At 37.4% G+C, this 72,089-nt stretch overlaps 5 protein-coding genes across 9 annotated transcripts in view; 3 read left to right on the top strand and 2 right to left on the bottom strand.

Moving 5' to 3' along the window:
* Window positions 1-13,233: 13,233 nt before the first annotated feature.
* Window positions 13,234-15,534, bottom strand: LOC140804176 (WEB family protein At5g55860-like). Its single transcript, XM_073160016.1, has 3 exons — window positions 15,342-15,534; window positions 14,987-15,257; window positions 13,234-14,773 (listed from the first exon to the last, which is right to left on the bottom strand). Exons 2-3 carry the CDS (start codon window positions 15,230-15,232, stop codon window positions 13,292-13,294), a joined length of 1,728 nt encoding a protein of 575 aa, XP_073016117.1. The 5' UTR covers window positions 15,233-15,257; window positions 15,342-15,534; the 3' UTR covers window positions 13,234-13,291.
* A 5,619-nt stretch (window positions 15,535-21,153) lies between these two features.
* On the top strand, window positions 21,154-24,388 carry LOC140804442 (putative protein FAR1-RELATED SEQUENCE 10). Of its 2 annotated transcripts, none has more exons than XM_073160471.1 (4): window positions 21,154-21,257; window positions 21,572-22,652; window positions 22,732-23,175; window positions 23,298-24,388. In XM_073160471.1, the coding sequence occupies exons 2-4, from the start codon at window positions 21,633-21,635 to the stop codon at window positions 23,910-23,912; spliced, it is 2,079 nt and encodes a 692-aa protein (XP_073016572.1). In that variant the 5' UTR covers window positions 21,154-21,257; window positions 21,572-21,632; the 3' UTR covers window positions 23,913-24,388. The 2 variants fall into 2 exon arrangements, with proteins under 2 accessions (XP_073016572.1, XP_073016573.1); XM_073160472.1 differs by having other exon boundaries at window positions 21,160-22,652; window positions 23,298-23,609; window positions 23,703-24,388.
* Window positions 24,389-32,849: 8,461 nt separating this feature from the next.
* On the bottom strand, window positions 32,850-35,981 carry LOC140805109 (CASP-like protein 2B2). 2 transcript variants are annotated; one of them, XM_073161300.1, is made up of 4 exons: window positions 35,846-35,981; window positions 35,141-35,364; window positions 34,883-35,015; window positions 32,850-33,246 (listed from the first exon to the last, which is right to left on the bottom strand). In XM_073161300.1, the coding sequence occupies exons 2-4, from the start codon at window positions 35,362-35,364 to the stop codon at window positions 32,995-32,997; spliced, it is 609 nt and encodes a 202-aa protein (XP_073017401.1). In that variant the 5' UTR covers window positions 35,846-35,981; the 3' UTR covers window positions 32,850-32,994. The 2 variants fall into 2 exon arrangements, with proteins under 2 accessions (XP_073017401.1, XP_073017400.1); XM_073161299.1 differs by lacking the exon at window positions 35,846-35,981 and having other exon boundaries at window positions 35,141-35,839.
* Window positions 35,982-39,277: 3,296 nt separating this feature from the next.
* On the top strand, window positions 39,278-41,968 carry LOC140804899 (uncharacterized). 2 transcript variants are annotated; one of them, XM_073161053.1, is made up of 4 exons: window positions 39,278-39,812; window positions 39,936-40,161; window positions 40,277-41,301; window positions 41,374-41,968. In XM_073161053.1, exons 3-4 carry the CDS (start codon window positions 40,951-40,953, stop codon window positions 41,938-41,940), a joined length of 918 nt encoding a protein of 305 aa, XP_073017154.1. In that variant the 5' UTR covers window positions 39,278-39,812; window positions 39,936-40,161; window positions 40,277-40,950; the 3' UTR covers window positions 41,941-41,968. The 2 variants fall into 2 exon arrangements, 1 of the variants encoding a protein (XP_073017154.1); XR_012112234.1 differs by having other exon boundaries at window positions 39,281-39,812.
* A 23,132-nt stretch (window positions 41,969-65,100) lies between these two features.
* Window positions 65,101-72,089, top strand: part of LOC140804167 (nuclear cap-binding protein subunit 1-like) — a 13,776-nt gene continuing 6,787 nt past the window's right edge. For both annotated transcript variants that reach the window (XM_073160004.1, XM_073160003.1), the window contains exons 1-6: window positions 65,101-65,292; window positions 65,446-65,505; window positions 65,805-65,861; window positions 66,891-66,962; window positions 67,431-67,493; window positions 68,259-68,435. In XM_073160004.1, the coding sequence (XP_073016105.1) occupies window positions 65,209-65,292; window positions 65,446-65,505; window positions 65,805-65,861; window positions 66,891-66,962; window positions 67,431-67,493; window positions 68,259-68,435 (513 nt within the window). In that variant the 5' untranslated portion in view covers window positions 65,101-65,208. The remainder of the gene's footprint in view (window positions 65,293-65,445; window positions 65,506-65,804; window positions 65,862-66,890; window positions 66,963-67,430; window positions 67,494-68,258; window positions 68,436-72,089) is intronic.

Below are 72,089 nucleotides of genomic sequence, written 5' to 3'. Positions count from 1 at the left end.
TTTGTCCATATTCAGTTGTGGCTGAGTATCATTGGAAGATATCTCACTTTGACTACTGAACCCTAGTCCAGTCTTGTCAGCAACTGATTTTTGCGAATTTTGAATATCAGTTAGAGCTGCAAAAGATTTATTCCAAGCCTGAATGAGCTCGTTGTGCTTTGCATTTTCAAGCATCAATTTTTGAATCAACAATTGATTCCTGCTCTTTTCAGCATTGAGCTCAGCAATTTCCCTTTTTAGACTCAACATATCAACTGACTGATCAGTTTTAGTATTGTTGTCCAAGTGATCATCTTGCTTTGCTCTGGCTTTATCAAATGATAAAGCAAGCTTTTGATACTCGCTGACCATGTCATGAAGAGTCGAAATAAGCTCTTCTCTAGTGAAATCAGTTGAGCTAAAGTCGAATACCTGCTGATTGTCTGATTGATCTTCTGTCTCATCAGCCATCAGACACTTGACTTCTTCCTCTTCTTCACTAGAACTGTATGAAGTTTCTGCTTCTGACTCATCACTGTCAGTCTCTGCCCATTTGGCTTTGCTATCCTCAGCTAGGAGTACTTCATGCTTCTTTTTATAGGTTTTCCTTTCATCCTTAGGTCTCCTTTTGTGCTCATATGATTTCTTTTTTCGTTCAGTTGAGACTTGACTGTCCTTCTTTGGTTTTGGGCAGTCAGCAATGAAATGTCCTGGCTTTCCACAGTTATAGCAAGCGTTTGAATCTTCTCTGGAGTTATTTCTTTGGTAGCTCTTCTGAAAATTTCCTTGATTCTTCCTCATGAATCTACCAAACTTTCTGATAAACAATGACATAGCATCATTGCTCAATTGATCTGCAGCTTTCTCAACTGAACCAGTTGGTTCTGTTCTTATAGCAGTTAGAGCAGTAGTTGCTGAAGGTGTTGATGGTTCTGCTTCTCCTCGAGTTTGTAACTCAAACTCATAAGCTTTCAGATCAGCAAACAAATCATGAATTTCAACTTTGTTCAAGTCTTTTGATTCCCTCATGGCCATTGTCTTGACATCCCATTCCCTGGGAAGTCCTCTGATAATCTTGAGAGCCACTTCTTTATTTGTATACACTTTTCCAAGTGCATTCAGTTCATTTATGATTCCACTGGTTCTTTCATCATATTCAAGCATTGATTCTCCAGCTTTCATTTTGATGTTGTCAAACTTCTGTACAGCAACAGAAAGTTTGTTTTCCTTTGTTTGCTCATTTCCCTCACATAACTGAATCAGCTTTTCCCATATCTCTTTTCCTGTCTTGCACATCTTGATCTTACTGAACGTTATCTTGTCCAGTGTTTTATACAGTATGTCCTTGGCTACATTGTCAAGGTTTGCTTTTCTTTTATCTTCAGCAGTCCACTCATCTCTGGGTTTTTCGATTCTATGAGGTGCCCCTTCGGTGATGGCAACTGCTGTGTTTGCTTTCAGAATTTTCATTGGCCCGTCAGTTATGACGTACCACATATCATCATCTTGTGCAGCTAAATGAGCCTGCATTCTGATTTTCCAGTCGTCAAAGTCTTCCCTGGAAAACATAGGAATTTTGTTGAAAGAAGACATAATGAATCAGTTGAGAGAATATGTTCTATGACAAGATAAACTTCGCTCTGATACCACTTGATAGGATCGGTTAACTCAAGGTGAAAGTGTTTAGAAGGGGGGGTTGAATAAACACTTGCTAAATTAAAACTTCTTCGAAAGGTTGGGTTCAGTTTTGTTACAAACTGACTCAAGTATCTCGTCGGTCGATAACAATCAGTTAAACTGAATAAAACAGTTGCGGAAAACTAACTGACTGAAAGATAGAATGGATAACTGAAAGTAAATAACACAGGAAATGTTTCTGGATGTTCGGAGACTTGAATAACTCCTACGTCACCCCTTCTATCACAAAGATAGGATATTCACTAAAAGACTTTGATCAAATACAATAACGTGTACTGACCCACTTCAGTTTGGACTTATCTATTGCCAAAACTGAAACTCTTAGTTAACAACTCTTTTACAGATCACAACTGATCTTAGCACAACTTGTACAATTTATCGAAGATTACAAAGTGCTTTTTCTAGCTCAAAACGTAGCCTGAATGCTACTGATAAAACTGATAAGCTTGAGCTTTGATTTGACGAAGTTGAGAGAATATTTTCGCAGAGTAACAGCAAGTAAAATGAGTAGTTCAGAATCGGTAGTTCTTCATCTGCTCTCTTCGACTATTTATAGGCTTCTGTCAACGGTAACATTTATTTGAATAACAGCCATTGTTTGCCACGTCGATATTCTCTGACAGATCGTACACTGCAACTTTCTGAAATGCGGCGTTCCACTACTACTGTTGCAGTTAGACTGTACTATATGTCGGTTGTCGCAATCAATTGATGACGTGTTCAGTTAGGAACACACTTTACTGATCGATGGTTGAGGCGCTTAAATAATAGCTGAACGATCAGTTACGTAACAAGTTAGTAACTTCAATGCGTAAATCAGTTGCTTGATTCAGTTACTTGGTTCAGTTGGTTAATTTGTCAAACTCCGGAATAAGATTTCCAACACAGTCTATAAGAAATTCTAAAATGAAACCAATACCTGGAATCACTTCAAGGCTAAAATCATTTTCCCTGATACAGGACAAACCTGAAATCTAATCTGCAAGACTATAGCAAACTTCCTGCTACTAGTAAATCCATCCCTGATAGGCTCATCTTCAGTAATCAACTGAATATATGAGGAATTACTCCATTCCTTTCGATAATCATCGAATCTTATATAATACGGATATCAAGGAATTCAAAATCAAGAATCCTTACCGTATATCATTCATTCTTTGGCCATTTCAGGTCCGAATCTTACCATCTCCTGGCAAGAATCTAAAATAGCTTTGTCCTTGTTCGATATATATATCAATATCAATAACGTAATCCGAATCAGGCAACACAAGTACAACATAGTTTAATTCGTTTTTATTCTCAACTTACTGTCGTATATAATATATCACAGATATCAAATTCTTTCCCCAAAAGGTAAAGAATCAATACTACAGTAAATACAGACCCACCAGGTAAAACATATATCAGTGCCACTCAATCATGGATAATCATAAGGAATGCATTAATATACATCAATACATATGCAACATAATCATAAAAGATCAGTTGTTGTCACTGTATCATCAAGTGTGTCCTGGGTCTGTTTCTCGATCCCTCCCACCAGAGGATTCTGCTCCCTGCAATCTTCGGGGACCCCTCTGTGAACAAGCTTTAGCGAAATGTCCTTGCTGTTTACAGATATTGCACCTACCAGTTACTCCTCGGCATTGCTCCGTGGAATGCCTTCCACCGCAATTCCTGCAATAAACTCCAGTATAACTCGGACTAGAACCACTGGAGCTAGATGAACCACTCAGTCCACTTCCTACTTTCTTGAATGGCTTCTTTCGAGCTTTCAGCAAATCCTGCTTTTCACTCGTACTACCACGATCAACCCGAAGAGAAGGTTGATGTGTCTGGGGTTGCACCGCACACAACCTTTTTAGTTGTCTAATCAGACTCGTCTCCGCTCTCTTCGCTCTACTCAGGATATCAGCAAAATGGTACGGCCGCTGCATATTCATCAATGCAACAATCTCCGAGTTCAATCCTCTGACGAACTGAGCCGTTACAGCTTCATCATTCCCAGCTAAATGAGGAGCAAAACGCAGTAGAGTAGAGAATTTACAACATATTCTTCAATATTCAGTTGACCTTGTCTCAAATTCTCAAACTCTGTTTTCTTGTCCTCTCGGTACGATCCTGAGAAGAATCTTCGATAAAATTCAGCTTTAAAGACTTCTCATGTGATCACAGTACCACGTAGTTCCAGTATTCCTTTGGTTATAATCCACCAACTCCTGGCGGCCTCTTGTAACTGATGGAATACCAGTTTAACTCTCTGTTCATCTGTACAATCCACTAAATCAAACAGGATTTCTATGTCATCAAACCAATTTTCACAATCTTCAGAGGTCTCGATACCACTCAGAATCGGCAGCTGCAATAACTGGAACTCTCTCTACTTTATTTCCATCTGAGTTTCTGATACATCTATCTGATCAGACGAAGTACTACCACTTTCTGGAATTCTTCTAGGAGGTATATCTGATAATCACAGATGTGAGTAGTACCAGGAGACAAATCCGTCTCAATCCCAATCCTGATCAGCTTACCTCTGATCAAGAATTGGTTCTGATCCAGTTTTAAATAATACATATTACCAGATCAACTCAGATATTCAGGTAACATGTAGCTTGATATACAGTAAAAACATACTGAAATCTTAGCATATACAATGTATCATGCTAACATACACAATGTAATTCCACATTGTAATCAATCACATGCTAGCAATCAAACGCAGGTAAGAAAACTCAATCTACCCCGCTCACTCTCCTCTATCTCAGTGCTAAGGAACTTACAGTTCAAGGACCTACAGCTCTGGAACCTAATGCTCTGATACCACCTGTTGTGGGGACCCGGACGCTAATCACGTTCTAAATCATAATTATGACTAATTAATCAATTAGTATAAACATGGTCTAAATTTTTTTTTTTAAATTACACAGCGGAAACATAATGTAATTAAATTCAAATTACATATTAAATATCACATACAACTATTGTATGATCTACAATAATCCGATTAGGTTCAACTACAAGTCCGTGCTGAATCCTACGTTGCTTCAAAGCCCGGATCTCCACGCTATCTAGTCCAGCCTCGTTCTCGTCCTGACCCCGCTTCTATCCCACCTGTTCCATGCACACATACAAACAAGACAACAGCCAGATAACTCCGGTGAGATATAAATATCCCAGTATAAATCATGTATACATGCCATCATATAAACAATATAAAAGCATATATCAAAAAATCATATCATATATCAAAATCATGATATCAATCCATAACAAGAATAAATCATATTCTATACATGTACCCTAATCCGGAACATAATTCCATATCCAGAATAAATTCTATTCTAAGCATGTACCAATATCAGGAACATACTCAATATCAAGAATAACTCATATTCTAAACATGTACCAATATCAGGAACAACGAGGAACATGAACCATATTCAGAAACATAATCAATATCAATAAATATAAATCAATATAATTGTCACTCAGACTCGTGACTCCACATTTTAGACTAGACTCAATCCTAGCCTAGGGATCCCGATGTCCAGATGTGGCATTCCTATATCGACAAACAATAATAGAAAAGACTCCAGTTCTATCCAAGTCGATATAACCAAACATCAAGTGTCCAGACGAATCCGTCATAGACTATGGTCTATCACCATAACATGTGACATCGTGCAATGTAATCGTAGTTACCTGCCACTATCATGTACTTCTGTCACAAGATTACTCGTCTAACACTTGTCATCTATAATTCAAGAGAACAAGTATATCAATCAACTCAATGCAAATATCAATGCAATAAGTAAAGTATGTGATTTAGGGAAACTCGAGTCAAACCTCACTCGAGTTGTGCAATCCCAACTCAACATTAATTTATACATTTATCTTCTCGCTCAGAAGAAGAAGAAGTAGAAGTCCCGACTCTATCTCGGTCCATTCCCAATCTGATAATAACAATACCGAACAGATATAATATCAATAACAACTCAATTCAGAACCTGTTCTGATCAATTCAAATCAAAACACATAATCTGATTAATGTCAATTGACATACGGTATCACAATCCAATCTAAATCAATACCGAATCTGATCAATATCAACCAACTGATGTTTCGACGGTATAACAATACAGTCTCGATAATCCCCGTCAGTCCGAACATTACAGATATAATACCAGAACTCATAATAGATATCGATATCAGTCATAATCTCAATAACAATACATATCTGATATGAATTCTCAGTCAAATCGAATCCAAAAATCATAACAATTACATAATCAGTCTGTTTCTCAATCTGACTTCGATTCTATGATGTCTAACATGACAAGAACATCATATATGAATTCTATTCAAATCTGACAATAGTCTAATTTCAAAACATGTCAAAACGTAGCAAAACTTACGTCCAGTTGTAGCCTACGTTGATAAGAACACAGTACTGAAGTCGGATTCAAAATCAGACGGTTGGATTTCTCACAAAAAGCGTAAGGATTTCTTCGAAAGTTTCTGAAACCTTTCTCTTGCCTCTTCCTCGTTTAATTCTGAAGAAAACGTAAAGGATATACATATATATCCAATTGTATGCATATGAGATGTGTCTCACTTTTCTTGAATTCCAGACCGCTGCATTTTCTGCCCAAGCATCTCCGTTTTGTACCTTGGCGCTCAGGCGGTTGAAATGTGCCGCTCGGGCGCGAACCACACTGCCCAGATATCATTTTATCCCACGCTGGCGCTCGGGCGGTAACTCTCTACCGCTCGGACGCCAGATGTTTTGTCCAACATCTTAGCTTATAATATACCGACGCCCGGCTTCATCTCTCATGTCTTATTTGATTCATGTGATATTTGCTAATCACAATTCTGGCAATTAATCAACGTCTGATTACAGTAATTATACTCAAATCATTTCAGATTACGGTAATCAAATTCTCGGACATTACAAGAAATGTGGCGCTTGAACTGCTATATAATTTAAAATATTTGAGTTTGCACTTTTAACAACAATTATAAATTTTGGTAGAACGTCAAACGTTCGTTTATACAATATATATATATATATATATATATTTATATTTATATTTATTTAGAATATTATCACAAATAGTAGAGAGGAATAAATTTAAGTTAAAAAGTAAACGAAATAAAAATAATTTTTTTGTTGGTTGATACTAAAACTAAAAAAGGAGAAAGAAATTCAGATAGATGATATTAACGATCGAAAGTAATCCACGTAGCTTCTACATGTGAAATTTTCGAAATAAGAAAACACACATGAACCATCGAACTTTGAATCAAACATAATTAATTAAAAAAAAAAGTTCGAGAGCTCAAAATCAATGAACAAATAATAATACTCTCAAACAAATATTTAATTATGAATGAAAATATTTATTCTATATTAATTTTTTTATCACTTAAATTCTAATTATTTCTAATTTTTTAATTGATATTTTTTTGTTTTTTCCTTTCAAATTTGATTTATTTGCAAAAATAAAAACATTATGAAGTCTAACTATTTTCTAACTTCATTTATTCGTAAATGTCAACTAATTCATCGTTTCGTAAATGACTAAACTATTTTTCTGGAAAACAGAATACGTTGTTTGTTTTTTTTTTTTTTTAATGAATTACTTCATTAAAAAACGGGTAAAAACAAGTACAAGAATGCAATCAACTAAACGTTGATTGCAGAAAAGGTAAACAATTACACACTAAGTTGAAACACGTTCTCTGAATTAGTTACACATCGTAAAACAAAAATCTTAATTCTCCGAACCAAGTCATCAATGCTCGGCTTATCATCTTCGAAGATGCTCCGATTGCGCGCATTCCATATGCAGTACACCGTCGCAGCCAGGGATGTCAGTCGCATTCTTGATAGCATAGATTTACCCCGATAAAAACTTCTGAAAGCACTTAGAATAGCTGTAGTGGAACCCATCTGCTTCGACATACCAAGCCAAATGCGAATCTGCCTCCAAACATTCCCCGAGAAATTGCAGGTGAAGAACAAATGCTTAGATGATTCATTATCCACATTGCACAGCATACAAGACTTGTCTGTGACGAACGGTAACCGATCTCTTGTCAAAAGTTTTTCATGGGCCAAGAGCCATAATATGAATCTGTGTTTTGGTAGAATAAACGATCGACTGATTAGTGGTTTCCAAGGCCATTTACCGACTGAATTTGCAAACCATGCATACGCAAGAGATAAACCATTCTTATTCCCAAACCACGAATTCAATTTATTAGATGCTGCTTCCTTCGATCCCATACGAGTCCTTAAGTCATCTCTAATTAAAATGATCTGTCTAACCAAAGGAGAATCATCCTTTAGGCATATCCAGTTCCAAACATCCCCAAATCTGCTATAGATGTGGTTAACCCACTTGATCCACAAGCTCTCCTTACGCATGTTAATCTTCCAGAGAGTTTTCGCTATCAGAGCAAAATTCCAAGCCCTCAAGTTCTTCAGACCCAAGCCCCCATCCACCATCGGTTTGCACAACATATTCCAAGCGATTGGAGGGCGTTTCGATGGCCAAACAAATTTCCGGCAAAGGGAGTAAATTGAGTCAATAACACAGTTAGGAACAGGCAGGATGGTAAGCCAGAAACATTGCATACCTTGAACCACAGAACGAATCAACTCTATTTTGCCGGCATAAGAGAGAGAGTGTCTTGGCCAAGAGTTTATCTTTCCCGCAATAGCATCAACAAGTTCACAATAATCTGAAGATCTCAGTCGTTTAGAAGCAAGCGGAACACCCAAATAACGAAATGGAAGTGTACCAGGCGCAAAACCAGTGATTTGGAGGATATTATGTTTGTTGTAATCATCCACCCCCGCAATATAAATATTTGATTTCATCAAGTTAACTCGCAGACCAGCCGTATCCCCAAATTTATTCAAGCAATTCATAACCAGTGCTACACTATCAATATCTCCTCGGGAAAACAGTAGTAAATCATCAGCATAAGCCAGATGTGTAATATGAAGGTTAATGCATTTCGGATGATACCCATACCTCGGCGATCTCGACATTTTTTTGAGTGATCTAGACAATACCTCAATGCATAGTGTAAATAGGAAGGGGGATAGAGGATCCCCTTGTCTCAGACCTCGCATCCCCTTGAAGTGACCATGGTAATGGCCGTTGAGTGCAATCGAAAAAGAAGTTGTAGAGACACACTCCATGAGCCATTGAACAAACTTCGGGGGAAAATTCAAACCAACCAGAACTTCTTCCAAGAATGACCAATCAACAGTGTCATAAGCTTTCTGGATGTCCACTTTCATAATGCATCTAGGGGAAATACGTTTACGAGCATATTTCCTAAGTAATTCTTGAGCCAAATGGATATTGTCAACAATAGAACGACCACGAATAAATGCTGCTTGGGCGTCATCTATCACGTCTCCTACCACAGTAGCCAATCGGTTTGCAAGAATCTTGGAGATTATCTTATAAAAAACTGTGCAGCAAGAAATTGGACGGTAGTCTGAAACAAGAGACGCATCATCCGATTTAGGTATCAAAGCAATAACCGCATGGTTCCACTGTTTAAGTAATCTCCCAGAGGAGAAGAATTCGAGCACAGCTGCTATAACATCTTCTTGAACAACATCCCAAGATTTCTTGTAAAAGAATGAGCCAAAACCATCAGCTCCAGGGGATTTATCATTGTCTATATCAAATAAAGCGCAACGAATCTCCTCTCGGGTAACCAACGCTGTCAGGTAAGCCCAGTTATCAGATGAAACACATGGCCCTGCGCGAATATCCTCCATATTCACTGGATCCCTATCTACCTTCCTCCCAAGTAAGTTGGTGTAATGATCGACAAAGAGATTTGCTACCTCAGTTTGATCAGTAGTGATATCCCCTGCTAAGTTCTTTACGGCAAGAATCGAATTTTTCTTATTGTTGCGTTTAATAAAGTCATAGAAGAATTTAGTGCACCTGTCACCTTGATGAATGTAAGATATCTTGGTTTTCTGAGCAATGAACAATCGCTCAGCTTCCAGAAGCAATTCAGTGTTTCTTTTGCAAGCTCCATAGTCCGATGGGATAACACCCGAGTTGAGCATATCATCTTGCAAGGATTGTAGTTTATTTTTCGCACAAGTAGCCCTAGAAGAAATATGCCCGAATTGTTTCTTATTCAGAAGTTGGAGTGGCTTTTTCAAATTCTTTAACTTCTCTTTGAGTATGTACTGATGAGTACCAAAACCCGAGAAATTCCAGTTGTTTCGAACAATCCCCAAAAATCGATCACTAAGAGCCCACATATTAAAGAACTTGAATGGTTTTTGTCTCTGAATATTATGATGCACAAATGAAACAATACTGAATGCATGATCGGAGATGCACCCCGGAGAAACAAACTCAGCCAACCCATTTAAATTCGAAGAAATCCATTTCTGGTTGACAAGAACACGGTCAAGTTTGCTACAAACTTTGGTGCTAAACCAAGTAAATTTACAGCCAATGTATCGTAGATCTACCAAGTCAAGGGATGTAGTACAATCAACAAAGTCTTTAGTGTTATAATCTGTAATCGGTAGCCCTCCCTTCTTCTCGGATTGAGTCAAGACCGTATTGAAGTCTCCAAGAGTTAACCAAGGCAAAGAGCAAGTACCCCCAAACCACTTTAAATCTTCCCACAGATTTCTCCTAAGCACGATCGTATTCAACCCATAAACAAAAGACAAACAAATCCTACCAACAGTAGGCACATTATCCACAGTAACATGAATAGATTGAACAGACATACTAACCAAATTCAGATGGACCGTAAGAGGATTCCACAGTACCAAAATTCTGCCCTTATTACTAAGGGAGAAGTTGTGAAAGAACTTCATACCAGAGAAGCGAATGCGCATCATTTTAAGCAGAGACTTCTCATTAAGTTTGGATTCCAGAATACAAGCAATATCAATCTTACGAGAGTGTATCAAGGATTGTACACTCTTTTGTTTTAGGGGTTTATGAAAGCCCCTAATATTCCAACAAGCAACTATCATTGGGAAACAGAGGTATCTTCGGGTTGCCGACCCTTCCCCGTATTCCCTAAGTATTTTGTGTTATTCTTCAAATTATTCACCTTCAAAATTGCAGTATCACTTGAGCTACCTTCTTCCAAATCTTCGAAAAATTCAGACATTTCTTTGTTCTTTCCTTGCTGTTTGACACCCACATTTTTCTCATTTTTCTTTTTCTTATTCTTTTTCTTATTAACCACTGTTTCAAAACCCACTGAAACTCCCCTTCTACTTTTGCTTGTCTCAGCTGCTATAACATCTTCCATTACCACGATATCCTTGCCTTTGTCGATAATTTCCGTAGCATTGACGTCTACGTTAACTGTAGCAGCTTTGGCAATGTCATGGGTGGTATCTTTAAGGGTTTGAATTTCTAGAACAGGCATTTCAGTAGGCACTGCATCTTTAACAGATTCGTTGCGTACAGGAGCATGAGAATATGTTTTCCCCATTCTTGACCTCCCTCTGGAATTTCTTTTGGTCCACATGACACTACGAGATCTATAGCGGCTATTGTTAACTACCTTGCTTGGTTCCCCAGAATTTTCCAAGATCACGGTCGAAGATTCACACTCGTTCATCACATGCCCTGTCTGCTTACATTTAGCACAAAATTTGATGTCTTGTTCATAGAGAAACTTAACTTCAACCGCACCAATCGGAAGAACAACATTAACATCATTAACTTTCGATTTCGAGGTTTCCACTTCAACTAGCACCCTCGCATATTTAACACGTTTGCGCTCATGAGTAAGCATATCCATGTGAATTGGATTTCCCACTCTAGATGCTAACTTGCTCAATATTTTAAAGTTCCAACAGTCCGGTGGGAGCCCATGAATTTGAACCCAAGAAGGAATTGAGTTCATATCTTCCTCCCTAAATCTGAAACATCTGGGCATTTCCTTAAGAAACAGATGGAATCCAAATACCAAGTAAGGTCCGCCATTCAATATTTTATCCCTCATTTCAGTGGTAGGAAAGGTGAAAATAATCCAACCACTTTCATGAGTTTGAAATCACACTCCTGATCCCCATCTCTTGACTAGATCGAAAAGAGCAGCAGTTGGAGGCTTACCACTAATAATATATCCTAGTAAGCAAATACCATATGTCTTCTCAATTGAATCAATGTCTTCTAGCCCAAACTCAAGAATATCATTACCCGATTCCATGAATTCAAGTTTATAGTCAGCATTGGACATTCGATTTCTCTTAAATAAACTAGCATAAGAAACTCGATTACCAGTTGTTTGCATCCCATGAGCCGTCTTTACATTGCTAGCAGCAGTAGTCTTACCAACGGATATGGGGGGTACTGCATTCTCAGGAAGTACCGAATTACTGTCATCAACAATAATACTCTGTCCAGGCAAATTTTGATCAACCACATTCTGAATCAAAGGCACATCAGAAGGACATGCGGTTGGGGGTTGTTGAGTAGCCCCAACTACGGTAGTATTAGCTGTAGTATTCATAAAGGAAATAACACAAGCACCTGATATGCAGGAACAGGTAGAATCTCACCAAGAACTAAAAGGAGCTGACCACAACTAGCAGGGAGAAACCACAGAAAAGATAACAAAAGAAGACTTCCACTCACAGATAGATCAAACCAAAACCCAAATAGAGAGCAGATCGAGAAATCACAGTCGCACTTGAACCGAAGGCTCGAACGAAATCAGTAAGATAGAACACCAAGTGAAGTCACGAATCCAAGAGCAGAAAACCAAAGCACAGATCACGCCATTTTCCCTAGAAAGAGGGGAGAGAACATCTCTCTAAAAATGGTTTGGTGTTGGTTCCATTCTTGGAGTATAATATTGAATGACCCAAAACACAAGCTGCAAGTGCAATTTGCGCTACTGAAGAGCAGACGAATCTTGTTTTCAGGTTAGTGATTGCGATGCATTTTTGATCACTTATAATGTCGTCTTATCCCCCACCAATCTGCTTTTGCACCAATATTCATCACATTATCTAGAATACGTTGTTTGTTGGTTATATCTAGGGATGTAATCGAGTTGAGCCGAGCCGAACTCTTGAATGTTTGAGCTTGGTTCGTTTATAATCGAGCCGAGCTCGAGCTTTATTTAACGAATATATGTATGGCTCACGAGCTTATTCAAGCCTTTATCGAACCTAAACAAGCTTAATAAATATGAATTATACATTTAAATTTTCATTAAATTAATTAAAAAGTAAATTATATATTTAAAGAAAAATATATTATGCTTATTAAAATTTATAAATTTATTATAATAAATAAATTTAATAGATTTTTTTATATATTTTATAAATAATACTCAAAATCAATAAATCAAATATCAAACTATTATTGTTTCATCTAAAAGATTACTCAGGAACTTACCAAAGAACATGTTCACGAGCTAACGAGCCGAATATTGTAAAGTTTGAGATTGGTTTATTTATCTTAACAAACATCATTAAACGAGCTCAAACGAACTTTTATGAAATCGAGCTTCGAATAACTTACCATCGCCCTAAGTATATCTTTTGCAGGACGAGTACTTAATGTCGTGATTATCACAACCGTATCGCTTCGCTACTGTAAGATGATTCTCCGGCTTCACTCCGCTCTTCTCGGCGCCATTTCAAGAGTTCACCTTCCACTACCTTCTTCGCAGCCTCGGCCATCTCTGCCCTCTTCAATGCATCTTCGGTTTCTGATTGTATATCGGCCAATTCTTTCAGAATTTCGTCCACTTTCATCACCACCTGTCTCTCGTTTGTGTTTACTATCTCCACCTGAGCCATGGCAGTAGCCACGTTTATATCTGCCTTATTTGTGAGGTTCTCGATCTTCTTCTTCATCGACTCGAACTCGTCAACTGACAATTTGATCTTCCTCATACATCCCGAACCTCGTGAGTCGGCAGCATCAGTTCTTGGTGAGTTACGGATTTGATCGTCAGCGAGTTTCTCTGCTAGTTTGGCTGCTTCGGCTTCCTTTAGTGCAATTTCCAGCTTTTCTTCAGCTTCCTTTGCCGCAATTCTTGCCGATTCGGCTTCTTGTTTAAATGACTCGGCATCTCTCCTCATCACTTCTGCTTCAAGTATAGTCTTTTCAGTTTTTATCTTCTCAACATCAGCTTGCATTTGCTGAATTGCGGATTCTGTTTCGAGTGCTTTCTGCTCTGATTCGGAACGCTCCCTCTTCAATCCCTCCAGTTCCAGTTTAAGCGACTCCACAGAACTTTGGATTGCTTTTTCTTCTGCAAAAACTTCTTGAAGAGCCCATTTTGCATCGTCGAGTTCCGATGCTACGGTTGCTAAAGAACTTAAATCTGATTCACGTACAGTATTAAGTTGCTCCCGCATGACCCTAATCGCTTCGGTTGTTGCCTCGAGCTTCTCCTCGAGAACTTCTTCAGGCTCGTATTCTTCCATCAAACGCTTCATTTCCTCCACGACTTCTTCCTTACCGGTTTTATGGTTCTGTAATAGCGCCTCCTTTTCTTCCATAATTCTCATGTGTGCTTCTATGGCCTGAGAGGAGGCAGTCTTAACCTGGTCAAGCGTTTCCATCAAGGCAGCAACTTCATTGGAAAGCTGGCTTTGTCTCTCTTCATTCACTTTGATCGCATGTTGGGCGTCTTCTGCTTGCTGGAAAGCAGCTAATTTTCCTTCTATTGCAGCATCAAAATCCTGCCGAAGATTTGTGAGTTCTTGTTTAGCAGCAATAAGTTCTCCTGCTGACGCCTTGTAGAGTTCCCGTTCATTGTCCACATCTATTTTCCATGCATCACTACCTAGTTGAGCTCTCATAGATTTTTGCTTTTCAAGGTGAGTGGCTCGATTCTTTGCGGCTTCTGTTGATCGAATCGCATCCTGCTTGGATTCGCTAAGGGTTTCTAGTTTGTTTGTTAGATCTACCATGGTTCTGTTTGCCCTCTGTAACTCGCGTAATGCTTGAGCCTTTGCGGTTTCCGCATTTCGCATCTGATCTTTGTAGTAGTCAAGTTCCCTGAGCATCATGTGATGTTGTGTCTCTCTCTCTAACACTCTCTGCTCCAATAATAGTATAGCAAATTCATAAATCAAGCAAACTCCAACAAAAGCCGTATTGTTAATATTTCAAACAATACAATAGCACTAAGCAGAAATACATGCAGCAAAAAGCAACATTTGCAACTTCAAATGGAGTTCAAGATATAAATATGACAGGGAACAAAAGAACCACGATCGAATCAATCTTACACTAGTTCGCATGCACTATACCTCATCAGCTTTGGATTTCTTGTTTACAGGCATTGATTTAGGCGAGCCAACGTCCTTGAATAAGCTCACAGCAGCCTTGACCGATTGAAACGGTGCACTGGTGTCGATTTCTCCCGTATCTGCTCTTGGAGAGTTAGTGGCCCTTGGAGTTTCCATGATTGCTGGAGAACCAGCGGAGACCGGAGAACCAACGGACCTCGGAGATGCTGGACCGCTGTGCCTCGTCCTTACATTGAAACCGAACATCGTGTCGCTTCAATCCACCAACAAACTACAAAATCATCAGAAAATTGTCAACTCTCACCCTACAAAATCAATTTTCTTGTTTGAAAGAAACCAAAGAACAACATGGTACCTCAAAAGTTTCACTACAAAGAACATGCATGAAATTAGATACGGAAATGGCTTGGAAACACAAAAAGCACCAGCAAGATACAACTTTGAATCTTGATACGGTTTCTTGAAAACCCTTTTACTTTTTCCACCCCAATTGTTTGCTATGTGGTTTGCATTCAAAAGTGAAATATACAAAAGAGAAAATGTGAATCAATGGATGAATTGTTTCTTGAAACAGTAATCACCCATTTGTCTTGTTTTTTCTTCCTTCCCCTCATATGCTCCGTGGAGAACCTATCATCGCGCAGTGTCTTCCATTTCAATTTACGTTCTCAAAACTTCGGCATATACAATTTTTTTTAAAATAAAAAATATTAATCCTCTTGCAACTTGCAATGCATGTAATGCACCACTCAATTTTGTTAAACATATCACTTATTCGATCGAACTCATAAAAGTTCAGCGCAAAGAGTCACGTGAGACGTCTCAAAAATCAATTTTATTAGATGTATCTCCGACTCAACTTAAGTCATGAAAAAATATTATTTTTATGTCAAAAATATTATTATTCATTATAGTTATAGATCGAGTCAACTCATTTTACGATTATAGACTTGTGAAAACGTCTCACAGGAGACATATTCTTAAGTTAAACATATTATTTTTCATGATAATTATATATGTATCGGATCAACCCGTCTCAAATATCTATCTATAAGACAGGTTGATCCGATTAATATTTGAAATGAAAAATAATATTTTTGACATAAAATATAATATATTTTCACAGGTCATGTACAAACTTTATCTGTGAAACTATTTTATATGACTTTTTTTTTGTTTAATATAATATCACCACATTAATTTATTTCCCGAAGAAGACTGTTTATATCAATCACCCCTACGAATTTTATTAATGGATATTCATAAGTTATCGCACACCAATTATACAGTTTTCAAAAAATTTATGGATTAGACACAATATTTTTATTCTTGAATTTATTTAATAAATGAAAGTTGATATATAATTAATGCACATCCGCAACCAAGATTTATCTTTCCTAAAATTATTAAAAGAACAAAATATAATCTAAATCAATTAAACAATATTTGAACTGACACATCAATGCATGTCAACTGTTTTTTAAAAAAATGACATCTCCAAGTGCATTTTAAGTATATTTGAGAATATCATTTTTAAGAAAAATAGTTGATCAATGTTATTTTTCAAATTTTCTCGTAGTTATGTTAAGCATTGGTTTCTATCAAATAGACTTTATTTATTTGATAAATTCTAATTCAATTCGTTCTAACATTATACAATAATAATTCAAACTTTCAAAGATAATTTACATGATGTTGTAATTGTTGAAAATAAGAGTTGTAAATATTGAAAATTAATGTGTGATAATATATGTAATGATGTATTATTTTTTGATTATTTTCAATGAAATTCTATAAATAGGTCTCTCAATTTGTGAAGAAAAACACAATTGAGTTAACAAAAATTTATAGAAGTGTGTAGTTTAAGAGTAGGTCTCTTGTGAGACGATATCACAAATATTTATCTGTGAGATGGGTCAACCCTACCGATATTCACAATAAAAAGTAATACTTTTAGCATAAAAAGTAATATTTTTTTATGGATGACCCAAATAAGAGATCTGCCTCACAAAATACGACCTGTGAGACCGTCTCATACAAGTTTTTGTTGTAGTTTAATATATTTTCTGAGTTTGAGATATTTACTTTTTAGCGTAAATTTTTACTTTTAACACTTTATCAGCACGATACTTGAAACACGATACTCAAATGATCTCCATAGATTTTCAAACTTCAAAACACGAGAAAAATGTAACAATGTTCAAAAGTAAGAATATTTATTTTATTGTTTATTTATTTTTATTGTATATATATTTAATATATAATATCATGTTATTATATAAAAAGAGTCTATGACACTTCATTATAATAGCGTGATGTGATTATATTATTAAACTGTTTATATAATTTATTGTGTTACTATTTATTTATTGTGTGTGTGTGTGTGTGTGTGTGTATATATATATTTGAATAATATCATGTTATTAAATAAAAAGAATGTATGACACCTCATTCTAATAACGTGATGTGATTATTTCACTGTTTATTTTTTTATTGTGTTATACAATAATTATATATATTTGTTTAATGCAACGGTATTATATAAAAGGAGTTCGTGACATCTCTTATAATATTGTGATGTGATATACATAATTATTTAAACATGATTAACATTATATACATCAGATTATTACCATAAAATTTAAATATACATACATTTATTTTTATAAGATTTTGTAACTGTCATAAACGGCTAGTGTTTACCCTATAAATATGATTTTACAAACACATTCAATCACTCCAAACTTATTCTTCCTCCTTAAAAATTTTCTTCACCAACATTTTCAAAGAAGAAGTAGTTGGTTCTTTCAAGGTTATTTTGTATAATTATTTTGGTTATTATACTCACTAGTCTTTATTTATCGAAAAATATTTGTCTCACGTTTTTTCTTTATTTTTGAGAATGCTTGTACTTATAATTTATCCGTTACTTTTTATTGCAATATTAATAGATTTATAACTTAACTGATAAAATACATTGTTATTTTTCTAGTATCTATCAAATTTGACAAAACTCGAATTTATTGTGCACATTCTGGTTCAAAAATGATGCGAAGAATTATAGAAAATACACATGATCATCCGCTTACAGACCAGAAGATTTTTCAAAATAATAAATGTAAAGTATGTTTTATTAGAAAACTTATTATAAGATCATCACCAGCTAAAATCTAAACTGAATCTTGAATGTATTCAGAGTGATATTTGTGGGGCAATTCATCCACCATGTTAACCATTTAGATATTTTATAGTATTAATTGATGCGTCCAGCAGATGGTCGCATGTATGTTTATTACCAATTCGAAATGTGGCATTTGCAATATTACTTGCTCAAATAATAAATTGCGGAATCAATTTCCTGATCATACAATCAAGAAAATTAAACTTGATAATGCTGGTGAATTTACTTCACAGGATTTCAATGGTTATTTTATGTAAATGAGAATCACTGTTGAGCATCATGTTGCTCATGTACGTACACAAAATGGATTAGCTGAGTTATTGATTAAACGTCTACAACTGATTGTTAGACCAATAATTATGAAAGCAAAACCCCTTGTTTCTATATAGTGACATGTAATTTTACATGCTGTTGCATTAATTTTCATCAGACCAAGTGCATATCATAAATACTCCTCATTGCAACTTACCTTTGGTAAAGAACCAGACATTTCTCATCTCAGAATTTTTGGATGTATGATATATGTGTCTATTGCACAGCCATAACGAACAAAAATGTGACCTCAAATAAAGATCGGAATTTATATCGGTTATGATATCTCATCAATCATTCGATATCTTGATCCTCAGACATACGACATGTTTATATCACATTTTGCTGATTGTAATTTTAATGAAGAAATATTCCCAATGTTAGGAGAGAAAAGAAACATATCGAAAATGAAATTACATAGTATACATCAGCATTGTTATATCTGGATCCAAGAACTAAATAATGTTAAAAAGATGTACATCAAATTGTGAACTTGCAAAGAATAGCAAATCAAATATCATATGCATTTACAGACACAAAATGTGTTACTAAATCATATATGTATGTTATACATGCCCCTGCTCGAATTGAAAGTCCAAAGAAACAAATTGAAGACACGCATGATGTCATAAAACGATTGAAGCGTGGAACGCCAATCGGTTCCAAGGATAAAAATCCTCGAAAAAGAAAAGGCATAGAGAAACACGATGATCACGAAATAAAGAATGATATTCCGACAGAAATACATGATGAAAAATATTCTGTTAGAACCACAAATTGACGAGAATCGTGAAATCTCCATCAATTATATTAATACTGAAAAAATATGGAACCAAAAAGATATAAAAGAAATTGATAAGATATTTTCATATAATGTGACATTTGACATCATAAATGACAACGAAAATCATGAACCAAAATCTTTTGGTAAATGTAAAAATCGACAGGACTGGATAAAATTGAAAGATATTATCTAGGTTGAATTAGATTCGCTAAATAAACGTAATGTTTTTTGACCTATAGTCTTTACACATGAAGGTGTAAAACCTGTTGGGTACAAATGTGTTTTTATTCGAAAGCAAAATGAAAAAAATTAAATAGTAAAATATAAAGCTCGACTTGTTCCATAAGATTTTTTTTCAAAGGCTTGTAATTGATTATCAAGAAACGTATTCTCCTGCTATGGATGCGTAATTATTGCTGTATATGTTGATGATTTAAACATCATTGGAACGAATAAGGAAATTCAAGAAGTCGTGTCGTACTTGAAGGAAGAATTTGAAATGAAGGACCTTGAAAAAACAAAATATTGTCTGAGCTTGCAAATTGAACAAAAAGAATGTGAAATATTTGTTCACCAGTCAAATTATACAGAAAATGTCCTTAAGCGGTTTAATACGGATAAATCAAATCCTTTAAGTACTCTAATGGTTGTTAGATCATTAAATATAGAAAAGGATCTATTTCATTCATGTGAAGATGATGAAGTTACTTGGTACAGAAGTACAAATTATAAGTGTTATTAGTGCCCTTATATATCTTGCAAATTGTACAAGACCTGATATATATTTTTCTGTAAATTTATTGACAAGATTTAGCTCATATCCAACAAAAGATACTGGAACAGAGTTAAACATATATTTTTTTATCTACGAGGAACGACAGACTCGAGACTTTTGTATTCAAAAGATACCAATCAAAGCATAATTAGTTATGCTGATGCTGGATATTTATCCGATCCACATACGGCACGTTTCCAAACCGGGTATGTGTTTAATTGTGAAGACACTGCAATTTCTTAGCGTTCACAGAAACAAACACTCGTAACAACTTCATCAAATCATTTCGAGATTATTGTAATACATAAAGCAAGTCGTGAATGTGTGTGGCGAAAACCAATGACCCAATATATCCAAATCTCATGCGGATCATCATTCGACAGAAGCCTGTGATACTATATGAAAATAATGATACGTATGTTACTCAAATGAAATAAAGATACATAAAAAGCGACATAACTAAACATATTCCCATAAGTTCTTCGCATTCACCCAAGAGCTTGAGAACAATAATGATAGTGATATTCGTTGCGATCAATCAAGTGAAAACTTATCAGATTTCTTTACAAAAGCACTTCCTACGACAATATTCAAAAAATATATATATAATATTGGAATACACAAGATACGAAATTTGTGAAGAATCATTCGTATTAATATGAGTGGGAGTTTACTGTGACTAAACTCTTTTTCTCTTATTATGGTTTTTATCCCAATAGGTTTTTTCTAGTAAAGTTTTTAACGATGCAATATAAAAATACGTAATGAAGATAATCATTATATCATAATCATATAACAAGGAGGAATGTTGAAAGTAACTGTTGAAATTATTGAATGTTGAAAATAAGACTGGTAAATATTGAAAATTAGTGGGTGATGATGTATTTAATGATATATTTATTTTTGAATTATTTTCAAAGAAATTCTATAAATATTTCTTTCAATTTGTGAAGAAACACACAATTCAGTGAATTTTTTTTATATATAAAAATATGTAATTTAATATATTTTATGAGTTTGAGATTTTTATTTTTTATAGTAAATTTTTATTTTTCTCTAATATTTTTATTTTTAAAAGTTATATTTAAATAACTCCCATTCCCCCGAGTAGAGAAGGCAAAGCAAGCCCAGTCCATTTTAGAAGGAAACGGCTGAATATGCGCACGATCACCCTCCACGCATTTCGCGAAATTTTTTGCGTTCTTCCGACATTTTTTTGGTACTTAAATCTCCTGGGTTTTTCGCTTCACGATTTATCTATCCGTGTGATGTACTCGGTTGACTTGTATGTTGGTATCTTCATTTTGAGGTTTATTTTGTGATGATTGCTGGGTTTTTAACGGGTGGTCCAACGGATGCTTAGTAAATTGATAAAAAGTTGATTTTTGGCAACTCAACGGGTTTTCACATTGCGGGTTTATGTTTTCCATTTGAGTTGCGTCACAAAAGTTGAATTTTGATGCATCACTGTGCTTCTACGGACAGGTAATGGTTTGTCCAATTCTTAATTAAGGGTTTGTCTATTTTTTCAAGGATCACAAAAATCTTTGCGTATGATTGATTGGAAACTCTTATCGGCTGAGAATTAGTGACTATGGTGTCGATTCCATCGAGGCCTGTGTGGATGAAAAGGCAGCTGTGCCCCTGTGGTGATTGGAAATGTTTTGTGACATATGAGGGACAAGTAGATGAGACAAACATGGGAGTCCAGTTAATTAAAAGTGATTCTAGGTTGTCAGAGACCATGGTTTCACCTTATGTAGGGATGGTGTTTACGAGTGACGACTTAGCATTTGAATATTACGGGAATTTTGCAAGAAAAAATGGATTTTCTATTCGGAAGGAGAGGTCGAGGTTGAGTCCTCAGTTAGGAGTTTACAAGAGAGATTTTGTTTGTCATAGGTCAGGATTTGCACCAACGAGGAAGAAACAAACCGGTGAACATCAAAGGGATAGGAAATCGGTTAGATGCGGATGTGATGCGAAAATGTATTTGTCGAAGGAGGTTGTAGAAGGGATTTCTCAATGGTTTGTTGTGCAATTTAGTAATATACATAACCACGAACTATTAGAGGACGATCAAGTTCGGTTGCTTCCAGCTTATCGAAAAATTCATGAGGTGGATCAGGAGCGCATTCTTCTGCTTTCAAAAGCTGGTTTTCCAATACACCGTATAGTTAAGGTGCTCGAGTTGGAAAAAGGCATTCAAGGTGCACAGCTCTCGTTTTTGGAAAGAGATGTGAGGAACTTCATCCAAAACCACAAGAAAGTCATTCAACAAAATGATGCTTTATTGATGGAGAAAAGAGAAAGTGATACAATGGATCTTCTTGAGGCCTGCCGGGCAAGTAAAGATGCTGATCCTTATTTTGTCTATGATGTTACAGTCGATGAAAAGGACAATGTTGAAAATATTGCTTGGTCTTGTGGGGATTCCATTCATGCATATAACATGTTTGGTGATGTGGTCTACTTTGACTTAACATATCATTCGATGACTTATGGTATGCTTTTTGGAGCATGGCTTGGCATTGACAACAATGGAAAAATTCTCTTATTTGGTTGTGCATTATTGCAGGACGAAACAGCCCGCTCACATGCTTGGGCCTTGCAGGTTTGCTATTCAAGATATTTGGCTTCATTTTCAATTTGTTAGAATAAAAATTCTTACTTATTGTTGGATGCTACTTTAGGTATTTCTCCGGTTCATGAAAGGAAGGAATCCACAAGCAATTATTACAGATTTAGACACTGGTCTTGGAGAGGCCATAAGAAGTGAATTGCCAAATACAAAGCATGTCATTTCTTTATACAGTATCCTTCCCAGAATATCTAGCTGGTTCTGTCTTCCACTTGGCCCAAGGTTCAGGGAATTTAAATATGAGTTCGAAGCGTTGTACAACCTAGAAAGTACAGATGATTTTGAGTTCCGGTGGAATCAGATGGTTTCCCACTTTGAACTTAATTCTGATAAGCACATTGCTTTACTCTTTTCACTTCGTGCTTGTTGGGCATTTCCTTACACAAGGGGTTGCTTCCTTGCCAAGATGGTTTCTTCATCATTTTGGAAATCTGTGGATGATTTTTTTCACGGAGTTTTTAAAGGGCAGACCTGTTTACGAGGTATTTTTGAGCAGGTTTGTCTTCTGTAATTGGAAAATACTTCGACTTTCCACTTCATGACTTTTCCTCTATGTTTCATTTGTTTTTATTTTGTAAGTTTATCTCTGGTCTGAGAAATCTTCTCTCACTTTTGTAGGTCGGAAATTTTTCTAATTATAAAATGCATGCACACGTAGAGCCGCATTATATGCATCTAAAAACGTGCCTCCCTTTTGAAGAGCATGCACAAAGTATTCTTTCCCCCTTTGCATTTAAAGCTTTGCAAGAAGAACTGGCCTTGGCCATGCAGTATGCCGTATCAGAAAAATCTCCTGGATCTTATTTTGTGAGGCATTTCAAGAAGATTGAGGGAGAACGGCTGGTAATATGGATACCAGAACAGGAACATATTAACTGTTCATGCAATGAATTTGAGTCATCGGGAATTTTATGCAGGCATGCCCTTCGGGTACTGGTACTCAAGAACTATTTTCAACTTCCAAACAAGTATCTTTTAAGTCGGTGGCGTCAAGAAAGCTCACTTTATTGTCATAATGAACAGAGTAATCTAAATGTCAAGGATGAATGGTATGAAGAATTCAATTCTCTGACTGCGACTTTGTTTTCTGAAGCATCGCTGACGAAAGAGCGATCTGATTTTGTTCATGGAGAACTTACAAAAGATCTTACGAGACTTATTAGTCAGGTCAGAGACATGCCAACTGTTGATGAAGTTATTGATGTTACGCTACTACCTGCTAATGGATTGTGAGAATCGTGTGCATAAAAATGTAGCAATTATAAGCACTAGGAAGCGCCTTCTGATTGTAAACAGGAGTGCATGTCTTCTAGTAGAGCAAACCCTTGTCTGGTGTAAAAGAAGCTGAATCTGTGGTTTTGGCCCATTGCTTTCGGGTTCAAGAGTCAAGACTGGATCCTTTCCTCGAAAAGGCCTTAAGAGAAAAACAGAAAGCCTCCGCATATCGGCCAAGTTTCTCCTATCTACAATGGAAAATTTATTGTTGAAACTGAAGATGGCATTGGGGACAGAAAAGAAATGTTGTTTAGGTGTTATCTTGTTATGTAACGAATTTATATTCTCTTTATCGATCGGAAATAGGAGAAACATATTTTGGAAGTGTGATGAAGACTTAACAAGTTGGTGTAGATCGAAGATGATTGTTGATACTTTATTTGGTGAAAATATGGAAGACTAGAGGGATTAATTAGCTTCATATTTTTCATTATCTGCATTTTACATTCTCAAGTACTTCAGTTCCACAGTTCTCATTAGTGAGCTATTACAACTCTATTACATGTCTACAATTTGTTGAAATTCATTAAAGTTGAAAATGGTCAGGATCATTTGGGGCCAACACTATTAATTTGAATCTCTGTATAATAGTTACGATGTTGAAGGCAACAGGGATGGAGAATTCGGTAAATTGCAAGTGTTATTTCTACAAGAATATTAATCTGCAAATTACGAACATTGTTTTATTCATTGATCATACCTGATTTTCGCAGCAGTAAACAAGTTTCCATCTTCATATATCCTACTGCACTTCTGTAATTTCTTCTTCAAAAGGGTCAGTTAAATTTTAAAATTCCAAAGCAACTTCTTACTGCTGAAGTCATCGCTATCTATGAACTTCCAACTTTAGACGACAGGTACACTCAAACGTGCAGGTAGTCAGGTTTGTTTGAACTCGTACGAGGATATATGTCCTGTTGTCGGACATGATCGAAATCCTGGGGATTTTGTCGGAGGGATTCGTATTGCGATCCTATCTGATACGATCCGGGTGAAATGGATGAGCAAGGTTCGGTGTTCCACCGGATCAAATCAAGAATTTATAATGTTGTTTAGGAAAATGAACAAGGTAGATGGCTTCCACTGTGACTTGCAAACAATGAAAGGAACTCGTGAATGGGCGTCGGAGGGGTGTCCGGCGTGACCACTCCGATGCTTAAGTCAGCAGGGTTATCAAAGAAGAGAACTTGAGTGATATATATGAATGCTTGAGAATGAAGAGATTCTAGCCCCTCTTAAATGACAACCATACATGCTATTTGTAGGAGGGAAGGCTAGGGTTACCTTGATACGCGTGCTCACCTACTACTTGTACCCTCGAACGTTGACTGCATGTCTGGTCCCTTTCTTCCCGATAGCTTCGTGGGTACTCCAAGAATAAGGGACGTTGACTGCATGTCCAGTCCCTTTCTTCTCAATATTTTCGGGGATACATTCAGACTAAAGGACGTTGACTTCCCGCCCAGTCCCTTTCTTCCCTATAATCTATAAGATCCTCTAAGGAAGTTACTCGGGTATCGAGCCCTCGGCTTTGACATGAGAACCCGGGTCCTAGTTAATCATCTCGGGTCATGTAGGAAATATCCGGCCCCTTGGTTCTCACACGGGCCATGCAATGAGACTTCCCGGGTCATTCATGACCCGGGCCCTTTCAAGGGTATCACCACCCATCCCTAAAATAGTCGGGCTAGAGTCTCACTCGCTGTCCCGATTAGTCTAAAATAATCTGCGGCGAATAACAGCATCGAAGCCTTCAAATATCCCAGAGATGGGACGAGGTGCCGAGGCCTCATGTCTCTCGGGCTTACCGGAATAATTTATTATCCCGCTTTTCTTAGAGATTTTCCAAGTGTTGAGAACTTCACTGAGATAGAAACCTAGGCATCGGTCTCCTGTTCTTTAACTGATTATTTGTGATGTAACTATCTTAAACAAAAATTTAAGCCGGGGAACAGGTTCCGGGACTTTGGAATGGTCGAGGTACGGAGTCCCGAGCCAGGGTGTAATGCCCTGGGCTTATGTAAAGCTAAGGTACGGAACCTTAGGCCGGGGAACAGGTCCCGGGACTTTGGAATGGTCGAGGTACGGAGCCCCGAGCCAGGGTGTAATGCCCTGGGCTTATGTAGAGCAAAAGGTACGGAACCTTAGGCCGGGGAACAAGTCCCGGGACTTTGGAATGGTCGAGGTACGGAGCCCTGAGCCAGGGTGTAATGCCCGGGGCTTATGTAGAGCTAAGGTACGGAACCTTAGGCCGGGGAACAGGTCCCGGGACTTTGGAATGGTCGAGGTACGGAGCCCCGAGCCAGGGTGTAATGCCCTGGGCTTATGTAGAGCTAAGGTACGGAACCTTAGGCCGGGGAACAGGTCCCGGGACTTTGGAATGGTCGAGGTACGGAGCCCCGAGCCAGGGTGTAATGCCCTGGGCTTATGTAGAGCTAAGGTACGGAACCTTAGGCCGAGGAACAGGTCCCGGGACTTTGGAATGGTCGAGGTACGGAGCCCCGAGCCAGGGTGTAATGCCCTGGGCTTAATTCTTCTTGGTTGAATGTATCAATAACTTAAACTAGACAGAAATATGAGAAAAGCGATCCTTTATTATTTCTTGAAAAGCGAAAATTACATCTGCGCGTTGGCTAAGGGTAATATTTCTTTAAATGAAGTACATTCCAAGGTCTCTTAAGAAGCTTCCCCTGAGCATCTTCCAGATAAAAAGATCCTGAACTAACTCTCCTAATGATTTTGTAAGGCCCTTCCCATCGAGCTTCCAGCTTGCCCACATCCCCAGCCGGATTGACCTTCTTCATAACCAAGTCCCCTATCTGTAGATCTCGAACTCGGACCTTTTTGTTGTAGGATTTCATGACCCGGCCTCGATATGCTTCCATCCGAATCATGGCTTGATCCCTCTTCTCTTCTAAAAGATCCAGTTCCACTGCACGGCTATCCTCATTATTGATCGGATAAGATTCTACTCGGGCAGATGTTTGCCCAATTTCAACAGGAAGGATAGCCTCGGATCCATATACCAGGCTGAACGGAGTTTCTTGAGTCGATGCCCGGGGAGTAGTCCTGTATGCCCACAGTACACTGGGTAATTCTTCTACCCAGTCCTTCCTTTTGCCTTGGAATCTGGCCTTTAAGGCTTGCACAATAATTCTGTTTACAACTTCTGTTTGACCATTGGCTTGAGGGTACGCCACAGAAGTAAAAGACTGGGTGATCTTCATTTCCCGGCACCAAGATGTTATATCCTTTCCCTGAAATTGCCTTCCATTATCTGAGATCAATCGCCGGGGTATGCCGAAACGACAGACTATATTCTTCCATAGGAACTTTAGAACCTCTCGCTCGGTGATTTTGGCCAAGGCCTCAGCTTCTACCCACTTAGAGAAATAATCAACAGCCACCAGTAAGAATTTTTTCTGAGCCTGGGCGACCGGAAATGGTCCCACTATATCCATACCCCATTGATCAAAGGGACAAGATGCCCAGATAGGCTTCATAGGCGTGGCTGGGCTGTGTTGAAAGTTGGAATGATGTTGGCATCCCTCACAAGTCCGGACTACTCGGGCGGAATCATGGTGAAGAGTCGGCCACCAGAATCCGGCTAGCATCGCTTTTCGAGCCAAAGATGTTCCTCCCAAATGCTCACCACAGCATCCTTCATGAATCTCTCGAAGAACATAAATTACTTCCTTCCCGCTCAAACACTTCAATAATGGTCCCTGGAATGATCTCCGGTATAGAACATTATTTAAGAGAACAAACCTGGGAGCTTGTCTTTTTATCTTCTGTGCTCGAGCTTTCTCCTCGGGCAATTCACCGTCCCGGATGAATTTTATCAGAGGAACCATCCACGAATCTTCTGGTACTGGCAACATCTCTTCCTCTTCGATGGCTAAAATTACTCGGGAAATAAATAGAACTTCCCGGGTTCTATCTTCTGATAAAGAGGCAGCCATTTTTGCTAAGGCATCTGCCTCTCCATTTTCTTCTCGGGGTATTTGCTCAATACTCCAATCCACGAACACTTCTGCCTGGGCTTTGATGAGGTGCAAATATTTGAGCATCCTGTCATCCTTGACTTCATACGCACCCTTTATCTGCTGAGTGATCAACTGTGAATCGGAGTACAATATAATTCTGGCCGCTCCAATCTCCCGGGTAGCTCGGATACCGGCTAGAACAGCCTCATACTCTGCTTCATTATTCGTCACCCGGGAATCAATTTTTACTGCCAACTTAATCTTCTCTCCCGACGGGGATATTATCACCACTCCGACTCCGCATCCAGCCAGGCAAGAAGCCCCATCCACAAACACTCTCCATCTTTCTTCCTCAGCTGGTTGAATCATCTCAGATAGGAAATCCGATAAAGCCTGCGCTTTTATGGCCACCCGGGGTTTGTACTCAATATCGTACTCCCCCAATTCCACATTCCATTTAATCATCCGCCCGGACACTTCTGAATGAGTCATAATTCTTCCCAGCGGGCTGTTAGTAAGGACGATAATGGGATGTGACAGAAAATAAGGCCGCAACTTCCGGGCAGTCACAACTAAAGCCAAGGCCATCTTCTCCACTTCACTGTATCGTAGCTCGGGACCCCTCAAGGCATGACTGACATAGTAGACAGGCTTCTGGTCAGAATCTTCTTCCTTGATTAACACTGAGCTAACGGCATACTATGTGGTGGACAAATACACAAATAATTTATCCCCGGGCTCGGGTTTTACCAGCACTGGAAGCTCAGCCAAATGATTTTTCAGATCCTGGAAAGCCTGCTCACACTTATCATCCCAACCGAACTTCTGGGCTTTTCTGAGAACCTGAAAGAAAGGATAACTTCTGTGGGCTGACCGGGATATAAACCGAGATAAAGAGGCAATCCTCCCGGTCAACTTCTGCACTTCTTTGACAGATCGAGGAGAAGGCATATATAGCACGGATTTTACTTTTTCTTGATTGACTTCGATCCCCCGCTCTGTCACTATAAAGCCCAAGAACTTGCCACTCCTGACTCCGAAAATGCATTTAGCAGGATTGAGCTTGATTCCATAAGATGTTAAGGTGGCAAAGGTTTCTTCCAAATCAACAATAAAATCCGCCATCTCCTTTGATTTTCCCAGAATGTCATCCACATAAACCTCCAGATTTCTTCCCAGCTGCTTCTCAAAGACTTTATTCATTAAACGTTGATACGCGGCCCCTGCATTTTTCAACCCGAAAGGCATTACAACATAACAAAATGTACCTCCCGAGGTGATAAAGCTGACCTTCTCTTGATCATTTTTTGCCAAAGGAATTTGATGATATCCCTGATAGGCATCCATGAAACTGAGCAGTTCGAAGCCTGAGGTGGAATCCACCAACTGATCAATCCGGGGCAATGGGTAATGATCTTTTGGACAGGCTTTATTGAGGTCCCGGAAATCAACACACATTCTCCATTTCCCGGTGGCTTTGGGTACCAGCACCACATTCGAGAGCCATGTAGGAAATTGTACCTCCCGAATGTGACCGGCCTGCAGCAACTCTTTCACCTGTTCATCAATAACTTTGTCTTTCTCGGGACCGAAGTGTCTCTTCTTCTGTTTGATCGGGTTAGCTCCCGGGAGAATGTTTAATTGATGCTCAGATATCAGGGGTGAAATTCCTGTTAGTTCCTGCTGGGACCAGGCAAACACATGAATATTAGTCTTTAAACATTTAAGTAAACTGACCCGGGTAGATATATTGAGGTCCCGAGCTACCCGGATCTGTTGGCCTGGTCCTATCTCCACAGCCTCCTGCTCCTCTTCTGCCACAAAGTGTACTTCCCCCTCCTCCGCCATCCTTCCCCTGACTTCCCCCATCTTGGCTTTCTTCCCCTCCTTTCTAGACTTGCCTTGATCTGCCCGGATACCCTCCACATAACATTTCCGGGAAGAAGGCTGATCTCCACGGACCTCTCCTACTTGACTGCCCACTGGAAATTTGATCTTTTGATGGTAAGTAGATGCTACTGCCCTCAACTCATTCATGGCCGGCCTCCCCAGAATGATATTGTAAGATGAGGGGGAATCCACCACTGTGAAGGTGGTCATGACTGTTTTCTTGACATCTCGGGAGCCTAGAGTGAGTGGCAGAACAAAGTCTCCCTCTGGATAAACCGCATGTCCAGCAAAACCAAAAAAGGCAGTTTCCACAACCTCCAACTTAAACCCTTGCAAATCCATCTGTGCTAAGGCATCTTTAAAAATCACATTGACTGAACTGCCTGAATCCACAAAAACTCTCAAAATGTCGTAGTTGGCCACCCGGGCTTGGATGACCAGAGCATCGTTGTGTGGCATGTTTACTCCCTTTAGATCTTCCGGACCAAAACTGATCACGGCCTCGCTCCTCCTAGATCCTTCCACCTCCATACACTCCCGCCTACTTCTCGACTTCCTGGCTCGATTTGAATCTCCATCGGTGGAACCTCCCGAAATCATTTTGATCAGTCCCGCCACAGGGGAGGAAGATCTTTTCTTCTCGGGCTCCGGCTCCCTCCTCCTACCCACAGCGTTCCTCGGGCTATTTCTCGCGTTTATCCGGGTGTTAGGCATTGGTGGTCGAGGTGTCCAGAGTGGACCTCTCGACCTCTTGATAGATTGATCATATCCTTGCCTGGTGGGTGGAACATAATTTCTCTTTAAAGCCTTACAATTCTCCGTCCTGTGCTGACATACCCCGTGCCTAGTACAAAATCCACTTCTCTCGGGCTGAGAAAACGGGTGATCGGGAACTGGGTCCCTACTGCATTCCTGTACCTCTCTCTCCCGGATAATTTTCAGAGGCACGTGCTGGGAAAAGTGCCCTGGATTACCCCGCCTTGGTCTTCTCTCCTCGGGCTTAGATGCCCGGTCCCCTCTCTCCTTTCTGATGGCTTCCCTCTTTTGCCTCTGGGCTTCCTCCATATTAATGTATTTTTCTGCCCGAGATAACAAATCTTCAAAGTCCTCAGGCACTTTCTTTGTTAATGATTTGAAAAACTCACTCTCTTTCAAGCCTTGAGTGAAGACAGTGGTTTTTGTCTCCACCGCACAAGTAGGCACATCCAAAGCCACTTTATTAAATCTCTTAATATACATCTCAGACTCTCCTCCGGGCCTTGCCTTACTTCGAACAAACTGAAAGCAGTTTTCTTATACTTTTTGCTGCTACTGAAATGATGCAAGAAGATTTTCTGAAAATCGTCAAACGATTTAATACTCAATGGAGCCAACCCATCAAACCATCTTTGAGCCGAATCTACCAGCGTAGTCAAAAACACTTTACACTTGATCCTATCGGTGTATCAATGCAACATAGCCATATTCTCGAATCTGGCCAAATGTTCCTCTGGATCTTCGTTTCCATCATACGTTCCTACTTTGGCAGACTTAAAGTTCTCGGGAAGAGGTTCCCGAATAATTGCCTCGGCAAACGGGCGTCCCTTGACAGACGCTCGAGAAGTTCCACGATTTTCCAGCTGTCCTTCCAAGACTTTCATTTTCTGCTTTAACTCCAACATCTCCTCGACTATCGTTGGTGACTTAGATCCAGCAGAGGATTCCTCCACTTCTCCCCTCTTCTCCTCCTCCCTCAATTCCTGCTGCTGCTCCTGTTCTTTTTCTGGTTCCTTTTCGAGTGGTATATCATGGTGGGAAGCTTCCCGCCTAGCCATAGCTTTCTCTACGGCTTCATTAATACGCTTATCTAACTCCGCTGGAGTCATAGTAATAAGATCAGGAGGAGCATCCTCTTGTCTCGAATGATTTGCGTCAACTCCCTGAACCCGGGAAGTATTCTGGTTAGTCTTCCTCGTGTGAGCCATATCAACGCCTTAGTCTCAAGTTTCCCACAGACGGCGCCAATAATACGATCCGGGTGAAATGGATGAGCAAGGTTCGGTGCTCCACCGGATCAAATCAAGAATTTATAATGTTGTTTAGGAAAATGAACAAGGTAGATGTCTTCTACTGTGACCTGCAAACAATGAAAGGAACTCGTGAATGGGCGCCGGAGGGGTGTCCGGCGTGACCACTCCGATGCTTAAGTCAGCAGGGTTATCAAGGAAGAGAACTTGAGTGATATATATGAATGCTTGAGAATGAAGAGATTCTAGCCCCCTTAAATGACAACCATACATGCTATTTGTAGGAGGGAAGGCTAGGGTTACCTTGATACGCGTGCTCACCTACTACTTGTACCCTCGAACGTTGACTGCCTGTCTGGTCCCTTTCTTCCCGATAGCTTCGTGGGTACTCCAAGAACAAGGGACGTTGATTGAATGTTCAGTCCCTTTCTTCTCAATATTTTCGGGGATACGTTCAGACTAAAGGACGTTGACTTCCCGCCCAGTCCCTTTCTTCCGTATAATCTATAAGATTCTTTAAGGAAGTTACTCGGGTATCGAGCCCTCGGCTTTGACATGAGAACCCGGGTCCTAGTTAATCATCTCGGGTCATGTAGGAAATATCCGGCCCCTTGGTTCTCACACGGGCCATGCAATGAGACTTCCCGGGTCATTCATGACCCGGGCCCTTTCAAGGGTATCATCCTATCATTGCTCCAATTCTTCAACCTTTTATGCTAGCAGCACATGGCTGATTTCCAAGAATTCATCTTTGCAGAAACTTCAATCTCTATGAAAAGACTATAATTCTCAGTACTTCATTCTACGTACTTATTGATTTAGTAAGCTGTACATCAGAACATCTAATTATTTCCCAAAATAGTATATTCTCTAACCAGAGATTGCCTCCAAAATTATCAGTTGATACGAGTCTTTCTGGTTTCTTGTCATCCATTTAATTACACATTCGATGTTGCTGGCCTTGGAATAAATTAGAATGCACATCAGTCGATCTATATCTATGAAACACGAAAAGAAATACTACTACTTAAAGTTTCTTGACTATCGTCTTCCAGCAACACATTTGAAACATGGCATGGAACAACATTTTCAAATACAGAGCAGTCTTTCACATACATGGAACAAGATACACATTTTCATTTTCACAGATTAGGTTGGTCACCGCTTTCTGTTGTTCTTTCCTGCATTGCCTCCGTACAAACGGAAAAGGCTAAAAGCTGAAATAGCTGATAATATGACCATGGAAAGGCTCGCCAGAAGCGCGATGGCTAAGCCTTCTCCGCTTTGTTTGCAATATTTCTGGTACAGTTTGCATATTTTCATCCACTGCAGTTCCGTCTGACCGAACTTGGCAAACAATCCTGATTGCAAGGCAGCAGAAACTGCAGCTAAATTCAAGTAGGCCATGATCTACAAGCAGCGAGACAACACAAAAAACTAATTAATACCAAACGTATTTCGTTATGCAGTCACAATATTATATCATTAATGTTAGGCTAATTTTACATTGGATAAAATGATCATTCAGGATGTATTGTTATCAAGTTTGGGCAAAAACTGTCAAAACGGACAAAACCACACAACGCGAATACAGAAACGTAGCTTTAATGTAAATTTGGTTTTGATTGACAAGGGCATTGTTCAATAAATTATCCTTCCTTACAATCCGTTCTAAACTCCAAATTTATAGTGTCGGCAAGAACCTTTTAACTACAAGAAGCATATGATAAGAATTAAGAACCTTCTAACTCATATGTCTTGATCGGATCTTAAGATATTAACTCGTCGTGATTCCAGTACGAATCAATAATTAGGCACATGTTCCAAAATATTATAGTATCTCAATGTGTCTTTAAACCATACAATTCGTTCACTACATTTACTCTTAGGTTCATCCACATGCGCATGCAAAGAGTGAAATTCCAACAAGGCACGAGCTTCTTGTCAATAGAGGGCTTACTGAGCAACAACAATTTTAGAGACTACGACCACTAAGAAATATATCTCGTAATTATCAACCTTTGCACAAGCACATTTCACATGACTAGCAATCTTAAAGTATTTTTCTGTGCAAAAACATTGATATACAGATAAATAAATAAAATATAATTAAGTAATAAAAAACATTACAGAAATGCATTCTGAATTACATATGCACAAGTTGTTTAAACACCTATGGACTGAGGCGGCACGAGCATATGTTGCATGCTTTGGCCGTTGGATGATTTATTTTACTTTTGTTTGGTTACCAATAATGGGGATAAAGCTATATTAGATCTTTTATAGAAGGGAATCCAAGAATGAGAAGTTAATACAAAAATACGCAAGACTATGTGCTGGTAAAGAGTAAAGGAAAGGAAGGAAGCAACATCGACGAATGGAAAAGAAGAAAGAAGAAGATGTGAGCAAAACACATAATATATCAAATATCATCATCCCACACTGAATCATACACACCAAATAATTCATTAATCATCTCATGCAATCTATTATTCCACCATATCATACTTTCTATGATTCAAACAATCAATCACTTATTTATACCAACATCACAACCAAATTCACCCTTAAATTTAAAGCGTTAAACATAAGAAAACATCAGTGCATAGACTTAGAGACTAGACTCGATCATTCATTTAGTTTCTAGGAGAAAATCCATGTTTCACAACTTTATCAAAACTTCAAGACATTAAGGTTGCATACTTAACCAAAAGTCCAAAACTTTTTCAAGTTATTTAGTCTCTTTTATGGATCTAGATTGAATTTACCAAATAGCTCTGCTTCTTTTTTAATACATACATGAATATATTGGACCTTTGATTTTTTTTTCACTAGTCATTATTTGAAGTTCCTTGAAAATCAGATTTTATACCGAAATTTTTGCTCACTTTGGATATATCATTGATGAGAAGAGTTCAAGCCAGACAATTTGTAGGACATAAAAAAATAATATTTATCAGCTTTGATTTATCCATGAAAGATCAAGAATCTATAGAGCAGACAGAGCAAACAAATAATTGAAAATTCAATGCAATCACTTACACACCTGATCACCAGAGAAAATAGCCCAAGCCAAGGTCTTATTCAACAGCACACTCCCGCTAACCATAGTCAGAACACATCTCAAAATATGAATAAGTGAGTAAGCAACAGCTAATCCATTGGCCACCACCAAAAATCTGTAAATGTTAAAACAAATTAGCCAAGATTTACTCAAACACAAGATTTATGTTTGAAGAACAAACTCCTTAGAAAAATTCTAATAACATAACCAGAAAACAGAAGACAGATCAGATCTTCTTACACAATTGCTTTCATGTCTGTAAATTTGGCCTCCTTCCTAACTGTGAAAAACTCCTTAACCTCGTAGTCTGTCACAATAAGAACAATGGAAATAATGGCTGAGGCACAAATCAAACACCTCAAACCCAGTTCTGCTAGCCTCACCCGCCTGTCAATCACCTTCAAATTGCTCCCATGGTAAACAGGCACATTGCCAGGACTAACACCAACACCAACATAACTCATCTTTATAAGAAAAGAAAGTAGAAATCAACCAAAAGTTGAGCAAAAGGCAACCCAAAGGCCAGAATCAAGAATACCAAAAGAAAGCAGCAACTATAAACAAGACAGCTTGTTCAACAACCTACATTCTCCCTATTTATATCGACACCAAATAATTTTTTTAAAAAATTTCCCTTCATTATCTCACAAATTTAATAAAATTTTCAACATTTATAGCTTCCCAATAAATTTTTCTAATAATAATAATAATAATGGGGAGGGGGAGCTTAGCTCAAGGGTTACATGATAGTGCCATCACAACCGAGGAAAGCATAAAAAAAAATAGCAATTCACTGTAAGCTAGCTAAGCAAAAGGGCATTCATGAAGCAATAAATAAAAGTTAAATATAATATTTATTGCGAGGTGTTCAGATATCTGATGGGACAGCATTTAAAACAAAGGTCTAAAATTTAGGACTGGTTTTATGGGAAGGAGCACTAGCACCTTGTTTCAAGAAATTAGAGAGAAAAGAGTTGGCTTGATTATTGATAGTGGCCCCTTCACCAGTCTCTCTCATATTCAATAAAGGCGGTGAAATTGAATTTATGACCACCTATCCCTCCCTGTGGAAAGCAAGTGGGACAAGACTTGGAGAAAAAAAGTGTTGGGTTTTCCTTTTTAAATGTTGTGGCCAAGATTTCAGTACGAATGCTCGACATTTGAGTGGTCCACAATTAAGGTTTTCCATTGATCTAAGGTTACCTTAAATATGAAACTAAAATTTGATGCTAATCTTTGCCCAGTACTCCTTGAAAAAGGGCCATGTTAGTCATGTCCTTGTCGTAAAGCACGCAATCTAAGTAATTATACTGCTATCAAACCCGAAAGATAGCCAAAAGTTGAGCTCGAGTACAAAACCCAGTACCTATACAATCATAGAAAGTTAAAAGAACACGACAACGAAAATACCTGTAAAAAGCACATTTTTATTTTGTGCATAAACATTCCTGGTTACTTCTGCCCTTTTAATTCTTATCAAATCTAAAATTCTTATCAAATCTAAAATTCATGGGCATTGTGAGGATGACATTAGAATTTTCAAATCTTTAGTCACGAAAAATAATCCCTGCAATGTTCAAACTTGAATATTTTAAGAGCAAATGGTCGATAAATCACAATCTCAATAACTAAATGTGTGTTCAGTTTATGTCAAACCGATTATTTTTCTGTAATGTCTTGTTAACACAAAAAATATTTCTACATTCTCAAGCCAACATGTGTTTTTTGGATGAAATTTGGTATAAAATATTAAAACTCCGAAACAAATATATGATATTTTATAACTAAATGTTCTAGATTGATCATTAATATATGATTTTTTAGTACTCATACAAGTATAACAAATTTTGATATTAATTACTCGCCTTTTTCGAATGAAAATTCGATATAAAACCTTGAAAGAATGTTATTAATATATGATATTTGAGTATTAAATGTTTCAGATATATCACTAATATATTATTTGTGAGTAACCGAACATATATAATAAATATCGGCATCGATTACATGTTTTTTCATGAAAATTCGGTACAAAATATTGAAAATCTAGAATTGATATATGATATTTCAATATTAAGTGTTTCAAATTTGACATTAATATATGATTTTGAGTTCTTAAATATGTATAAAAACGGTATTAAGAACATATGTTTTTTCATATTGAAATTGGTATGAAACATAAAAAATGTAGTATTAATATATGATATTTTAGTATAAACTATTTTAGACTGTGTATTAATATTTTATATTTGAACTCACACAAAAAAGCATAGAAAGTATTGATATTAATATAGTTGATTCAATTTTTTTACAAAAAAATTATCTTTTGTTTCAGATCTAAAACAATTTGTTCTGCAATATTATATATATTTCAGATTTTCAATTATTATATGGAATCTTACTCGAAAAATAATTGTGGGATCAAATAGTACATAAGAATTAAGATAAAAAGTTTCGATCTGAAATAAATTTGACATATGATTAACTATGATATTTAATATCTAAAGTAAGTGTCTATTTTTTAACCACTAAATATTTATTAAGAGAGATACATTTCAAAATCTTTTAAATGACACAACCAATCATCCATGTTCAACATCACTCACAATCGCATTAAAAATATTACTGATTATCTCCTCGTATTGGAAAAAAGAGGATCAATAGTCAATTGTTTCTCAATTATTTTTTCTTTTTTTGATGTATATGTTGTCCAAATCTAATGATGTTTATCTTCCTGTGCCCATGATTAGATTTGCGCCATTTTTGTCTTTAGTCACTCATGTGTTAACAACATAAATGATTTTCATTCTTGATTTCTGAATGGTGTTGAGAAAAAATTGTGTTATATTGAACGTATGGCGTTTTATGAAAAGTTTTAGTTGATGATAATGGTGTAATTTAAATCTTATAAACTGTACAGTAGTTCAAACATCACTTTTCGTTTGTTCTGTCTAGCTGAGACAATTATTGCATATAACAATCTTCCTCCCAATAATCGCACGTTTTGCAATCAATGATAATCGAACTCGTGACTTTGAATTTTATACCAACTGTACGAACGAGTGTTTGTTATTTTACTAAAAGGTATAGCTCATGATAACAGTGCAACTCAAATTTTTTGAACCGTAAAATACTTTGAGTATCACGATTTGATTGATGCATCTATATGAAACAATTATTGCACTGAACTATCAATATTTTGAAATAAATAATTGAACTACCTAATTATTGAACTAAAATCGACTAAAAATTGACAACTGAACCACCAAACAAACGGAACAAGATATTTTTGGTTAATCGGTTCAATTTCTATTATCCTTTGTGTGTGTGTCTATATAAATATATATACATATATAAAATAAAATTTTAAAATGAAAACTTGATAAATTAAAACTAATATCCCGAGACCAAAAGAATTAATGATTGGGAATATATATATATATATATATATATATATATATATATATATATATATATATATATATATATATATATATATATATATATATATATATTGGAAATTTATTGCTTATATGGATTTATGTTACATCAATCACCTTACACGTGTGTGTATATTAATTTTGTTATTTTATCCACCTTGTATCTACTAATGCCTAGTTTGGTAGGTAGTATTAAACTTGGATACACTACTTATACTTTGTTTGCTTTGGTTTTTCAACTTTTGACTGACTACTACTTGGACAACATCTATTGTTTTCGTGGGATTGTAAATCAAGTTCAATTATGTGGATAAAAACTATCCAACAACCCCAAAAATGGGAAATGACCGAAATACCCCTGACTAACAAAGTCAATTTTGGAAAAGTCTCTTCTTTACGGCAGTCTCCTCAATTCTTGTATGTCAAATCTTCCCACTGTGAGCGGCTGAAGAACGAAGAATATGACAGCAGAGTAAGAAATCCACATTTCTATTTACAGATCTGAAGAACTTGCAAGATTAATCCAAGGTAAAACTCGACAAATTACCTTATAACATATTTGTGTTTAATCGAAGGTAAAACTACGAATATGACGTCGGATCTGTTACTTCACGCCTTCGAGAGTAGATTTTTGAGCGATTTATGTTCTTCTGTTTTAGATTTGTCGTCTGAATCTGTGGTAGACAAGAATAATGTTTTGTTCTCGTTTGTTTGTTCTGTAAATGTAACGATTTTTTAAATTGGTTAACAAATCCAATGAAATTTGGCTCGTCCTAGAAGATAATACTTGTTCGTAGTCATTCTTTGTGTAACATGTATCCTATTTATGTGTTTATGTAATGATGTTGTACCGAAGTTTTAATTTTTTTAACAATATGTGTAAGATTTTATAATATTTGTATTGGTTTGATCTAACATTTTTTATACTTGTTAAGTAATTGTGCGAAATGGACCGTAGACGTCATAACATTAGAATTTTCCTGCTTCTACACCAACTGTTGATCCGTACAATTTTAATGGTGTGTCTGTTAACTCAACATCGCACGAGAGTACTCGCCGAACGACGTCGTCAAGAACGTCGAACGTCAGCTTCGTACAGCATGTCGGGAAGAATGATTGCTCAAATTAACCATTTAAGAAGAATTATTGAAATCGGAGATGTTCAATGTGTGGTTAATTTGAGGATGAACAGAAATGCATTTGCACAACTATGTTACTTGTTAACTCATGTCGGCGGACTGCGTCATTCTAGATATGTTAGGATTGAAGAAAAAGTGGCTATGTTTTTGTCCATTTTGGCGCATCATAAAAAAAACCGAGTGATCGGTCATGATTACATACGAAGCGGTCAGACAATCAGCACACATTTCCATGAAGTCTTGGGGTCAGTACTGAAGCTACATACTATACTGCTTGTCAAACCTTCCCCTGTCGATGACACCTGCACCGATGACACGTGGAAATGGTTCAAGGTATTAGGAACATTTCATGAATACTACTCATCAAATTACATTTACATTATGTAATTACTAGAATAACTTTTGTAGGAGACGTCCTGATACATATTACTCATAATTTTCAAATTTATTTTGCAGGGTTGTGTAGGTGCGTTGGATGGTACATATATAAATGTGAATGTGCCTATTTCAGAGAAGGGAAAGTACAGAACCAGAAAAGGAACCATAGCAGTGAATGTTTTGGGAGTCTGCAACCGAGATATGAACTTCATCTATGCGCTTTGTGGGTGGGAAGGATCGGCAGCGGATGCTCGAGTTCTTCGTGATGCATTATCACGTCATGACGGCCTTAAAGTTGAAAGAGGTTAAAATATTGTGCAATTTAGTCATATTATTACACCATTCTCTTTTTCTGGATTCCTTTTGCATTAGTGTGTTGAATCGAAATTTACTAACGAAATGTTTGAATTCAATGGTAGGTTCTTACTATTTGTGCGACAACGGATATGCAAACGTCCAGGGATTCTTGACTCCGTATAGAAGAGTACCATACCATAGGGATGCTTGGGGCAATCGCACAAATGCTCCAGAAAATTATAAAGAACTCTTCAATTGGAGACACAGCAAAGCTAGGAATGTGATTGAAAGAGCTTTTGGCTTGCTTAAGAAAAGATGGGCTATTCTTCGCAGTCCTTCATTCTACCCACTACAAACTCAGAACAGGATCATAATGGCTTGCATTTTGTTACACAACTTCATCCGATCACAAATGCCAGATAATCTTGTCGATGAGATTGAAGAGGATACATTAAGCCCAACGCCGCTGACTGAGAATTACTTCATTGAGGATTTTAATTCCTCCGATGTATGGGATATGTGGAGAGATAACTTTGCAATGTCGATGTACCACAACTAAGATAAATGTTTCGTGTTACTGTATTTGGTTTGCAAACTTTATTTAGTGGCGATTGTACTTACTACTTATGTGTGTTTGAATAATTGTTTTTTGTGAATTCTGTATTGGAATGAGTGTTGTATTTCAAAATATGTTCTCAGTATTTGTTTTCCTTTTTCCAGTATATCATTTGCATATCTGTAGCTAACTTCTCAATTTACTTTGTAACAGGTAAACGTTGGACACACATTCGAATCAATGGATAGCACAAGTGTGAATTCGAAAGGTAAAAAAACAGATAAGCTGCGTCGTACTTGGACAGCCCCTGAGGAAGAGGTCCTAATTCTGGCATTGAAAGATATAATAACCAAAGGATATAAGACCGAGAACGGATTCCGTAATGGCTATTTACCATTGTTGGAATCTGCACTTCAAAATGCTTTCAAAGATTCAGATTTACGTGGGCATCCTCACATAACTTCGAAAATTCATGTGTGGAAGAAACATTATGGATGTTTGACAACATTGCTAGCAAAAAGTGGGATTGGTTGGAACGAGACAGAAAACATGATAGACGCTACAAATGAGGCCTGGGATGCGATACTGAAGGTTAGTCATTTCAGTACAATATTTGAGTTTAATATTCAAATTTTTTACTCTTTCAAATCGATTATTATTCAGGTGGACAATAGTGCTCGTGTTATGCGTTACAAGCGGTGGCCACACTATAAAGATTGGTGCGAAATCTTTGGTTATGACAGGGCAACAGGTGATCGCGTGGAGACTTTCTCAGCGGTTGTTCAGGATGTCTTGAATATGACTGAGAATGAACCCATTGACATGGAATTTGGCATGGATGACTTGTACCGGCCACTGGAAGGAGATGGTGAATCAATGTCTGTAGCTCAGAGTCTCCCTTCGAACACAAAAAGAGTATCAAAGTCCAGGACAAAGAAACGCAATCAATTAGACGATGTTGACAACCAAATTGTTGCTGCAATCAATAATTTAGCCGACATAACAAAGGAGACAATGTCAAGCCTCATCAAGGAAATGTCATCTGAGTCGAAAATTGAATTTGCTATGGAAAATGTGTTGGCTACCTTGGGAACCATCCCGGAATTAACTTCAGACGAGAAAGTGCGTGTGGCGGAGGTACTTGTGGACAACCCCAACAAACTAGCTTTGTTCTTGCGGCTTGACCTTGAAGGAAAAATCTGCTTAATTACACGGCTACTAAATCCATAAGCTCACATGGATTGTGGTACATGAACTACGATGGTGTTTTGTTGTTTTGTAAAATGCAGTTTTTGGTTGGGTTTGAAGCTACACCCAACACATTGTACGTAGCTACACAATATATTTTGTTGTATTTAGTTTTGGTTGTGTATGAATATACATGAACTACTAATTCCATAATCTTATTTTGGGACATTAATATAATACAGGTGTTTTGTTGTATGTAGTTTTGGTTGTGTATGAGTATTTGGTGGTGCTATGTACAACTGATGGTGTTTCGGTTGGCAATTGGTGTGGTTATATTGTGTCCAATTTTTTTGTCGCACTACGAACAAACTTGTATGGCGCGAATGTTGATGAGTTCAATGAGATATTTTGTTTGCGTTCACAGTATTTGTACTCTTCAATTAAAGTCCCAAGTATAGTGAATCAAATATAATTCAATTGTACGTGTTCCAGAAGCAGAAAGGCCTACTACAAACTCAGAGTTTCGTACTTGGTGGAAAGGTCACTGCCCATGGAGTACTGTTTTGTTGTGGAGGTTTAATTGTGGTTGAAAAAAAATCACTTACATTGACATGAAGTCACTGTGAAGCACTTTCTCACACCGAGTTTTCATAATAAAAGATAGACTTCAGTAGTCATATTTAACTTCTGTTTCGATAGTAAAACAACACTATAGCGAAGAAACAAAGTCACTTTAGTCATAATTTTTTTACATCCACATTTACATTGGCATCCATGTACACACGATGCTTAAACATACCAAAAACAAAAGTTAGTACAAACACCACAATGACCAACGTTTCGGAAAGCAAAAAACACTTGTGATCGAACGTTGGAAACAAAAGGGATGGTGCATACACGAGATAGTGGTAAAAAGGAAGATATATATTGTAGCATAATTATCATATACATGTACGAGTTTCATGTGGATTGCGCCGAGTCATCCGAGCAACTGATTAACACATATCCATCTTTTTCATGCTTACGTAAGGTTCTCTTCGAAGGGCGGCCACTGGTCTGAGCATTGAAACGTTTGTTGCATGATTTGAAAACTTCAATGCTCGTTTTGTAGTACTCATCTGGTGACTTCTTCCAGGGATTGTTGTTTGCAGTGATTAGTTTTGGTAGATTCGACACTTTTATTGGAACAGGCGCCTCTTCCTTGCGCACATCAGTGTGTTCTCCTTCGTCATTCACTTCTTCATCATCCGAAATGATAATGACTTCCACCTTGTACTTGCTGTTTACACTCACTTCCGACGAAGCTTTGTACGTGACAGACATCGTGGGTGTGGTCTACAGAAATAACAAAATTTGTGAATCAAGACCGAGCATACATTTGTGGTGTAACCCATGCAAGTGTGCTTATTTAAGTAAGACCAAGACATTAAACATTGCTCACCAACCAGAGAATAAATGCTTGTCTTTCACAAGATAGAGAGGATCGTAATGATTTGGTATCCCACCATATGACAACATATGTTGTCATAATGAATCTGTGGCTTCATCACGTCTGAACACTGTTCTGTGCATTTAATAGGTGCAGGTTCTTGCTTTCAAAATATTACGTTACTGTTGACGAAGTGAAGTAATTAATAGGTGCATGTAGACGCCTCCAAAACATTGCACAGAATCAATATCACAGGGAGGAAACCGTAGTAAAGTAAATACAGAAAGTTTTTTCTTGATCCTTTTTTCCATACAATATACATTAATTTCACATGAAAATAATAATTCACACTTGCACATTTTAAACGATGTAAACAGAAACAAATGTCACAAAACATATAATAGTATCAAAACTACGAGTTTAAACCAAAAAAAGAGGGGAATAGCCCCTACTTCACCTCAAACAATCTCAGATCACAGCCGTAGGGAAAACGGAAATCAAAAATTCATCCAGGAAGCAACGCATGAAACCAAATGGTTTATTTGCAATACCTGTTGCAGTTCCTATTCCCATTAATGAAGAGCCTGCATTAGCCATAATAGCTCGCACATCATCGAATTCTACATTCACTAGCCTTGTAAACTGCAACTAATGATACTAGCAATTAATTTCATTCGCACTGTAGTGGTAAGCAACTGATTCTACCCAGATAAATATAAAACACAACTAAACAAGCATGTTTAGAACATGCACACACAACTGAACATAACATCATCTAGAACTTCAGATATGGATGATACTTAAGAAGAGTGTGTGCATGATTCAAACAACATCAATCTCTGTAGTCTGTATTTACTTACATGGACGCCAAAAAAAGAAAAAAAAGTAACTTCGTAAAGTGAATCCAATCTCATCCTCACTTTGGTCTATAGTAATTTGACATCAACGAACAATAAAGGTACACTCCTAACCAAATCACCATGGCAGACGAACACTTGTTTCGTAATCGATATAAATCGCGAGCAGGTACATCATCTCGCATTAAACCCAAAAATATGTAAAATCGAAGAAGAATAAAAACATATGTGAAAGAAAAATGCTTACCTGTCACTGCTTTTTAAGCTTCAAAGCTACACTGTAAGGAATGGAGTTGTACATATGCTTGAGGTAATATAGGTGCTCATCAGTTTGAACATGAAACTCAAGATAGGTAAAAATTAAACAATTGCTCGTAATTAAATAAAATACCGTTAACAAAGCCAAATAAGCAACTCCACATAAAACCTGTTCGTACAACTTGCACACAACACATGACTCACCCATCAAAATTTATGCAAGTACATGTCATAAAGTAGGACGATACACTTTAACACACCACTACAAACTTAGAGACGATATTTCTCAGAATCTCAATACAAGGGCTATAACAAGGAGGAAAAGAACGCAGATCAACGCACATAGGAATCCAAAACAACAACAAACTTGATCACGTGAATAAGGTGTGATCTTCACTCCCTGGTTCGGTAACTCATATCTTGTACTTGACATGCCACGTTCCATTTCAAAAGATTGGTTGCTGGCATGTGGACGAGCTTCCTTCGAACGACGAGCGTTTGGCCCACACGATGAGCTAATTGACTCCTTCTTACAAAACATAGGGGTACTAGTATGACATGAATGATCCTCAAAATTATTTGAGTGGTTGTCAGATTTATACGACTGTTCCTCGGTGGGTGTTACGTTCCTTCCATGGTACTCAAGGTACCAAGCGAAACTTTTAGGATGTTTCAGACCCGCTGGACATATATAGTAATAGTGCCCAGGACGAGTCGCGTAATCCCCAGCTTTCCGTAATATCATTTCCCCGTTTCCACAATCGCACTGTGGTGGTGTCTTCAATTCCATGATACCTATAAATAAGTACCTCAGTTTTTAAACCTTCGCACACAGAATCACAAGCAATACATGTTGTTGGATTAGTTATTCAAGTGACGTATTTGTACATCTGTGTTGTAATTACTACAGATTCACGAAAACTAATTATGTTGGATTAGTTATTCAAGTGACGTATCTGTACATCTATGTTGTAATTATTGCCTGAACAAATTACTGGATTTGAGAACATACTAGAAAAATTCTCGACTTCGAATAATGAATCGTTTATGTACTTTCATAATAGCATTGTAATAAAAATAAATTCGATGATTGAGTAATCAATTACACAAGAACCCTATACCCCAACAAAAAATAAAACTTAAGAAGATACACATAAAAACAAAACCCTTCGCTGGCTCAAAAAAGTATAAAATGGTTTCTCTTCAACTTGGAATTAAAAGATAACTTGAAACAGAATTCCGAAAAGTACTCACAAATATTTTGCGCCAGAGCGTGTTCTTGCTCGCTTGTTCTTGCTCTCTTCCACGGGATCTAACGTTTTTTGTTGATTACTATGTGATCTCACCTGTTGACAGAAGAAAAATAAATGAAGAAATACATGATGAAGGTCTATGTTACCTCGTCGCTTCAGATCTTTGAAAGGAGCTCGCCTCAGATTTCAATCTTCAAGGACGAAAAAGATCAAAGGGTTTGCAATTTCTCTGTGGTTTACGGAGGACACGATGTTGGTTTGGGGAGGAAATCTCTTTAGTTTAGAAATGCAATATTAGAAGGGTAATTTGGTCATTAGTGCATTTATCAAGATTTTATCCATCTCACTTTTTTCACACCACACATGATATTATATATCTCTCAAATTATTAATCCTACCATATCAATCATTTATCAATCAAATTATTAATCATTCAATTATCACATCCCACATACCAAGCGAACCCTAATGAAATATCACTCATATGTTAGATGTACAATTTAGATATGATTTATTGTATATAATATCGGTATTTCAAAATTTAAATAAAGTATATTAAATCATATTTCAATAAATAAATTTTATTTGCAAATTTTGTGTGAAAATTTGATGAATTATAAAATTGTTTTCTCAAATAACTTGAAAAATTATCTTATTTATAATTTTTGGTATATAGGATATAAGATTTTGGTGCTTCCTCATCATGGTAAGACCGCTCATTCTCCTATATCTTCTCGTCCACTATTTGTCGAACCTCATATATATCAATAAGATGGGTTGATCAAAAGTTAGATTTCCTAAACCACCACACCATCTATGATTTCTGGTGTCAGAAGTCTCACCAATTTGATTTTCATTATTGTTCTTCGAGTGACAGTCATATCTTCGTCTTAAATCTGGTTTCCACAGACATTGCCAATGATTATACTCGATAAAATTGGGTAGAGTTGGTGTTGAGTCTTGAGGCAAGTATTTTTCTTTAGGACCATGTTTGCCTTAAATGCTTCTTTAAATACCACAATAAAAGCTATAATTTCAATTTGTACTATAGATAAGGGGATATATGCTATCACTAGATTTTCCATGTTAACTATAGCACGTTCGTACACTTCCTGATATGCTCATGATTGCAAACTAAGTTGAGCCCTATAATGTGTCCAATCCTTCCCTCGATCATACGTATAAAGTCCTTACCCTTGTGACAAAGACCCTACTTGGACCTAGTTCCCATCTTTTGGCTTTATCCTAGCATTCTCCTCGACCACTAAACTTCTCAACTCTTGTCCGAGCTCGCCAACTTCTTGAACTCGGGTCTTTTGCCCAAGAGTTTGCCTCCAAGATGCAGTCAATGACATTAATGTTCACTAAGCACGACAGTCTATATTGTCAACCCAACTTCTACTGCATAGCATCAGCCCGAATTTATTCTCTAAGAGGCTAGAACTCGATCACCGAATATCCAAACTCATCCCTTCATCTCGACTTCAAGATTGTTCGATCTCCTCCTCCTCCTCGGACATTAATTACCTCGGTTACCTTGTTAACTATCCCCAATAACTTGGTCTAGGTCCTAGTGGAGCCTGAGATATCAAGAACGTCGTAACATAACTTTCCAATGGAGCGCCTAACAACCGAATGGACAAGGCAACCGAGGAACCTAGAACTAAGCCATGTTGGGGAACAGATGTTGTCCACCCATTTTGACCCTATTTGCATATTTTTGAGTGTTTTGTTTCCTTACATCACGAACCTTTTTATATAGGGCATTTCCATTGTTCAGACTTTTGCTAAACACACTTCAAGGCCCCCACAAATGTGTTGGAAATTTTAATAAAATTTAGAGTTTGAATGAAAGTTATGACTCATGAATGTGGGAGCGTCTTTTGGCTCTCCACATTCTTGAGTTGGTTGTGGCTCATTATTGTGGATTGTCTTTTGACTTTCCACATTCTTGAGTTACTTGTAGACCTTTGGTTTTTCATATTCTTGAGTTAATGGGAAGATTAATTATGTTAATTAATCTTCCATGACTCTTGGTGTGCATTTTGAGGCTTATATATAGTGGGTTCATTTCCTCATATCAAGTACATGAAACTCTTTTCTCTTTCAAGTATTATCTTACATTTCATATTGTTAGCTTTTCATTTGGCCTCCGTTAAATCTTGGTGATAAAGTAAAGGTACGTTTTCAGTTCGCCGTAGTAGTGTCTCGTGCTAAGTCACTGCTGGTTCTTCCGTTGTATCCTGGGAAGCAGACGTCCAAGACGATCCTCGAAGCACATACAGGAGGGGACGAATCTGTTTTAAGGATACTGTATTTTATACAGGCCTCGGTTTGGTTTATTTTATGCATTTCTCTACTGTTTTACTTCACTATACTGCTCGCTGATTTTATTGAAAAATACATTTCTGTACTATACCATTTGATATATTGTGCAACAAACTTAAAACAGATTTTACTTATTACGTGGTTTAAAGTTCAGATATGGCTACTGAATCCAGCGTGCAAAGGGAAACTGGTCATGTTATCCCTATTGTGCCTGCTCAAGTTGTCCCACGTGCTGCTGCGGTTATTGTCCCTGCCAGCCATGGTGAAAAACCTGAGAAGTTCACTGGTGTGGACTTCAAGAGGTGGCAACAGAAAATGTTGTTTTATTTGACAACACTGAACATGGCTAGATTCCTATTCGAGGATGCTCCTAACCTGAAAGAAGGTGAGGGAGATGTTGAATTCTTCAGTGCACTGGAGGCTTGGAATCATTCTGATTTCCTATGCCGAAATTATGTGCTGAATGGATTGGCAGACTCGCTGTACAATGTGTACTGCGAAAAGAAGACAACCAAAGAACTATGAGAATCCCTTGACAGAAAGTACAAAACCGAGGATGTCGGAGCCAAGAAGTTTCTTGTAGGCCGCTTTCTGGATTTTAAAATGGTTGATTATAAGCCGGTTATCAGTCAAGTTCAAGAAATCCAAGTGATTCTTCACGACATTCACGCCGAGGGGATGACGTTGAGCGAATCTTTCCAAGTGGCTGCTATAGTTGAGAAACTACCACCAGCTTGGAAGGATTTCAAAAACTACTTGAAACACAAGCGAAATGAGATGAACGTTGAAGAGCTCATCGTTAGACTTCGCATCAAGGAAGACAACAAGAGTTCGGAAAGACGACTGTTTTTTCTTGTTGCCGCGAAGGCAAATGTTGTCGAGCATGATCAAAGCTCGAAAATGAGAAGCTTCTCTCCTTCCAACAAAAAGTTGAACCACAGACCCAAAGGAGGTGTTTCGAAGAAGAAGTTCTCTGGAAAATGCTATAACTGTGATGGCATGGGTCACAAGGCATCTGAATGTAAGAAGCCAAAAAGAAGCCGAGAAGTGAATATGGTGGAGAACATATCTCAAGAGGTTTCGAACATGAATATCTGTGCTGTAATATCAGTAGTTAATCTGGTGGGTTTTAACCCATGGGAGTGGTGGATCGACACTGGTGCCACTCGCCATCTTTGCTCCGACAAAGAGATGTTTGCTATTTTTGAGGAATCTATGAATGGTGAACCGCCACTTCCGAGATCAAGGGTCGAGGAAATTTGTCCTAAAGATGACATCTGGAAAAGAACTGACTTTGAACAATGTGTTGTATGTGCCTGACATTCGCAAGAACTGGGTGTCAGGGTCGCTTCTGAACAAGCATGGTTTTCGCATTGTATTCGAGTCAGAAAAGGTGGTTTTGTCGAAAAATGGAATGTTTGTTGGCAAAGGTTATGTTTGTAATGGGTTATTCAAACTCAATGTTATGGTTGTTAAGCCTGTGATGAATAAAGTTAATACTTTTGCTTACTTGTTTGAGTCTTCTTGTTTATGGCATGGTAGACTTGGACACGTTAATTACGATACAATTCGTAGACTAATTAACATGAAAAGCATTCATGCATTCCAAATTGATAAACAACACAAATGTGAAACTTGTGTTGAGGCAAAACTAACGAGATCGTCTTTTCGAACTATTGAAAGAAATAGTGAACCACTTGATCTAATTCACAGTGATGTATGTGATTTAAAAGGTGTACAAACTCGTGATGAAAATAAATACTTCATCACTTTTGTTGACGATAGCACAAAATTTTGTTATGTGTATGTCCTCAAAAGTAAGGATGAAGCTATTGACAAATTTGTCCAATATAAGAGTGAAGTTGAAAACCAACTTAGCAAGAAAATTAAGGTGCTAAGAAGTGATCGTGGAGGTGAATATGAATCACCATTTGCTGAGTTTTGTGCTCAACACGGTATTAAACACGAAAAAACTGCACCTTATTCTCCTCAGCAAAATGGCATTGCAGAGAGAAAGAATCGCACATTGAAAGAAATGATGAATGCGTTGTTATTAAGTTCTGGTTTACCACAGAACATGTGGGGGGAAGCTGTTCTAACAGCTAATTACCTTTTAAATAAGGTGCCCCAAAAGTAGGAAGATAAAAGTCCATATGAGTTATGGAAAGGTAGAAGTCTTTCTTACCAATACTTGCGAGTGTGGGGGTGTTTTGCCAAGGTAGCAGTACCCACTCTAAAGAAAGTAAAGATAGGACCAAAAACAGTTAATTGCATTTTCATTGGATATGCTCAAAATAGTAGTGCGTATCGTTTTCTTGTACTTGAATCTCAAATACCTGATAGTCACGAGAATACGATAATGGAATCAAGAAATGCTTCGTTCTTTGAACATATGTTTCCATGCAAATCTAAGATAGAACCAAGTTCATCCAAAAGATTATATGAAACAATTGATGAAGAACAAGAGCTTGATCAAGACATTGAACCTAGACGTAGCAAGAGAGCTAGGACTGAGAAATCCTTTGGTCCGGATTTCATCACTTTCATGATGAAAAGTGAACCTCAAAGCTTCAAGGAAGCAATTAGTTCATCTGAGGGACCTCTATGGAAAGAGGCTATCAATTCTGAAATGGAATCAATTTTACAAAACCATACGTGGTAATTAGTAAATCTTCCTCCGGGAAGTAAACCACTAGGCTGTAAATGGGTTTTCAAAAGGAAAATGAAATCATATGGAACCATAGATAAGTATAAAGCCAGATTGGTAATTAAAGGTTATCATCAATGTGAAGGGCTTGATTACTTTGACACATATTCTCCTGTATCGAGAATAACCTCTATTCGTGTGATACTTGCGATTGACGCCTTGTGGAATCTTGAAGTACACCAAATGGACGTAAAAACAGCTTTTCTAAATGGAGATTTAGAAGAGGAATTTTACATGGAACAACCTGAGGGATTTTCTGCGACTGGGCAAGAACATAAGGTATGTAAACTGGTGAAGTCTCTGTATGGCTTAAAATATGCACCAAAGCAATGACACGAAAAATTTGATAAAGCCATGATGGAAAGTGGATTTAAATTCAATGAATGTGACAAATGTATATACATAAAGAACACTGAAATTGGATATGTCATTTTATGTCTTTACGTAGATGACATACTTATCATTGGTAGTAATGATAAGATGATCAAATCCACCAAGAATTTATTGAACTCAAGATTTGATATGAAAGATTTGGGCTTAGCCGATGTAATCCTTGGAATTAAAATCCATTGAACATCAGAAGGGCTAGTCCCAAGTCAGTCACATTATGTTGACAAAATACTTGAGAAATTCAATAACGATGACTCTGCATTGGCTAGAACCCCGATAGATACCAGTCAACATCTATCAAAGAATCGAGGTGAGAGTATGTCTCAATTAGAATACTTTCGAGTCATTGGAAGTCTGATGTACTTAATGAGTTGTACAAGACCAGACATAGCCTATGCAGTAAGCAAATTGAGTAGAATCACGAGTAATCCAGGAATTGAACACTGGAAAGCAATTATCAGATTGCTAAGATACTTAAGGTACATTCGTGATCATGTGCTGCACTATACCAGATATCCTGCAGTTATTGAAGGATACAGTGATGCAAATTGAATATCTGATATGAAAGACTCAAAATCTACAAGTTGATTTGTATTCACTTTAGGAGGTGCAACAATTGCGTGGAAATCTTCCAAACAAACTGTAATAGCCAGATCCACGATAGAATCTGAGTTTATAGCTCTTGACAAGTGTGGTGAAGAGGCTGAATGGCTGGGTCACTTTTTAGAAGATGTTCCAGGATGGGAAAAACCTGTGCCGGCTATTTGCATACATTGTGATAGCCAATCTGCAATTGGAAGGGCACAAAATAAAATGTATAATGGTAAGTCTAGGCATATACGTCGTAGAAATAATACCATTAGACAACTACTCTCAACTGGAGTTATCTCTGTTGACTATGAAAAGTCAAAGGATAATATAGCGGATCCACTAACTAAAGGGTTAAAAAGAGAGTTAGTAGCGAAAATGTCTAGGGGAATGGAGCTCAAGCCTATAGAATAAATTGGTGTGAAGGAAAACCCAACCTACGCTGACTGGAGATCCTAAGAACTAGGTTCAATGGGACAACCTAATCGCCCTAATTTGGAGAATCACTGTGGGGGTTATCCCTAATCCATTCCTATTATGAAACAGTGAATGTTGAGGATAAGCTTACGGCTTTTAATGATTCTGATAAGAAGCAATATATAATCACCTATGTGAGAGAGAGGTGGGGCCGCTTCGAAAGAATTGCAGGGCTCAATTCTAGACCCTCTTGCAGAACCAGGAGTGTGTTCCTGGCCAAAACGAACACAATCATGAGAACTGAATAGTATTAGGAAGAGTCTTGTGTGAAGTATATCTTAACTCACACAAATGGCTGTACAGTTCAAAGACATCATGTCTACTGTCAACATGTGGGGACCCTGGCTCTAACTCGACTATCTTTTGGATTAATTGGATCTTTGCTAGAAAATGTGGGTCATAAAAAAAATTTCTTTTAAAACATAAACCAGTGTATATAAATCATACATAAAATCTATCTCAAATTTATTTAATTAAAAACACATACATGTCTTGTTCCAATGTTATCATACCAACTAGTGTTTTTAGTACAACTACATATCACATACACAATCACTAGTAATCTTCTACGCCCGAAATCACCATGCTATCTTGATCTCTCATCCTCGTCAAGTTCTTCTGGACCCTGATCATGTCCCACCTGTTGTTATGCACACATACAGACACAACCACAGCCGGAAACTAAGGTGAGAACAAATCCCAGTATAAAACATGTATACATGCATGTCATGCGATTTCATACAAACTCATAATACATAATGCAGTAATTATGACACATTAGTGAATACAGATAAAACAATTCGACTCTTACTCTTTAGATTGACTCATATCTAAATCTAGGGATCTCGGTGTGAATAAGACGTAACAAGTCTCCCACCTACTCTCCCAATCGTGGTGGCGGTACGTCTTATTCCTAGACTTCGGCCCTGTCTGTATCGAATGCCTACAATCGGAGTCGATCTTCTCCTATGCCTCGATACCACCGAACGTCTAGAACTTGGCAAATCTGCCAATGACTCTCCTATCTCAATGCTTGTGTATAAATCAATATAAAGCACAACATAACAAGGTATATAAATCTCGTATGTGATTTTGGGAAACTCGAATCAAATCTAATCCGAGTTGTATCTTCCCGAATCAACATGAATTATACCTTTCGTCGTACAGCCTTTGTTGTAGTTGTAGTCTCTATGTTGAAGCTTGTCAAGGTTAATCTGAAATGACAATGTTGAGATGCATTCTATCAATCTTCAACTCAAATCAATACGTGTACGAATCAATAATCAATCTTGATACATTTTGACGGCATAACAGCGTAGTTTCTCGATACCGATCAATTCGACTATCAATACTCAATAACAATTAATCATAATCCTCAATAACACAATGTACCATGCTGAAATCTGTACCATCTCAACTCAATATATGCTGGAAAATCATAACAATCATATATGATATCCTTTTCTTCAATCCATTTTCAACTATATGTTCACAATAATCATAAGAACACAAAATAGAACTCAAATCTGATTTCCCCCAACCTTTCAACTTCAAAACATACTGAAATGTACATACACTTGCATCCTTTTGAAGCTTGTGATGAAAGGAGCAAGAATCTAGTTTCTGATTGAAAATCTAATGGATGGATCTTGCACAAGTAAAATTTTAAGCTTGAAAAACTTTGAAGGAATTCTGAAGCTTTTCTCTCCTTTTCTCTCGGTGATGACCATCTGAAAATGAAGAATCACACCTTAAGTATGCATGTGAAGGACACATGTTTAATTCTTTGTTCAACACGCAAGACCACATGTGCACTATATTAGGGACCGCGGGTGCGCTAAACTCACGGCATCCTATCCAAAATTCTAGAATCATCGACCGCGGGTGCGCTCAACCTACTGTATCACATCCAAAATTTCAGAATAACGACCGCGGGTGCGCTGGCTATTGCATCGCGGGTGCGGTCTTGTCTCGGTGCATCCACCGCAGGTGCAATCCTGTTCTTACCGCGGGTGCGGTCATGCTACTGTAATTCTTCAACATTTCATTTGAAACAATCGCGGGTGCACTGTCTTTGCTGTCCCAACAATATATTTTGCATTAAAATCGAATCGCAACATCGCTTCTTCGACCTTCGATAAATACATCAAATCATGCATTAATAATTTCTGATTACCAACTCGCATCTCGGGCATTACACAACCAGTGAATTATTATGCTTTCACGAGGGAAGGTTCAAAGGGTAATACCTACCTATCATATGCAAGATTCTACTGTTGAACTTTATCACGAAAATCGTTGAATATAATTCAATTTCCATTCATGTGGGGGATTGTTGGACTAAGAGGCCTATTGGGCTTGTATCAATTGAATGGGAAATTGGACAAGTAATGCCCAATAGTTGGTAAGTGGGAACTGTCCCACATAGGAAAATAAACATAGCATTGGTGAGCTTATATTGAGTTGCACTTTATGGAGGTGTAACAATGATTGGTCAAGAGGCTATCTCTCGCGCACACAGGCGCAGGGGAGGGGGGTGCAAATCATGGGCCCGATTTGCAGTGGAAAAAGGCTTGACTTGTGTGCAAGCGTACGAGCGCGACCTGGGTACGTCGAATGTCAGACCGATCAAGGAAAAATTTCTTACCAAAGTTCACCTGGCTTTTGCTAATTTTATTTTCGAAAATTTACATTATAGACCATGACCTTTGGTATTTCAGCTGACCGTTGGTATTCCAAACTGATATGACCTTTGGTGCTCCAGCTGGACTGACTTTTGGTGCTCCAGCTGGGCTGACCTTTGGCCTTTCAAATGGCAAACCGTGGCTGTCCATATGGAACCTGAGTGCCTATATATAGGGGCAGCCTCAAGTCCTTCAAACAAACTCAACACTCTCCTGCATTCTGATATTTTCGAAGTTGTGCTAGTTTTGCTGTCTCGGCTGCTGCTTCCACCGGCTGCTGCTCTTTTGTCGTTATTCTGTCTCGTGATAAAGTTGAGGTACATTTCAGTTTGCCGCAGTGGTACCTCGTGCTAGGGTACTGCTGGTTGTTCCGTTGTATCCTGGGAAACAGACGTCCGAGTTCATCCTCGAAGCACATCCCGGAGGGGACAAATCTGTTTTAAGGACACTGTATTTGATACAGGCCTCGGTTTGCTTTATTTAAGCGTTGTCCTACTGCTTTGTTCGCTATACTACCTCGCTGGTTTTAGTATACATTTCGGACATTTCGGTTTGTACATATATATATCTTATAACATATACTTGGTGCATGCGTTAGTACTTGCCTGAATTCTGGACAACACTCGGCCTATAAATTGATCACGGGGTAATTCACAATACCTCTGGTGTGATAAAAAAAATGTTTGAAGGTTCTATTAGTTTTGCAGGGAGTGTCTGCCCAGGTACTTGAGTTTTTCATTGATTTGTATGTTCTACCTATTTGGGGTGGGGTGGAAGTGGTACTGGGAATGCAATGGCTCCACACTCTAGGACCTTGTTAGCAAGACCATGGAGCCTTGACAATGGAATTCTCGTGGAATGTCCAACAAATCTGCTTGACGGGTAACAAAATACCGAAGCCCGAGTCGGTCTTTTACACTCAATCATGTGCCTTATTCAGCGAGGAGTCTATCAATACTTTGTACACCTCCAGTGGAGTTCTGTCAGGGGCACATATAAAAGAGTGAGTTGGACAATTCATTAGAACAGATTCCAAAACACATGGACCATAATTTGGTGAAGGGGTCGAACAAGCCTCCAGAAGACACCACAAGTAAAAACTTTCATGACTTTGGCAGTAATATAATAATTTATTGCCATAAAAAAGTAAGAAAGACCAACGGATTCAAAATATCTTCAGTGGTAGCAATAGATCAAGTCTTGAATGACATAAGTTGAATGTTGCATCTGCTAAAAGCAAATTTACAGGAAGCCCAAAATAGGATGAAAAAATCTGCGATCAAACTCTAACTAAAAGATATTTTGAAGTTGAATTGCAAGGGAAATTGGGGGCCATTATGTTCCACAATCAGATTTGCCTCCAATTCAAGAAGATGGGAGAATACAGTTGGAACAAATCTCGGTGCTTGACGGATGAGTGGTGAAGAACATAACAAACCAGTTGTTCAGTGGCTCATACATTGGTCCAACTCTTTTCTTGAAGATGCCATGGGAAAATGCTTCTTAGATTGATCAAAGGGATGAAAATGGTTGAGGAAACAAAATGAAAGAAGTCAAGGCTCAAGTACAGTGTGTGGTGAATATACATGCAGAAGTGTAGCCAAAAACTTCTGATATGATGATCTAAATTTTGTTTCGATTTTTGTCGTTATCCCGGTATATTTCGTAACGTTTTCTCTAGATATAATAAATAATTCACACAAAATAATTGCCTAATTTGACAACAAAATACCCAAATAGAAACCATTTGATAAAATAACTCCAATACTCGTTATTTCATATTCATTCCTATCTTTCCAACACATGTAAGAACATTTTTACAAAATATTCAACTCAATATTTAAAAAATTGAGTAAAAGTGAATTAATAATCTCAACACACAATTAACAATAACATTTAAACATCACACCCAAATATTATCAAACAAAATCATCTCTCGAATATCTAATAAAAACCGAAAATATTCATAATTGTTAATAAAAGAATAACTTCATTAATTCTCTCAATAGAAGGTTACTTAAAGTTATTTATACTCAAGACCATTTAAAAATTAATGGATTAACTATTAAAAAAATTTGGCCCAAAATTCCTACTGGGGCAAAAGCCTAGCTTTGCCCAATGACGGAGCCACATTATTTTTTTTAAATATATTATATATAAATTTTGGATTAATTTGATATTAATTCGAGTATATGAATTTAAAATATTAAAAGATTCTAAATTTTAAAATTCTAGTTCAGATAGAGCCATATTTCTGACACGACCATTAGCTTTGCCCACACATGAGATCTGCCATTGTATACTTGCACATATAAAGAAAGTCTTCTGCTTACATTCGAGAACATCAAGTCTTGTATCTTTCGTTATTCGATTACTTCTTACTTTCTGCTCTTGATGAGAAGATTGATATGGATAAACATCTACTTGTAATTTTTTTTTAATAATAGCGAAGTGCTTGTTAGATAATACAATTCTTCTATCCTAAAATCATGTGTGTACATTATTCTAGCAATATTCTAGGCTTAAAATCATGCTTGTACATTATTCTAGCAATATTCTAGGCTTAGTTTATGTTTATAATTAGCTTGATTATTGTACATATCTCTAGCCTTAATTTACGTTTGTACATTGTATATTAACCCCATTCATGAAATGAGAAGAGCAAGGGATTAATCTCTGATATCAGAGCTCTAGGATTTTCAATTCCTAGGATTCTCCTTACTCACGCAGCCCTCAAACCTTAATTCTTCTAACTTCTTTTCTTTCCATTCATCCTCATCATGTCTGAAATCAAAGAAAAATTTCACCCTGCCCTCTCCATAACCAATGTGAAATCAGTCATTCCAATCACATTGGATAATGAGACCGGGCAATACCATTCATGGGCTGTACTTTTCAAAGTTCAACTTAGGGTTCATAATCTCCTTGAACACATTCATCCCCCAACGGAGACTAAAAAAAAGCAGATATATGAAGCCAAAAAGGCTACTGAGCCTGAACTTTGGCGGCGTCTCGATGCCGCTGTCTTGCAATGGATTTATAGTGATTTACTTCATGCCATCTTGTTTAAAGACGATTCTGCAGAGGCTGCATGGGTGCGTTTAGAGGGCATATTTCGTGACAATAAGGGCTCTCGTGCTACTCATCTCGAAGAAGAATTGGCCGCAGTCGACTTTGCCAATTTTTCATCCATTGATGCTTATTGTAATCATGTGAAATCTTTGGCGGATAGATTAGCCGACGTCGATGCACATGTGACCAACAGCCGTCTCGTTCTTAAACTCACGGGAGAGTTGCCGGAGGCATACTCTGGGGTTGTTGATTACATTCAGAATCAGGATCCTTTGACTACCTTTGAAAATTGCAGGTCTCGCCTTAAATTGCGGGAAAGAACAATTAAAAGCGCTGCAGCCAAGGAGGGTGGTGGCGCCGCCGCCTTACTCGCCACCGCAAATGGCAATCAACCCTTGATGATGGTCACTCACCCAATACTGTTGGCAGGAATAATAATAATCACAGCAAGAACAAAAAGAAAAATTATGGCCGAGGTAACTACCAATCCAACCGTGGAAGGAATAATGGCGGTGGCGCCGCCAATGGCGTTGGAAATTCTGTTTTTGCCACAAACCCACAGCAGCCACGTCCCTGGCAGTGGCAGACTCCTTGGCGAAACTGGGCACAACAACAATGGGGAGCTCCATGGGCCATTCCACCGTGCCCATTTCCTTCTAGTCCATGGCAGCAAACCTAGGAAAAATTACCCTAATAGGGCATCGGGTGTTCTTGGCCCAAGGCCTCAGCAGGCTTATACAGCTTCTTATGCTCCGTCTAATGCCGAATACATTCCTACGGATGTCGAGACAGCCATGCACACCATGTCGCTCTCTCAGCTAGATGGAAACTACTACATGGACACCGGAGCGACATCTCACATGACGGCGGATCAAGGTACATTTTCCTCTTATTTTAATTCGATCAATAATCATCATCATATTGTTGTTGGCAATGGCCATTTGATTCCAATTATTGGTCATGGAAGTACTTCTTTGCCTAAACCTCACCCACCTTTATCCTTAAACAATATGTTACATGCTCCTAAACTCATCAAAAACCTAATCTCGGTTCGTAAATTTACCACAGACAACTCTGTTTCTGTTGAATTTGATCCTTTTGGATTTTCTGTGAATGATTTACAGACAGGGACCAAAATAATGAGATGTGACAGCATGGGCGATCTATATCCTATCTTCTCAAATAATCAATCCACTAAATCATTCTCCCTCTCGGCTCTCAAGGCTTTGTCCTCTACCCTGTGGCATAATCGTCTTGGACATCCGGGAGACAATGTTTTACATTCTCTTTGTCAAAGCAATTTAATTTCTTGTAATAAAGCTTCTAAACAATCATGTTTCTCTTGTCCTCTTGATAAACTTAAAAAGTTGCCTTTTAGTGACTCTATGTCTGTTACTACTTTACCATTTGATATTATTCATAGTGACTTGTGGACTTCACCTATTGCAAGTTCAAGTGGGCATCACTATTATATTCTTTTTCTTGATAGTTTTAGTAAATTCTTGTGGACCTATCCTCTTGCTAAAAAATCACAAGTTTTTCCAATCTTCAAAGCTTTTCATGCTCTTATCAAAACTCAATTTGAAAGACCCATCAAAACTTTTCAATGTGATAACGGTACAGAGTTTGTTAATGGTTCATTTCAAAGATTATGCATTGATAATGGCCTTCGACTTTGTCTCTCTTGTCCTTACACTTCACCTCAAAATGGAAAAGCCGAAAGACATATTCAATCAATCAATAATATAATTCGCACTCTCCTTGCACATGCATCTATTCCGGGTTCTTTTTGGCACCATGCACTTGAGATGGCTACCTACCTTCTCAATGTTCTCCCTGCCAAAGTTCTAGGTTACTCATCTCCAACTCATATTCTTTATAAACAAGATCCTTCCTTTTCTCATCTCCGCGTTTTGGTTGTCTGTGTTTTCCCCGTTTTCCTTCCTCCAAAATTAACAAGCTACAACAACGCTCCACCCCTTGTGCTTTCTTAGGTTACCTTCATAACCATCGTGGTTATAAGTGCTATGACATGTCAACCGGAAGAATTTTTGTGTGTCGTCACGTGCATTTTATTGAAAATGAATTCCCATTCTCCAAGATTCATACTGCTTCATCTCATGAATACGAATTCTTAGACAATGGCATACCTCCGTTTCTACTTCATAAAATGCACAACCATAGCCCACAAAATTCATCATCTCACTCTCAGTCTACGGATCAGCCTAGTACTGTCACATCTCCAGCCCCACGTTCTGTTTCGGCCCCATTTGGGTCTCAAGCTCCACTTATCCCCCCTACTTTTACAAGTCAGCCTATGACCCAAATAAATTCTCCTCACCCCATGGCACAGCTGAACCCAGTCAGCAGTTCTCTGCTACCTACCACTGCTACATGGACAAACTTACAATCACAGCCCAACACATCTTCACCCAGGCCGAATACTACTCATCCCGTGTTTCATGGAATGATGACTAGAAGTAAACATGGCATTTTTAAACCCAACCACAAATATGACACTAATTTGAGCTCCACGACCACTACAATCATTTCACCCATACCAAAAAATCCAGTTAGCGCTCTCCATGACTCAAATTGGAAGGATGCAATGATAGATGAATATAATGCTCTTATTAAAAATAAAACATGGAAATTAGTGCCTCGTCTACCTAATGTGAATGTTATTCGGTCTATGTGTATTTTTCGTCATAAACAGAAGTCTAACGGTGATTTTGAGCGGTATAAAGCCAGTCTTGTAGGTGATGGCAGGTCTCAAAAGCAAGGTGTGGATTGTGATGAAACCTTTAGTCCTGTGGTTAAGCCTGCTACCATTCGGGTTGTTCTGACCATTGCCTTATCACATTCTTGGCCAATTCACCAGCTTGACGTCAAGAATGCTTTCTTACATGGCCATCTCCATGAAACAGTGTATATGCATCAACCATTGGGATTCAAAGATCCCAAATATCCTGATCATGTTTGCTTGTTACAAAAATCTCTCTATGGCCTAAAACAGGCTCCACGGGCCTGGTATCAGCGTTTTGCAGACTATGTCTCCTCCATTGGGTTTTCTCACAACAAATCTGATCATTCACTGTTCATTTACATGAAGAGTTCTGATGTTGCATATATTCTACTATATGTTGATGACATTATTCTCATAGCTTCCTCCGATAATCTTCGCAAGTCTATCATGTCCCTTTTGGCATCGGAGTTCGCCATGAAGGACCTTGGTCCATTGAGTTATTTTTTGAGGATTAGTGTTACCAAACATACGAATGGCCTCTTCCTTTCGCAACAACGATATGCCGAGGAGATACTAGAACGGGCTGGCATGATCAACTGCAGCACATGCCTTACTCCAGTTGACACTAAGTCCAAACTTGGTGCCATTACAGATGCTCCTTTTGATGATCCAACAAAATACAGACAGTTTGCGGGTGCACTACAACATCTCACGTTCTGTGAGAACCGAGATTTTCTTTAGGCCATATAATCAAATATGTGTAAGGAAATTTTAAGATTTGATTTGGTGTATATTAATAAATCGTGCACCTTGAGAAATAATTGATATCAAGATAACATCTACACATGATTATTTTCGAGATTGGGAAGAGAAATTGTGGGATATATATTTCAAGTCAACAATATACATATTAAGGCATGCAAAATTCGAAATTTAGGAATGAAATAATGCATGATTTGTTGGGATACAACCCTAGATTTCGAAAATCTCACTAAGACCTAGGAACCACTATTATTATGTAAAGATATATAGATACTTGAAAGCAAATCTCTCCAACTAGCCACCACATTTTCGAAAATATTGAGGTGGGAAGCAAGGATTTAAATCTCATGGAATTAGAAGACAATCTCACCAACTTGGTAGCTGAATTTCGAAAAAGAGCAAGGGAATCGGAAGTCAAACATTGAGAGATTTCTGCTAATTTGGAGCATGACTGAGTGCCATAATTAACCCCTCTCCCTCCACCTATAAATAGTACCTCAACCCTAGCCATTCTACCACCACCAATCTCGAAATTTCAGCAGCTCCCCTAAGCCAACACTCTGCCCAAATATTGTCCCAAAGTCGTCCAAGAATTTAGGCCGAAGCGCTGCCCGATTGAAGAACGAGTAGCGATCCAAATTCCTAAGCCAAGTATCCACGTTTTTAGCACCAATAATCATTGTAAGTGGGCTTATTTTTAAACTTTAAAATTTCGGATTTGTATATGCATATTTTTGGTTTTTACAAGAAAAACAAATAGTCGGGTACAATCTTCCTTCTACTCCTTTCTTGTATTGTCATTCGATTTTAAATGCACTGTGAGGAGTCGACTGTATATGGGTGGGAATCCCAACCACGACGTACCCTTACGCGGTGGGGGACATAACCGCTATACGGCCTCGCCCCCTTAGAAGAGTAAAAATTAGGGACTGACGTCAGTAAACCGTAGAAAGTAGATGAGTCGCAATGCTGTGTCAATATTATGCATGTTTACGAAGTACGTATGGAACTCATGTTTTATGTTCGAAATCTATGCATGTTGTATTTATTGTGCTCGATATTTTCCCCACTTGCTGAGTATTCTCCAAATACTCACCCCCCTTACGACCCTCCCCAGATAAAAACGAGGAACATGTTGAAGAAGAAGAATCCGAGCAGTTTTGGGGATGGTGAACATTCAAGAACTTGGATCAGTTTAAGTTATTTTATTTCAGTGTTTATGTTTCCGCATTTAAAACTCTGTCGTCTTATTTATTTCGGTGATTGTAAAGACAATTGTTACATTTTGAGATTATGATATATAAACTGGTTTCGGTTTAAACTGTACTACGAAAGGCTTGTTGTTTTAAATTGTGTGATTGTCAACGACGCCGGTGTCCATCCCGAGTTTCGGGGCGTGACACGTTCACTCGTCCTGATATATCTTATGCAGTGCAACAAGTTTGTCTTCACATGCATGCTCCACAGAATGCGCATATGCATGCTCTTAAGCGCATTTTGCGCTACATTCAGGGCACTCTTATGCTCGGCTTACATCTTTATACATCTCCTATTGGCAAATTGGTCTCTTATACAGATGCGGACTGGGGAGGTTGTCCCGAAACTCGCCGATCCACTTCTGGTTATTGTGTTTTTCTCGGCGACAACCTTATTTCATGGTCGTCCAAACGTCAACCGACTATTTCGAAGTCTAGTGCCGAGGCCGAATACAGAGGTGTAGCTAATGTTGTTTCAGAGTCCTGCTGGATCAGGAACTTACTACTTGAGCTTCATTGTCCTCTCCGAAAAGCTACATTTGTCTATTGTGATAATGTTAGTGCGATCTACTTATCCGGTAATCCCGTACAACATCAGCGCACTAAACATATTGAATTGGATATTCATTTCGTTCGTGAGAAAGTTGCACGTGGCGAAGTACGTGTCCTACATGTTCCATCCCGATATCAGATTGCAGATATTTTCACCAAAGGTCTTCCGCGCGTTTTGTTTGATGATTTTCGGGACAGTCTAAGCATCCGCTTACCTCCCGCTTCGCCTGCGGGGGTGTGTTAGATAATACGATTCTTCTATCCTAAAATCATGTATGTACATTATTCTAGCAATATTCTAGGCTTAAAATCATGCTTGTACATTATTCTAGCAATATTCTAGGCTTAGTTTATGTTTATAATTAGCTTGATTATTGTACATATCTCTAGCCTTAATTTACGTTTGTACATTGTATATTAACCCCATTCATGAAATGAGAAGAGCAAGGGATTAATCTCTACCAGTGCTCAATGAAGATCGAAGTGGAGTAAGACAATTGTCCGAACCACCGTAAAATCTCGATGTTGCTTCATTGTTTTTTTTTTTTAAATTTTGGGATATGTTATTACTGTATTCTCTCGAAGTGTGATTAATCAAGAACACTCAATCAATAAGGTTGCTATGAAAATAATCATTTAACAGAGAGTGTATTCTCTCGAAGTGTGATTAATTAAGAACACTCAATCAATAAGGTTGCCATGAAAATAATCATTTAACCGAGAGTGTTTAGATATTTTTTTGTGGTAAATGATTTACTTAGATTTGAAAGATTTATTATCAACAATATAAAATTTGTATAATGTTATTTTCTCATTTACAAGAGTTATCTGAGTATAATGGAAATTATAGAGGAGTACCGACTCTTATGAATTATCTCCATTCTTCTATTTTTTTTATGATTTATAACAACAATTTTTTTTTAGTTAAAAGTATTTTAAATTCTCAAACATACATTTATTTATTTTTTTAAAAAAGAAATTATTTACCCAATAATTTCGAACAAAAATGAAAGCAGGAAACAAAAATAATTTTGCATCCTTGATACCAACCGTATAATAAACACCAGTAAAAGATACACACATATTGCATGTGTTATTATTATTTTTAATTTGATCAAATATTACTAAACAATTAACACGAAATTTATTTTCAATTTAAAAGAATTATTCAATTTAAACAAGAAGCTTTTTTTTTATATGTAAAATATGAAGTGATTTTATGAGTTTTTAGTAGGATAAGAAGTATTATTACATAATTAAATATTTTGGTGTTCTCCAAGATAGTTGCTCTAAAAATCTTACACTTAATAATATAGTATAAATTATAATTTTAAATAACAATTGAATTAAGTTTTTTATTTAATTTGTACAGCTAATAGATTTATATTTTGATTTTAAAATATCAAACTGATGAAATTTTTTTTTCATTCATTTCTTCATGTTTATAATTTATAATTATAATGTAATTGAAAATTTCAAAATGAAAGTCTCTTGGATGATATGATCGTCCTAATTTTTATTTTGAGTAAAATATGTCAAGTTGCATTGGTATATATAAGGAGTAGATCTCTTGTGAGACAGTCTCACGATCTCACGAATCTTTATGTGTGAGACAGGTCAATCCTACCGATATTCACAATAAAAAGTAATACTCTTAGCATAAAAAGTAATATTTTTTTATGGATGACTCGAATAAGAGATCCATGTCATAAAATACGACTCGTGAACCGGTCTCATATTAGTTTATGCGTTTTATATTTTTGTAGTTCGGAACAATATAATTATAATCTCAAATAATTATTAATTATTGCACTTTTACAATATATAATACAGTATACGATTACAAAAAAACTAAAAAAGGGTGTTTGAAAAAAGAGGGGTTAACCCGCTCAGGTCCTGCAACGCGTCGAAGTCGTTACCCCAGATTAGGCCATTCTTCTTCCCCCGCCGGATGAGCAGTTGGCGGAGTCTTGTTCTCCGAATCGGAGAGAATTGCTCGGAGTATGGTGGAAACACTGACTACAAGGACCATTTGGTTAGTCCTCACTCCTTGTGCTACTTCCAAACCCTAGTTCTCTATTTATGAATGCCGGACCAAGAAATTCTCGTTTGGTTGCATTCCGTTACTCTTGTCTCATTTTCTTGACCAGACCTCAATCTTTGATGCATTGGTTGTTTTATATTTCAGGAGACCTGTTTTGGCGTTGTTCGCCGTGAATTGTTGCATTCCAGTGACGATATTTTACCCGTATGGATTTTTCCATGCTTTTATGTTATTTTGTTGATTAGTTTATAAATTCTGTACTAAATTTCATTCCTTCAGTTCAGTTGTTGTTTCGTGTATTTACTTCTTTGGTATTAGCATATCGATTGGATTAGAGGCATGTGACAAGTACAGCGCTGCTAAATCAGTTGCTAAGTCGAATTCATCCTTCATCCATATAGATTTGGTTATTTAATGTCAAATGAATTATATGTTCTTTTTTTCCGGAATATTTGTAAGCCCAAGTTGCTTTATTTTATATATGTTTTTATATATTTTGGCAGTTTCTTCTCGAGTGTGCTGAGCAGTTGCCGCACAAGATACCTTTGTATGCAACATTGGTACGCAAGCCTTTTCTGTTCAAGTTTTATTCTGCTTAACTTCGATCCTACTTATATTTATTCTCTTGCAATGTGCTTATATGTGTTGAGACATTCTACGTCCGTATGGTCACTATGGTGTTTGTATATTGCTGTTTGCTGGTATATTACTCATTGTCTAAACAATGAAGATTTGTTTGAAAACCGTTGCAGTAAATTGAGACCGAAAAATGCATATAAGATGGCCAATATGTAGTCTCACTTAGATTTTTGGGGATTTTCTTAAGATATGTAGTTTCAGAACACCTATTAGGTTACTACCATTCAAGTTGCGGAGGTTGGATAAATTTAAACTATCAAATTTTCATGGAACATATATCTGGGATGAGAAAATTTGAGAATATGAAATCAAGCACTCTGGAACTCTTTCCTCCTGAAGTTAAGTAGCTTTTTTGCTTCGATTTTTGAATCTATTCAGGATGCACCTTTTTTTTTCCGATATTTGCTCTCGCTTGGATTTATGGTGAATTTTTTAATATTTTAATTGCAGAATGTCTATTGAATATTGACTATTATAATTCAAGTTGCAAGATGGTCGAAAGAATTTAAGTCATCAAATTTTCATGGACAATATATTTGAGCATAGGACCAAATCAATCTAAAAATAGGAAATCAAGCATTGGTGGAACTCTTTCCTCCTGCGGTTCTGAGTTCACTTTGAATCCTAAATCCTTGTACAATGTAGCATCTTCTTGTCTTATTTTTGTGAAATTCATAGATCTGTTACCAATATGAAGAAAATATTGGAGATTGAGGAAGTTAATTTGCTGAAATCTGGGTGTTTGTGCGAACAAATTTTCTATCTAAGTAGGATTTTCTATATGCCTAAAGAGCAGCCAACTTCTGCTACAACTGCTGTTTAGATTCGGTGTTGTATGTGTATGTTTAAATTTCATCTGTATAATTTTTTTAGTCATGGACAGACACATCGCTATGCTGTCAATTTTTTGTGCATACCATATACTAAATGAAATTCTCTTATAATTGTAGGTTGGACTCTTAAACTTGGAAAATGAAGATTTTGTCCTGAATATTGTTGAGAGGATTCATGCTAATTTGCAGGTCATGAAACCAAAATTGTGAACTTTGTTTTTGATGTTTGTTTCTGCATATCTATCTTCTAAGTCATGCTTCTGATCTCTTTTTTCCTCCGTCCCTCTTTCTACTCTCTTCTCTCGTAAAACCCAAAAGAGACATGTCCTTGTGATGCGCTTCTACCAAAAAACATATGTATGCATGCCTGCTACCCTGATCCCAAAGTTGGGGTTTATTTTATTGCTATGCTGGATCTGTAATATCTGCTGCAATCATATCAATTTGCCAAAATAGACTTCTGCTGGAAGTTTGTATTTTGTAGTCTTTACATGAGATGAATTTCCCTATGCTTTATTGCACTTAAATTAGTTTCCTTGGGACCCATTTTGGGAAACTCACCGGCTTTTTGTGTCGACATCAATTGTCCTCTGCCATTGGCTGTTTATTTTCATTTTAACCCCATTTATTGATATTTTTTCCCTTACCGACTGTCAGGCTGCTTTAGACGTTGGAAATTGTAACAGGATCCGTGTACTTATGCGCTTTCTGACTGTACTGGTATGTTTTTTGTGACCCTTTATTGCTTGATGAATACCTCTAGGCTTTATCCTTACTCTTTATCGTGGACTGTAAAACAACCTCGTGTATTACGGCTATGCTTTGTACTGGTAATGCTAAATATAGTCTGCAGTTACTCTTTATCGTGGACCGAAAACCAACCTCACGTATTGTAATGCTAAATATAGTCTGCAGTTACTCTTTATTGTGGACCGAAAACGAACCTCGTGTATTACAGCTATACTTTGTACACGTAATGCTCAAAGCGATGATCTCCACTGGATCTTCATACATCGATACCTCTGATTTGCTGAGTTTTTTTTTGCATTACTTTTATCTGATGTAAAATAAATTTAGTTCTCATGAAGCCTGCTCATATGTGTTCTGACTTCATATATGTTCTATATTGTTCAAATACAAGGAAATATGCTTCTTTTTTTTCAAAAAATTGTTGTGGTCTATTAATCTGGAATACAATGAATTTGAAACTCATGTGGCTTCTCACGTGCTGTCTCAGGCTGACTATTTACTTTTATTATTTTGAATGCCATGACTTATTTTTCTTCTGCTCGCTTTTTTTGTAGTTCCTTGAAACTTGAGACTGACTTTTCAACATTTTATAAGAATCATCTGAGTCTTAATATATTCACTGACTTATAATTCCTTGTTAAGTGATAATAGAATAAATATATTTTTAAAATGAATCTTATTCGTACCAATTCCATTTCTTTTTCCTTTTCCCCTTTTCTGGTCTATGGAATGCAGATGTGCAGTAAAGTTCTCCTACCAAGTTCGTTAATTGTTTTATTCGAAACATTATTGTCGTCAGCAGCGACAACAGTGGATGATGAAAAGGGAAATTCCTCTTGGCAAGCTTGTGCCGATTTTTATATAACATGCATTTTATCTTGTCTCCCTTGGGGTGGATCAGAACTTGTTGAGGTAAATCATTCATTTTTGCCTTCCTTCACGAGTATTGTGCGACTCTAATAATTGGAAATTTGTCAGTTATTTTTGACTTTATTAATTGGTGTTCGGTGTTCCTATGAGAAGCAGCATCCCCACCCCACCCCACCCACCCCACCCCACCCTCCTTGCTGATAGGCATTCTCACGTTGATAACGGACTCGTGTTCTTGTCTGATGGAGGCACCCCCTCACCCAAGATGCCCGTTAAATGAAACAATTACCTTTTGTGTAGAAACAAAAATTTGTAGAGAACAATAAAATGTCAATTACTTCATTTACCTCTTTCATATTTTACTTAAAAAACTTTTGGTCTTATGGACCTTTTGCAATATAAGAATATAATTCCTTGGTCTATGGCTATCAATTTCGTTCACTATTGTAAATGTCATGAAATAAACAACACGCATGTGAGTAAGGCTTAGATCTGATAGCGGGTTGGTATATAAAGTAGATCAAGTTGGAGAAAACGTGACATTAGGACAGCTTGAATCTTGATAGACAATGTACTTCTTCGTTAGTCCTGTTACAAACCCCTGGATTCAGAGGCTAGCCTTTTTTATCTGAATCCATGACTTATCTAGAAAATATGAGAATGGTGCTAAACAGGAGTGCCTGAGTTTGCTCTACAATTTTATTATGCAGTGATTGGTATTGGTGTAAGTTCATATGCAGATAGCCTTTTTGTTTGGAAAGAATAATGATCATTGTATTGCTTTCAGTTATTCTATGTCTCGGCTAAGATCGTCTTCTTGTAAGTTGGTTATGTTTCTTAATGGAATGATATGTCCTGCATTAGTGCTTTCAAGGAAAATTGTCTCGTTGTCTCCTATGAAAAAGTAGAAGTTATTGAGGAACCTTTGATTTTCACTTGTGCAACATGGGCTATTTCCATCAGTGCCATACATTTGTTGTATAAATTGTATTCAATCATCTTGTCTAGTGCTAATTTATAGCTTCATATTTGATTTACATATTTTTAGAATTTTAAGTTTTTTGAAATGGGATTTGGGTATTATCTTGAAGTCTGATAGTTGTATACAATGACGTAGTTGTTAAAAACTTACAACACACAACAAAGCTCCGTTCTTGCGCGAAGGCACTAGCCATAGCTCAAACTTTCTAGTGAAGAGTGTACCATGGCCATGAAACTTTTCTTTGCATGCCTTGAAGGCTTGAGTTGCACTTGGAACGTTCCTTGAAAGTAAAATGTGCGACTTCAATGTACAATTTATTGCATCCCCCCCTCATGTTTTTCTCATAATCTTATAATTGTAAAGTATATCTATACTGGTAACATAATTTTTCTTGAATTTAAATATCATAAATAGTAAAAAAATAATGCAATAAATCATAGGATTTACAGAGTTCGACCACGATTTTCTTCTTCATCCATGTCATAATGTTTAGGGGGCTAAAACTTTAATTAATTTCTCTCAGTTGAAAAGACATATACTCACTTATTCATAAATGCTACAATATCTTGATTCTTGCTATGAATGTAATGGGAAATCTATTCTATGATGAAATCACCATAAAATAATATCTAATACACATCATGAGTTTATTCTAAAATACACACACACATATACCATAAGTTTGATTGTGCTATCAAACCTGATTCGATGCTATTTTCTTTGATTTCTGGCACTTCCTCTCAAATTGGCCATGGAATATTCAATCGAATCAATACTTTTGAAGAGCAAAAATGTGTTGGAAAAAAATATTGTATGATGTTTTTCAACTAGAGAGATAAAGAGTGGACATATGGAGATCTCACATTTCATTTGAGCAGCAAAAAATAATTTCAAAACTGTGCCGGTTAGAGTGTAGATAAGTGGACATAAGAACAGCTGATAAATAATCACGGGTATTTGAACTGGCTTATGGCCAGACAATCAGAATAGATTGTTAAATTCTTTCTTTTTTGCTTAAATAAATTTATACTCGAAATTCCTACTTTGTACCAAGTTCAATTTTAAATGGTAGCAATATATAAAAAAAGATGTAACACAACACAAGATTTAAATTGTTTGACCATGATAACATAGATCCACAACTTAATTGTCCAGGTTACCACTTTACGAGTTAAAATTTCTTGATTTGAATATTGTAAGAAATCCTTTCTGTAACTTTACCGTGAAAAATAATATTTAAACTATATAATCTTAATAACATCAAATTCAATTTTGATAATATATTCTTGTTGCGGTAGAATGACACTGATTCAATCGGTGTTGAGCGCACAACCGACTTACTACATGTCACTTTTTATGGTCTCAAGCCGAGTGGAGAAGCAAATGGAAACTCTGATGAGAAATTTTCTGTGGGATGGTCCAGACGGAGAGACACATTGTCACGTTGTCAAGTGGAGGCAGGTGTGCAAGCCGAAAGAGAAGGGAGGCTTAGGAGTGGGATGTATCCGTCTTAAGAATATGGCATTGTTAGGGAAATGGTGGTGGAGATGTGCGATAGAAAGAAATTCTTGGTGGAAAAGAGTATTGGGGAGTATTTATGGATTTCATGATAATGGACGCGATATAAGGTTAGCAAGGAACTCCACTTTTAAAAGCCCTTGGAAGTTTATCTCTCGGTCCCACCCTCATTGTCGACACTTGATTGGGTCTGTGCTTAAGGGAGGGAATCTTATTCGGTTTTGGGAGGATAGATGGGTGGGTCTTTGTTCTTTCAAAGAGTGTTTTCCTCGTTTATTTATCTCTCTCTGTCAAAAAACAAACCTATTACCCAATTGTATTTGGTGTCGGTTAGTGAAGGTATCTCTGCCATTAGGTGGGATGTGCGGTTCAGAAGGGGTTTAGATAACATCGAGTTGGGAGAGTTCACCGTTCTTATGGGTGTATTAGAGTCTTCATCTTTGAGTGTGGGCGTGTCGGACGTTAGGGTTTGGTTAGGTGATCCATCGGGTGTCTTCTCAGTGAAATCTCTTTATTCCGTTTTTTTCCAGAATGTTAGCACTCCCAACTTCCTTTTCTTGACTAACATTTGGAAAGTACCAATCCCACAAAAGATGAATGTGTTCTCTTGGATAATTGCTCTGGAAAATTGCAAACAAATGATAGATTGCAGAGAAGACAACCGGGTTGTGCTTTAAGTCCGCAATGGTGCGTTTTGTGCAAGGACAACGAGGAGAACCAAGACCATCTTTTGATACTTTGTTCCTACACGAGACGTATTTGGATCAAAGTCATGAATCACTTGGGTTTCGAGTGGACTTTTCCACAAAGCTCGAGAGATTTATTCGTTATGGAGCACGGATATCTCAACGATAAGTGCCTCGGCAGCTTCTGGTGCATTATTGTCCACTGTATTTTTTGGTCGATTTGGACGAAGCGAAATAACAGAATTTTCGCTGAAATGGAAGACTTTTGGGAGGATTTATGGGAGAAAATCAGATTAAGAGTAGCAAAATGGACGATAATCGTACCAATGTTTCAGCATTTACATCTATCCGACCTAGTTAGGGATTGGTGTTATATTAGTGTTTGAAGAGTTTTCTACATTGTATTTCATGACTTCTTTTGTGGATCGCTCATCCACGATATTCTGTAACCGACTTTAATTTTATATTAATATATTTATAGTTTCTGATAAAAAAAATATTTTTATTTTA

Source organism: Primulina eburnea, chromosome 11 (genome assembly GCF_022965805.1).
Source record: "Primulina eburnea isolate SZY01 chromosome 11, ASM2296580v1, whole genome shotgun sequence".
NCBI lineage: Eukaryota > Viridiplantae > Streptophyta > Magnoliopsida > Lamiales > Gesneriaceae > Primulina > Primulina eburnea.
Note: the sequence above shows the minus strand (reverse complement) of the source record. Positions and strands in the feature narration are given on the sequence as shown.

What these genes read in the sequence shown, in the direction of transcription:
- LOC140804176 (XM_073160016.1), bottom strand. Translation starts at nt 15,232, where the DNA reads ATGTTCGGTTTCAATGTAAGGACGAGGCACAGCGGTCCAGCATCTCCG. An exon ending in AGAAATCCAAAGCTGATGAG is followed by an intron (nt 14,774 to 14,986) that starts GTATAGTGCATG and finishes TTATTGGAGCAG; the next exon opens with AGAGTGTTAGAGAGAGAGAC.
- LOC140804442 (XM_073160471.1), top strand. Translation starts at nt 21,633, where the DNA reads ATGGTGTCGATTCCATCGAGGCCTGTGTGGATGAAAAGGCAGCTGTGC. An exon ending in CACATGCTTGGGCCTTGCAG is followed by an intron (nt 22,653 to 22,731) that starts GTTTGCTATTCA and finishes ATGCTACTTTAG; the next exon opens with GTATTTCTCCGGTTCATGAA. An exon ending in TACGAGGTATTTTTGAGCAG is followed by an intron (nt 23,176 to 23,297) that starts GTTTGTCTTCTG and finishes TCACTTTTGTAG; the next exon opens with GTCGGAAATTTTTCTAATTA.
- LOC140805109 (XM_073161300.1), bottom strand. Translation starts at nt 35,364, where the DNA reads ATGAGTTATGTTGGTGTTGGTGTTAGTCCTGGCAATGTGCCTGTTTAC. An exon ending in ACAGACATGAAAGCAATTGT is followed by an intron (nt 35,016 to 35,140) that starts GTAAGAAGATCT and finishes TAACATTTACAG; the next exon opens with ATTTTTGGTGGTGGCCAATG. An exon ending in CTATTTTCTCTGGTGATCAG is followed by an intron (nt 33,247 to 34,882) that starts GTGTGTAAGTGA and finishes CGCTGCTTGTAG; the next exon opens with ATCATGGCCTACTTGAATTT.
- LOC140804899 (XM_073161053.1), top strand. Translation starts at nt 40,951, where the DNA reads ATGGATAGCACAAGTGTGAATTCGAAAGGTAAAAAAACAGATAAGCTG. An exon ending in CCTGGGATGCGATACTGAAG is followed by an intron (nt 41,302 to 41,373) that starts GTTAGTCATTTC and finishes ATTATTATTCAG; the next exon opens with GTGGACAATAGTGCTCGTGT.